The 72089-nt window shown below is 39.7% G+C and overlaps 1 protein-coding gene across 2 annotated transcripts; it reads left to right on the top strand.

Moving 5' to 3' along the window:
- The first annotated feature begins 33931 nt into the window (after positions 1–33931).
- On the top strand, positions 33932–68285 carry LOC131243084 (protein argonaute 1A-like). Of its 2 annotated transcripts, none has more exons than XM_058242173.1 (23): positions 33932–34172; positions 35436–36250; positions 36329–36534; positions 36635–36784; positions 37108–37241; positions 44410–44522; positions 45969–46075; positions 46787–46925; positions 46999–47115; positions 47374–47481; positions 47754–47825; positions 57605–57727; positions 57847–58012; positions 58145–58266; positions 59119–59256; positions 59406–59548; positions 66468–66530; positions 66949–67012; positions 67109–67244; positions 67342–67415; positions 67529–67623; positions 67748–67779; positions 67937–68285. In XM_058242173.1, exons 2-23 carry the CDS (start codon positions 35444–35446, stop codon positions 68146–68148), a joined length of 3321 nt encoding a protein of 1106 aa, XP_058098156.1. In that variant the 5' UTR covers positions 33932–34172; positions 35436–35443; the 3' UTR covers positions 68149–68285. The 2 variants fall into 2 exon arrangements, with proteins under 2 accessions (XP_058098156.1, XP_058098155.1); XM_058242172.1 differs by lacking the exon at positions 33932–34172 and adding an exon at positions 35307–35337.
- The last annotated feature ends 3804 nt before the right edge of the window (positions 68286–72089 follow it).

The raw sequence follows: 72089 nt of genomic DNA, 5'->3' as shown, positions 1-72089 counted from the left end.
TAATAGTTTGTTCATCTTCATAAGATCCAAAGTATTCTCCTGCTGCATCACCTTTAGCACCCCCTTCATTGATGGTCAAGTGGGTTGTAGGGCGTTGAAGGCAGGTGTTTGATAAGTGGCTTGGTTGGCCACAATGGTAACAATTGTTTGGTCTAGGCCGACCATAAGGGTTTGGAATCTTGCTCGGACCTGCAGCTGTGAGTGCTACATATTAAGGCCTAGATGAGTTTCTCTCTGTGTCATGGTTCACGATTGTAAAAGTTTGAGGATGTACTCCTCCAAGATGTTTTCCTCATGTCAGCGTTGATTCTTATAATGGGAACTACCATAGGGGGCCGAGTTGAAGAATAAGGCCAACTGGGGACTCTTGCAAGTTGTGTTTCCACTAAGGCCGAAAGTTGAACAGGTTGATGCTCAACCCTATCCCAACCCAAGGTTCCTATACCTCAACCCCAACCCAACCCAACCCGACCTTGGGTTGGGAATTCTCAACCCAAGCCCAATCCAAGCAAGCTTAGTCAAGTTGGTCGGGTGGATACATGTTAATATTTTTATTATTACATTAGTATATTATATTTCAATACACGTCTTATTTTTTGTACCTATGATTTTATTAATTATATATGTAATTATTTATCATAAAGAACTTCATTTTTCTAAATAAATAAGCTAAAATATAGGATAACCACTCCTTTAAAAGTCATGTTATGTAGCACGCAATTTATTTAAGAGAGAGAAATCCAGCGTATCTTGTTAGCTTGAGTCGTCGGAAATAATGTGGACTAATGAGACACCGATGGCACTGGAATATCCTATGCCTTCAACACAGAGGATCCACACTCAATTATATATCAGTCGAGTTCAGGTTGGGTCGAGCAACCTGAGACCTCAACCCAAGCCCAACTCAAGTTTTATCGGGTTGGCATTTCCTGCTAACTGAACCACTTCATCCACGATTCTAATCAGGTGCATTTAAACTCTGTCCTGAATCGTCGGTTGTAACTTACTTATGAATTGTGCTACCTTCTGTGATTCTGTTTCTAATAGGTCATTCCGCGTTGCCAACTGCTAAAATTCTTCGGTGTAATCTATGATGATCTAATTCCCTTTACGGCAATTTTGGTATTGCTGGAACAATACCTACTCGTAATCACTAGGAATGAATCGTGATCGTAGAAGGCGTCTCATCTGTGGCTCGTGGAAGGCGTCTCATCCGTGACCATGATCGGATGGACTCTTTGTTTTGTTGGGCACGTGAGAGTTGTAACTACTCCTACCATGCAGAAGCACAAGATTTTAATTTGAACATTACTAATTTCACCTTTTTATGTTATGGTACATCCATGTAATCAAAATATCATTCTACTTTGGCTATTCAGTCGAGGAAATTTTATACATAATAAGCCATTAAAGCTAGAAAGTTTGACCTTACCTCGATAATCCTTTTTAGCACGATCTGGTCGATCACCTCCATGGGCAGGTCGTTAGGCAAAGCCATCATCTAGGTCCTCATCAGTAGAGCTCGAATCATTTGGAATAGCCCTACAATTCACCAGTGGTAGTGCTCTACAGAAATCAGGGTTATGCCGCACAATAACCACGGGCAATTGAACATCGCCTTGATCTCAGGGCAGAATTAGCACATACGCAATATGGTCGAGGGTTTCCAGTAGCTCATGCATGTTTAACTTGAAAGTGTCCTTGTTTATCAATTAATGTGAAGGTTGAGTCAATCAGTTCAATGAACCCCATATGAAAGAACTACAAGATGCAGACACAAATAAGTGGATGGATCAAGATCTTAAATTAAACCTCACATCCCATGACCAAAACACCTCAGGTAGATAATCCCCATTAAAAACCACTAATCTATTCAAAAACCAACAAGGAAAATATATTTTATAAATTAGGTAATATAAAACGAAGCTAAAAAATTATATGAAAATATTATTAAGTTTTCTACCTTCTTCGAGTCATCGAACAGTACTCGATGACATCGAACCTACTTGTTCGATGACATCGAATGTGACTCGATGACATCGAAAAAGTGACTTGGGATGTCTAGCAACCACATAACATTTTGGACCAAACTTTGAGTCATCGAACGTTCATGTTCGATGACATCGAATGTGACTCGATGACATCGAATAAGTGCCTTCGGGGGTCCAGCGAGCTTAAACTGAAAATCACCTGAAAATTTGATGAATCGAACAAACATTCAATGACATCGAACATTAACATTCAATTACATCGAATGTGACTTGATGACATCGAAAATTGAGCAACTTATGTCTAGCAAACTCCGAAGGAAAATCACTTAAAAATTTGAGGAATTGAACTCCATTCGATGACATTGAAATTCAAATTTCGATGACATCAAAAAAGGACAAGAAAATATCCAGCGAGCTCTAAAGGAAAATCAATTGAAAATTCGAGGAATCGAACTCAATTCGATGTCATCGAAATTCAAATTTCGATGACATCGAAAAAGGACAAGAAAATGTCCAGCGAGCTCTGGAGAAAAATCACTTAAAAACTAAAGGAATCTAACTAGATACGATGACATCGAAATTCAAATTTCGATGACATTGAATCACGTTCGACAACATCGAATAAAGATAAGAAAATGTTCAGCAAGCTTTAAACATTTTTTCAACGAAAATGTCGTTTCATCGAACTGTTACTCGATGAAATCGAAGGTGGTCTTCGATGACATTGAACCTAATTCGATGACATTGAATGCAGAAAGATTCTGCCTGTTTTATTTCTGTTGGGATTTTTGCCTTTATATTTGGAAGGCTGTTTTTAAAGTTTGGATTGAGAAAAAGAGTGAACTCTGAGAGAGTAATTGCTTACCTACCATCATAAACCCTTTTCTCATGGGAATTCATCCTTCAATCCTTTCTTAAATACAATCATTAAATATTCAATAGATTGAATTAGTGAATGAACTTCACCATTCAAGGATTCCCCAGCAACTCACTTAATGGCAAATGATTGTGTTGGAATCTCTTGAATGCCTAATACCCTGAATTCACTCTCGTGTCTCTTAAGGATCAATATTCTTTAAAGAGTAGATTCCCCTAAAACCTTGACCCAACTCCGACAACCTGCATTGGGAGCATCTATAGTGTTGCAGTTCAAGGGAGCTAAAGATTCTTCATTATCAAGGGAGATCATCTTCATCATGTGCTAGAAATGGGGCTCACCTACTTATAAGTCATTAGAGTCCATAGAATCTGAAGATCCTTCCTTGTGTAGAATTGGTTTTCAGGTTGTATTTCATAAACACACTAAGACCTTTTACAGGCCTCTGACATGAGAATACGTATAGAGTCCTTGTGTAGGATCTATAATGCCTTATGTAAGTATGACTACTTGTCTTGTGTAGACATCTATGGTTGCCTTGGGTAGGCAATTCCTTATTTAGGATATATGTGTCTTGTGTAGACAATACCTTGTGTAGGTTGTGAAGGTTTATCGTTAAACTAATTTAAAACTATCACATAGTTAATCCGCCACACTCTAGGGTGGAGTGAGTCAACCGGGAGTGGAGTAGGCACGTAGCCGAACCACTATATATTTACATTCTTGATTTGATTGATTAATATGTGTAAATGTGATGTATTCATGTTTTGCTGAACTTAGACCTCTTCAATGCCTTAAAACATGAACGTGAATGATTCTCTAATGATCTTACTGAATAGAGTTTAAATTGGTAAACATTACATAATAGTAAGATCAGAATTTAAGAAAAGTCATCTAGGACACTTCGACTAATTCCATACTTCTACTATAGCGGTTATACCGCAATTTCACAACTGACTCTTCTAGTAGAAAGTTTCAATTCTTTCCAAAAGATAATGATTCCCTGAATCACCGTTGACAGGATTTTGGCTCATACCTTCATTATTCACCATTGGCACAAGGAGAGTCCTCTCTCTAATACCAAACTGTCACAGGGAAGGATGTGTTGAGGTCGAGCACCATCTTCTTCAGGTGGTTAACTACTCCGAATCCACAAAGCTTCTCTGGACTCCTCAAAGAGAGACCTCTAATTCACGAGGAAAATAAGAAACTAGAAATAATTCTTAAAAAAATGAAACAAATTGCTTGATGATAAAAATGAGTTTACAACCTCTTAAATAAAGACGTGAAACCTACGAAGAAGTTTTGGAATTAAACTATAACTAAAACTCCTAGAAATCGTGACTTACTATAAATAGTAAACTTACTATTTATAGACAGTCATGATTCCTCCTAGACATCATGGTTTTCAACAAAAAACAGTAAGTGTCCTAATTGGCTCAACCATGCTATTCTCCTAATTTTTCTAAGCACTATTCATGTTGGACTCAACTCTCAAAGCCCAACCGACGAAGAGTTACAATCAAACTAAAACTTACTATAAATAGTAAAAATGAAATTAAAATTGACTTTCAACCGTCAATCTAATGTAATCTCGCAAATTTGGTGTGGACAACCCAGCATAGTAGGTTGGTTGGCTAAAGTAGTTTCTCCTATACTAAAATCATATATGGTACCGTGGATAATTCATTTCGATTTGCGAGGTAGGGCCATTTAAAGTTTTTGATAGTCCGGATCACTTTCTTCTCCAATTGTTTTGCGAGGAAGGGCCATTTTAAGGTTTTAATAGTCAGGATCACTTATTCTCCAATTGAACCTTATCTGGTTCATCTTGGCTATGAAATTGTCCAAGACCCGCTCTACATCAGCTGAACACAAAGTTTCCAATGGTAGGCATTCAATCCCTCTTGTTACCTATGGCATGACCCACGTTGGTTTTGATTCTTACTGATTTTTAGAATCCTGTGCTGCCATAGTCTTTTGAAACCGACAGATGGAAGGGACCTGTTACGGATAACTATGTGCACGTGGGCTTTCATGGCTCCAACCACTGGAATTTCCTATGGCCGGGGGCACAGGCAAGTCGCGTCCGCTGGAGGGTACACTTGATTTTCCAGTTTTGGAAATCACAACCTACGTACGAGCCGAGTCGACCGAGCCTACCGTTACTTGGAGGCGAAGGAAAGCAAGCCCTATCTAGTTGGTTTAGCTCGCACGGCGCCGCCGACCTAACCGTTCCAGGAGCCCCAGTGCCCCACCAAGGTACACGACTTGGCTGCCTGTGACCCAAAGCTCCGTCGCCCGTCAAGATGTGCCGCGGCTTCGATCCAGAGAGGTGGGTGGGACCCTGACTGTGGTACTCACCGTGATCTATCTGACTCTATCCACGCCATCCATCTGCGGTCATTTTACTGCACGATCCGGAAAAAAAAAAAAAAAGCGTGTCCAAATCCTAGAGGAACCATAGTACAGGAAACAATGGTAATTGATCATTAAAAGTTTCTTATGGGCCAAAGCTTCAGATCAAGATCAAGATGAAATTTGTGTGGTCTCTTCGTCTAGATCTTTGTGGCATTATCAACAAGTTGGATAGCAAATAAACATTCTAGTGGAATCCATTAGGTTTTTAATGGTGGGTATTCAATCACAACTATTTCCTGTGGTGCGGTCCACCTAAGATTTGAGTCAGCTTAATTTTTTGTATCTTGCCCTAAAATGAGTTTTCAAAATGGTTAGACGGTGTGGATTTAAGGCACATGCATCTTTCAAAATGGTTAGACGGTGTGGATTTAAGGCACATGCATCACTGTGAGCCTTACAGTCAAGGATCCCCACCCACCTCAGTGGATCCTTTGACTGTTTGTGTTGTATCCATTCCGTCCATCCGTTTCTTCAGATGGGACATGATCAGAGATCCAAAACTCAAGTGGGCCAGATCATCAAAAACAGTGGGGATGGAAACACTTACCATTGAAACCTTTATAGTCCTGCTGTGGTGTTTAAATGACATCCAACCAGTTTATAAGGTGATTCCCACCTAAATTAAGTGTAAATTAAATAATAACCCTTATCAAAAGCTTTTATGACCTTAATTAAGTTTTTCAAGGGTGGTGGTTCAGTCCTCACTCATGTGACTTACTTGACTATTAGATCTCCTTCATGTTTGGGCTATAATGAACCCAGAAAACCATGGATGGCGAGGATATAACACAAACATGTTGTGGGCCAACAGAGCATTGGGTTACCAGGCGGTGCCTTGGTGGCTGAGTCAGTGGCGCAGTACGAGCCATTCCGATTGGACGAGGCTTGCTTTATTCCTTCGTCTCCAAGCAATGGAGATTTGTTAGACATAAGCCACTTGATGGTGGATCTGAAATCGGTGACAGGTGTGAGAGATAGAGCCAGTCAGATGCAGCACGTGTGGCCTGTTATCTCTTGGATGCACAAGGGAGGTGGAAAGAAAACAAGAGGCGGCTATCATTTAGCAAAAAGAAAACTGTCCACGTGCCATCCCTTTACCAAAAGCTTGTGGTACCTTCCCATCTTTTCCCGCTCACAGGAAGGACTTTCGTCCTCTGAAAATGAAAATGGCACAGCCTATCTGAAAATGAAAATGGCACAGCCTACATGCACAACCTGCTGGATTCTAGTAAAGGAGATTTAATAATTTCATGGTGTACAATGCTTGGTAGGCACTTTAGTGAAGCCTACAATCAATCTGTTTCTTTCTCTTTTTTTTTCTTTTTTTTTTCTTTTTTTTTTTAACTCCATATTTATTTGGGAATATGTTAACTTCTCGTTGACACAATTTATATTTAGCTCACAAAACTTGATAAGCTATAATTGCGTCTGTTCAATACGAACTATTTTTTTATGATGTGATTCATGTGATTGGTAAATGTTGATCATGCTTCTAACCATGACATTTCATAAAATTTCAAGGTTAATGGATGAAGTAGATTCCACACATGTGATGGTGAAACCCACAAATGGTGTACAAGTGCTCCTCGAAGTTTTCTTGTGGTGTAATCCATTTAAGAAGTTTTTTATGTAGGAGTCCAATCACCATTATTTCTTGTGGTGTAGTGCATTTAAAAAGTTTTTGATGGTATGAGTCCAATCACCATTATTTCTTATGGTGCAGTCTATTTACACATTTGTTCTGCCTCCTTTTGGAGCTCATGCTTTAAATTGTTTTGTTAAGATATATAAACTGTCATGCTCCAAACTCAGAAGCCGAGTTCACAAAATTCTCGATTGCCGAATCCGGTGCCGATAGCCTCCGTAGGACCCCATTCTCGGCTCCCAACGTCCATACACCAGATTCCGATCCTGGGATCCTACAATGAGGATTTTCGAATGTACATTTAACTCGTAATAAGCATAACCACAAGTTTACCCAAATCACAAGGCAACATCATCATCACATATCTACTAATATAAACATTTGAATACAATGCTGAAAGAAAAATACATATATCGAAAATCAAAGCCCCAGAAGACCGCTGCACGCTTCAAGCTCAATTCTGCTGCAACCTAACATCACCTGCACGCATCTATCGTGCATAAGCTTATAGAAAGCTTAGAGGGTTGTGTAAGTGTGTGCACAAGATAAGTATCAAGTATTCAATGCAATGCCATAATCATACAATGTCGAAAATATTAGAAAGATCATGAATCATACGATAATAGAGTAAGCGAAAATATTGACAAATCTATAAGTCATACAATATCAAAGTACGCTATGCAAATAAGGAGTCATAAAGAGCCAAATATCAGATGCCGAGGGTACAATGCAATATGTAAATCCTGCTAAGTCCGTCTAGGCCATATAAGTATAAAAAACATAACAACCCAAAATGTCACATGCCTGCGGATACAATATGCGATGCGAATGAAATGACCAAGTTGGAGTGTGAGGTCGAGATGTAGTACATAGTATCACAGGCTACGAGGTTCATCACAAGTGACTTCTATCCAAACCAGTCCTATACCTAAATTTGTATAGTCAGACTCAATGCAATATGTAAATCCTGTTAAGTCCGTCTAGGCCATATAAGTACAGAAAACATAACAACCCAAAATGTCATATGCTTGCGGATGCAATATGCGATGCGAATGAAATGACTAAGCTGGAGTGTGAGGTAGGGATTATAGTACGTAGTATCGCAGGCTACGGGGTCCATCACAAGGGACTTCTATCCAAACCAATCTCATACCTAAATTTGGATAGTCAGACTCAATGTGGTAAACTCCTAATCTCAGATTAGTCTCGCGCTCAACCGAAATCCTGATCATGCGAAGGTACACGTAACAAATAGTTGCGCACCACCAGCCCGAGTGGATAGTGAATGAATGAATGAATGAGTATGCAATTCCTTCTCAATAAGTCTATATATCAGTACGGTTCCTCTCTGAGGAATCACCGGGGTCTATTACACTTCAAACCATATTGTCGCCCCATTGCTCGCAACAAGGTGGGTGGAAGAGACCTCACTATCCGCCTGCCAATATTGGACCCGGCTCGTCAATAGTGAACCCATTCCTCGAGCTGGTCAGACTCAGCCTAGCATTGCCCCCTCCTCTTGGACAGGTAAGGTCGTACCCCCTTCCAACCGACCACGACACAGTGGAAGACATAGCCTAACGGTATATAGTATTTATGCGTCATACATCCAATCAGTCTAGACGTTAGAGTAACCTCTAGAACCAAGAAGGTTCTAGGACTTTCACCTAGGGATATCTATAGCACCCCATATAGAACAGATTTTCGGTGTCCCATCTGGCTATCCATGATATACCTGTGGAGGCTACGACCTTTATGTCCCTAGGGCCTATAGTGGTCATATCACAAAATACGAGATGCATGAGTCATACCATCCAGTCATACATCAAAGCTGCGCATATCACGCGCTCATGTGGGGCAACTCCACTTATTAGGGAATCTCATAAACAACCGACACTATGGCATATGCAATGGTCAATCATATATCATAACAAACATGTAGATGATGCGTATGGGCATGTATCATGATGTTATGCTATCACATACTCATAATCGGTATCAATAACTGGCATCGACAATCGACCTCGACAATGTGGACATTTAACCAACATTGTCCCGAATGAATGGCCCACATAGAGCCTAACATATAGTGGACCCATGGCCTCACACAAGGGCCAAATATACAACACTACGGGCCTCACTTAAGAGCTTAATACACATCACGATAGGTCTTTCACATGGGCCTAACATACATCAAGATAGGCTCCATCGCCTGGCCCTCAAATGCATCACAATGGGCCTCATCACATAGGCCTCATATACATGACATTGGGCCTTAAACATGGGCTGAATACACATCACAATGAGCCTCAAATACAGGCCGCATATACGTCGCATTGGACCTCAAACACAGGCCGAATGCACATCACAATGGGCCTCAAATACGGGTCGCATATACATCACATTGGGCCTCAAACATGGGCCGAATGCACATCACAATGGGCCTCAAATATAGGCTGCATATACATCACATTGGGCCTCCACAATCGGCCTCAATATCCGACCTCAACAATTGGAATCCGAATCGGCCTCGATAATCAGGATTGGAATCGACCTCGACAATCGGAATCGGCCTCGATAATCGGAATTGAAATCAACCTCAACAATCGAAATCGATAATCAGAATCGGAATCGGCCTCAACAATCGACCTCGACAATCGAAATTGGCCTCGATAATCAGCCTCGATAATCGGAATCAGAATCAACCTCAACAATCGGCCTCAATAATTAGAATCGGCCTCGACAATCGGAATCGGAATCTGCCTCAACAATCGGCCTCGACAATCAGAATCAATAATCAAAATCGACCTCAACAATCGGCCTCGACAATCGGAATTGGCCTCGATAATCGGCTTCGACAATCAGAATCAAAATCAACCTCAACAATCGGAATCGAAATCGGCCTCAACAATCAGCCTCGACAATTAGAATCGGCCTCGACAATTGGAATCGGAATTGACCTCAACAATCGGCCTCGACAATCAGAATCAGAATCGGCCTCAACAATCGGCCTCGACAATCAGAATCGGAATCGACCTCAACAATCGGCCCCGACAATCGGAATTGGCCCTGATAATCGGCCTCGACAATCGGGATTGGAATCGGCCTCAACAATCAGGATTGGAATTGGCCTCGACAATCAAAATCGGCATTGATAATCAGAATCGAAATCGGCCTCAACAATCGGCCTCGACAATCGAAATTGGCCTCGACAATCGGAATCAGCCTCGATAATCGGAATCGACCTCAATAATTGGCACAAAAAAATTAGCATTGATAATCGGCACCGATAATCAGCATCGATAATCGGCACCGATAATCGGCCTATAAGCAAGGAGGTCCATATATGAACAGTCGATCGAACCATAATATAAAGATTGGCCCTCGGCCGTGGTTATATCCAATCTAATAGCACGAAGCCATCCGTCTATGGCGAATGGGGCCAACTTATTTGGGTCAACCCACTAGAGAAGATGCGAGTGGGCTTAATAAGGCCAAAGGAAAGGTCACAATGAGGACATTTAACCATCATTACCCATCAATGTGGACATCTAACCAACATTGCTCCCAAAGAGTGGCCCACATAAGGGATTCATACACAACGTAACGGTCATACATACATCACATTGGGCCTCACTCATGGGCCTCTCATATATCGCGTTCGGCTTCATACAAGGGCCTCAAACGTATCACAATGGGCCACGCCCATGAGCCTCAAATACATCACAATGGCCCTCGCCCATGGGCCTTGAATACATCATATGGGCCACGCATCATGGGCCTAATACATATCGCAATGGGCCTTGCCCATAGGCCACGAATATATTACAATGGGCATTACCCATGGGCCTCAAATTCAAGCAGGTGGGCCCCATCATATAGGCCTTAAATACAAGGTAGATGGGCCCCATAGATGAACCGCGCCAATGAGCCTCAAGTGGGCTTGGACCACACCAAAAATTCCAATTCAAACGGGCCAAATCAAATGGGCCCAAACCAACACACCATTCATCTATTGCTAGAGATCATTTTAGAGCATTATCACAAAAATGAATCATATCCAAGGGATCATCTGGACCATACCACACCTAACAGTGGTGATGATGATTTCCACTTATAAATTCTAGTGGGCCCCACCATAGTATTATTTCCCATCCAGTTTGTTCATAAGGTCACAAGGTCCTGGATATAGAGGAAAAACGAATATCATATTGGTCCAAAATCCTGTAACCCAAGGGTTTTCAATGGTGGACATTCATCCCACTGTTTTCTGCAGTGTGGTCCACTTGATATTAGATCTGTCTTATTTTTACTCTCAAGCCTTAGGACTGGCTCACCAAATGGATGGACGATTTGAATGAACCACATCCATCAGGGTGGGGTCTACGAACGTGGCCCAGCACGTCAAATGGATGGATGATTGGATGTACAGGGAGGTGGGTCCCACAGAACCTGCTGACGTTGCTACAACAGCAGCAACAGTCGGTGGTCCCAGCAACGAACGGCTTGGATGTACATGTACATCACGTGGGACCCACAGAACTTGCTTACATCAGTGGGGTAGATGGCTCCCACCATTAAAATGAATAGACGGCAAGATGAAATGCACGTCGAGGGGGCGGCTGTACATGGCACCGTCCAGATGGACGGTGCAAATGAAGCACATACATACGTGGTGTGGCCCACCAGAGATTTCAATTAGCCTCAGTCTATGGCCCGTGGCCAGGGACGGACGGAGTGGATGGGGCGCAGGCTCCATGTGGGTCCACATGGTGTGGCCCACATAAGATATATATATACATATAATAACTATATTATTACTTATATTATATATTTATATATTTTATTTTTATTTATTATATATTATTTTTTTCTTTGGACAACAACCAGCGTTCAGACATATGGACGCTGGATGAAATACATTCATTGATGTGGCCCACCGTCCAAGCCATGGATGGTGAGTATCCACATGTACAGATATACATTTATGTGTGTGTGTGTGTGCGTGTAATATTATATCATATTATATTATTATAATATAATATAATACTATAATGTATACATACCATATATATATATATATATATAGATATATATTTATATTATATAAATCCAACGTCCAACCCTACTGGATCATGTACATACATCATGGTGGTCCTAGAAAGGGATCAAGCTGATATTTATTTTCCCCTTTCATCCGGGCCTGTGTGACCGTCCGGTCATGCAGGCCCCAATTCGGGATCAAGGTGGCCACTTGTTGGACGGCATGGATAAAATAGACTCATCATAGGGGGGCCATTGATCATAGGGAATGAGAGAGAGAAAGAGAGAGATCGGTGATGATGGAAGGGCCCCGCCACTATGGGCCCCTCTTTGATACAAAGTATACATCAAGGTGGGTCCCACCATATGTGGGCCCTTAAATCACAAAAAAAAATAAAGAAGAAAAATGTGGGTCCAAGATCACCCACCGTCCACTTCTTCTTGGCTCCTTGGAAAGGTAGTCTCCTTGGCTTCGATCGCAACGGAAGATGATGAGGAATGAAGGGTTGAGATGGGAGATGAGAGGGTAGGAAGTGGGCCACACTTGGCCCTTTTTAGCTTAAGAATGTATGAACATTTGGATTTTTTTGGTTTTTAGGTTGCTTAAGAATGAGAGAGATGAGAGATGTGAGGGAGATAAGAAAGATGAGAGATGTGAGTGATGGATGGGAGAGAGGGATGGATTGTGTAAGAGATTGTTAACTTTTGGGGTTGTTGTGTAAGAGGAGTATGGGTTGTGATGGGTTGAGTAATGGGTGTACCTAACTTGTACTTGACCCTTGATGGGATTGATTGATTGATTGAGATGACATTAGGGTAGAGATTCTCTTGGGTTTTGCAATGCGTAGCGTTTTCCTCGAACTGAATGCGAGCCCACATCCCTAGCCTGGGTATCGCCTCGGCCTGCGAGACGCGGCATCAGAACTGCGGTGACGGGGCAGTCACTATGGTACAAGTCTTGAGTTGAGTCGACTCGGGTTGACAGCGTGTGACTTAGGGTCGCGCGCAAATGTCAGTTACAGGTCGTGGGTCGCCGAAATTCGACAGGGAGGGTCGCGAGAATCTACGGAATGGTACAAACTATGATACGGGTCTTACATAAACAGAATGAATAAATTATGTATACCACAATGCCCCACAACAACCAATAATAGTGACTAGTTAACATTCACTCTTAACTATTTACTTGTGGCGGGGTTTACCTTATCTGTGGATGTAACTCATTCTTTGGCCATAGAAAGCAGTGAGATTGAAAACCTACCATTGAAAACTTCTTGGGGGCCACAAAATTTTTAGATGCAACTTATTCTTTGGCCCATGACATTAAATTAAATTCTAAATCTAATAAATGGAGTAGATCTTCAACACATATCCCATGGTGGGCCCCACAACCCATAACACATGACAACCTAAACCCTTAACACATGACAATCTCAACCCTTAACACATACTCGATAGTGAACCCCACCAACGATGTCCTTATAGTGTTAAGGGTCAAGTTTGAGGTTGTCATGTGTTAAAGGTCGAGGTTGTCATGTGTTAAGGGTATAGGTTACTATGTGTCAACATCGACCCTTAACACATGACAACGTCGACCCATAACATATGATAACTAAGACCTTTGACATATAACAACCATGACCCAGGCCCTTAACACATGATAACCTAGACCCTTAATACATGACAACTTAGATCTTTAATTCATGACAACCACGATCCAAACCTTTAACATATGATAATCTAGATCGTTGACACATGACAATTGAGGCTCTTAACACATGACAACACATATCCAAATCCCTAACACATGATAACCTAGATCCTTACCATAAACAACCCAAACCCTTCACACATGACAACCACCTCAACTAAGGCAATACATTACAAAATTCAAATTCTATCTCTTTTATTGTCTTCCACATAACAATCACAGCCATCCTTATTTACCTAAAATCCCTTCCAACAATCACTTCTCCCCACGACAATAATAACCACGGTCATTCATCTCTATCCATAACTAAAAGTGGCTTCTATCTATAAGAAAATGTTATTCTACAATAAAATAAAATAAAAAATTCATTTAAAGTGTCTTCCACGTATCAGTGACTATATCTCTTATAAATGTGGTCGTCAAAGCAAAAAACAATACTCTTTTTAGAGCCTTAAAAGTTGTTGGCGGTGCCCATACGCTAGAGAAGTTGATTGTGGTGAATGTATGCCAAAAAATGCAATCAAAAGGGGTGGTGGTGGGTCCCTGGAAGATCCATTTGAAGAGGAAGAAGAAACCCCAGGAAAATAGCAAAGAAAGAAGTAAAAGAAGCTCAGCACGGACATCAACTTCTAAAGCAAGGGCATTTTTGTCTACTAATTCTCTAAAAAGTTATTAGAAGGCCAACTAGGGAATCTATTTGAGTGGTCAAATTTTTTAGGCTTTTGGCAATACCATGATGCTAGTAAGGTCAAAATCCTCACTTTAAATTGTACATGTGACATACATCTGTTGGCACTTTAGTTTGTTTTCTGTCACGTGTAATGTGTGTGGGCATGCTAAAATCGATAAAGTGGGTTAATACAAATCGATCAACTTCGACCCCAAGCACCGAAATAAGTAAATACATCCAATATAAACATATATGACCATATTCTAAGAAAATCTGTACCTTGCTTAGCCACTCGTAAAAATTTTATAATAATCATGGCATAATTGGAGGGTGGGGTTTTTCCTCTAAAGATAGGTTACTTTATGTCTTTCACAAGAAATGACTTTCAAAATACCAGTGGAATCAAATAAAATGAAAAAGTCACAATCAGTTACTAGGAACAACTGAAAAATGCGTCTCTTGAAATAACTACGTGATGTTAGATAGTGATCAAATCCATCGCATGATCATATATTTGGATTACAACTAAAGATTATAACTAAGAATTATCACTACTCTTAAGATAAGCTGGAATAAAAGTACATTGATAGATTAGTTGGTTTTTTTTGGTCTTGTGTTTTTTTTCTTTGTTGGATTCCTCTGTAATTTATAAAGTTCTATTGCAGCTTGTTCTTTCAGATCCTTCTTCCATTATTGCAACAGTTACAGTACTAAAAAAATCCTTTCTCTAGATCCTCCTTTGTGTTACACTTCTCTTTTGTGACTATTCCTCTTTTGTCACCCAAGCTTTACTCCCCTCAGTCGCCTTTTGTACCTTGTACTGCTTCAACCGTGTCTCTCGTCGCTCATTAGACTTGTGAGTAACTCGACCATATCACTTTGTTGACCATCCACTAATGTGTAAAATTGAACTTACGCCAGCTATGATTATACAAAAAGTGCTCCACGTATCTTGAAGATTTTTTTTATCCATCTCTTGTTTGTCATACAATGCCACATGTCACTCTCTTATTGGCATTTTTCAAAATAGTTAGAAATGGGGTACAACATTGCCCCCCACATTGCTTTGTCTTTAGGAAAATAAAAAAAAGCGAAAGCAACGTTGTTCCATTGACCAATGTAATAAATGCAATTGGTCATTATTCCACGTGTTGTCTCCCCATTCATTCTACTCAACCGAAGTCGTACCAAAAGATATCTTTTACTTTACCTTTTTTAGCTATCCATGTGACACGTCGCATAAAATCGTATCATATGAAGAGTCTTAATTATCATTTCATTAATGCATACATATCGCAGCCGATACATAAACAAGATTAAATTGGTGCACCTCTTCCTTTACCTTTTCTTCTTCTCTCTTGCATTAAAACCTCTTTTTGTCCTATTTTCTCCTCTTAATGGTTGGATCACGTAGGGTACTCGTCCTTTTAGTGTGTCTTTATTTAAATTTCAAAAATCAATACATATTATGAGCTTACCATTGTTTTTAATAATAGGCTCTATGTTCAAAATCTACTCGACACATTTGATAGGTTTAATGAAACTTACTTTCAAAAACTGCTCGATTTTTTCCTTTGTGTCATTTTCGCAGTCATTCGCTTAGGTGGTTGTTTATGTGGCCAATAACCTTCTTTCATAAGTAACCCGTGTTCAACCAGATTTCAGTCTAACCTAGGCAACTCATGATAGTCCCAAGCAAAGCAATTGACGAACTCTTTAACTAAGTTAATAAGTTTGGCCGGTATTTGGGAATCTAAAATCCACTGACAGAAATTGGTTAGGGTTGTTGTTTCGTCCCCAAATTTTTCTCTATTATAAGATCTTGAACTTAAGTATGAGAATCCTCCAATTTCTCTAGGGTGTCATCTTCAGTTATTTGATCAGTCAGTATTGCTATCTCGGTCATATTAATGAAACATCTATTATTATGATCTTGTAAACTCTCCTTAAGTTGTCGTACTCTGGCTGTTAATTCAACTGTGACCGATGTTCAACCCATCATGGGATTTCTTCAATCGTACATCTTGTAGTTGCACAGAAGGGAATTGTTGTCTTCGGCAACTCTTCGTTCAATCAAAGCATGTTAGCAATATCATGTACGATATTATCATGATTAAGTCTGACATTAATTCCAGTCAGTTTAACATTCTTATCTCATACTGTAAAGTAAATCGGTCTGATCTTATTTCTATAGAAATAAGCATCAGTTGCATTAGACATGGCTAAGAATGATTTATTATTAGCCATAACCAATTTTACTTTGTCTTGATTCCAAAAGATCATAAATTGATGTAATGATGATGGAATATATAAGAACGAATGAATCCAATCTCATCCAAGCAACATATTGTAATTTGATGAAATGTTGACCACAAAGAAAGCGACCAACACCTTCTTATTGCCTACCATTAATTCGACTGGTAAAATTCCATGTGTTTGTGTTACTCAAATAAAATTACTCATTGTAACCTCGGTAGGGATAAGGTCATCTTTAGTCTTTCCTAATTTATCCATCATTCCGACTGGGAGAATATTAACAACAGCTTTGTTATCGACTAGAACCTAAGTGGTCAGACACCCTTCTAAGTAAATAGAGATATGCAATGGTTAGATGTTGGGTCATTGTGAGGGTTGACCTTTCAATAATTATTTATTCAGAAGGGTACCTTAGTTTGACTATCACGGTCGACACCTTTTTGACTTCCTCTTCAGAATCAAATGATCTATGTTGTATGATTATTGGAAGATCTAAATCTTTCATATCTTCTTCTATTGTGCTTGGTTGAGATGGTTTAGCCTAAAAAATTAATGGTAATGTTAACACCATATTACAATTCAATGTAATTAGTGGAAACAAGTCAAGTTGTATGACCAAATTCAGACATTCTCCCCAAGTGTCTCCAAATTCGGTTCATTTATAACTTCATTGTTGATTCTTTCATTTGGTTTAGAAAAAGCTGGTCATAATGTTTTTTTACTTTAACAAGTAACTCTTCAATCCGAAGATCATTCAAGAACTCCTCGTCGTTTAAGTATTCGGTCGATGCCCCCATATTTATTCCCCATTTATCGTTTTGGTTATCGATCGAGTGAAACCCCACATAAGTTTAATTGTATTGATTGATATTTATTCTTTTTCTTTTGCCTTTGGTATTGCTAGACTCAATCGTGTTAGTGTTATGATATGTCACGCCCCAAACTCGGAAACCGGGCTCACAAAATTTTCGATCGCCGAATCCGGCGCCGACAGCCTCCTTAGAACCCCATTCTCGACTCCTAGCGCCCATTCGCCAGGTTCCGATCCTGGGATGCTATGAGGAGAATTTTCAACATTAGTTTGATTCGTAATAAGCATAACCAAAGGCATAACCCACAAACAACAACCAAAAACTCCATCACATTTCCACTATGATCAAAAACTTTAAAAGTAGAATGAGCATGAAGGGAAATACAATGATAATAAACAAAAAGCTCCAAGATGATCTACAAAGCGCTCCTGCCTCAGCACTGCTGCGCTCCAACGTCACCTGCACGCAACGGTCATGCATAAGCTTATGGAAAGCTTAAAGGGTGGTGAAAGTATATGCACAAGGTAGTAATACAACTATACAGTATCAGAGTAATGCGGAATATGCTGATGAACCCATGAATACCATTAGCCGTACCAAGGCTATACAATGTAAGACATGAATGATGTCGGCCATACCAAGGTCATGCGATGCGAGATGCAACTCAAGCATACAAATCCTCATCTGAGTCCATACATCAATACAGTTCAACTCTGGAATATCATCGGGGTCTAGTTCACTCCAACCAGATTGCCGCCCCATCGCACGCAATAAGGGGAGTGGAAGAAACCTCACTATCCGCCTGCCAATATCGGACTCGGCTCGTCAATAGCGGACTCATTCCTCGAGCTGGTCAGACTCAGCCTAGCTTTGCCCCCTCCTCTCGGGCGGGTAAGGCCACACCCCCTTCGAACCGACCACGACACAGTGGAAAGCGCAACCGTCTGGTAATCGGCACTCGGCGCTCATGCACCCACTCGGTCTAGACGTTGGAGCAACCTCTTGGTACCATAAGGGTTTAGGGACTTTCACCCAGGGATATCTATAGCACCCTATGTAGAACAAGATTTTCGGTATCCAATCCTGCCAACCACGATATGCCTGTGGAGGCTACGGCCCTAATGTCGCTAGGGCGTATGGTAACCATGTCACACAATGCGAATGCATGAATCACACTATCCAGTCATGCAGAAATCCTGCGCGTGTCGTGCGCTCATGTAGGGCAACACCGCCTATCCAGGAGCCCTTAAACAATCTGCCCGAAGGCATATGCTATGATCAGTCACTTCTCATATCAAGCATACATATGATGCGTATGATCATGAGTTATGGAGCTATACTACACATGTTATAAAGTAATGCACTATCCTTACAACGCAGATGGCCTAGACGGCCTACACACAACAAGTACGGGCCAAACAATGGGCCCTAGGGAGAGTTGTAATGTGGACATTTAACCAACATTATACTTGCAATGTGGACGTCAAACCATCATTGCTCCCAAGGCATAGTCCGTCGTAAACATCATCACATAAACTATGTTGGGATCACACATTGCAATGGACCTTAGGTACATCCCATTGGGCCTTAAATACATCAAATGGGCCATATCATATGGGCCTTATATTCATCAAGTGGGCCACATCAATGGGCCGCACCAATGGGCCTTATGTACATTGCAATGGGCCATAACCCATGGGCCTTATATATATATCAAAGTGGGCCTCAACCACGGGCCACAAATACATTAAGATGGCCTCAACTAATGGCCTTATACAAATCTCCAAAATGGTTGGACGGTTTGGATGAAACTCATGCATCATGGTAGGTCCCATAGGGATGGAAGGCATAGATTAATCACATACTCCATGGTGGAGGTCCATACTGATGAAAGGTGTGGACACAATACATACATAAGTGGGTCCTAAGTAGGACCCACCAAAATGTTTATTTTCCACCCAACCTAGGCCTAACATAATATTTATTTTCACTGTTCATAGGGTCACATGGGCCTAGGGCCCACTGTAATATTTATTTGCCACCCAACCTATTTTTAAGGTCACACGGTCAGTGTGGGGGACCCACCGTAATATTTATTTACCATTCAACCTGTTTATAAGGTCACGTGGACCTGGAGGTGGGCCTGGGGCCCACTATAATGTTTATTTCCCATCCAAACTGTTCACGAGGTCACGTGGACCTGAGTGAAAGGTAAAACACAAATTTCATCTTGATCCAAACTTCTGTGGCCCAAAAAAAAAGGGGGTTTCAATGGCAGAGGTTCAATCCCACTGTTTCCTGCAGTGTGGGCCACCTGATCTGTGGATGGAGCTGAAATTTGGAGGGGGCCCACTGCTGGGAGTGGCCCACCTCGTGAATGGTGTGGATGCAAAATATACATCATGGTGGGGCCCATAGTTGGGCCCGTGGGCTGCTGCCCGTCCGCCCGTCTGCTTACAGCACGCACAGGCGCTGCCTGCGCCTCTGGCAATAGCAGCGGCTGCTGCTTGTTTTCTATTTTTTTAAAGAAAACTAATGTTTTTGCGGTTTTTCACGTGTAGGGCCCGCATCGGATGAATCCAACCTCGCCATTGTTTCCCATATCTCAAGACCAGCCAAACAAGCCCAATATTCAATATGTTTTGGGGTATAGAAACGACAGGGAATATTTCAACGGTAAACCTGCTGTTTGCCATGCTATGGCCCGCCCGTAAGTCTGATTGGTCCCATCTTTCGGCTCAACGCCTAAAATGAGCTTGGGAAAAGAATGGACGGCGTGGATTGAATACATACATCAAGGTGGGGCCTATAAGAGTGGGCCACCCCATAAGCTTGGAAACAAGCTAATATTTGTGTTTTCCCTTTTTGTCCAGCGTCCTGTTTGGCATTGCACATGTATTGGGGTGGGCCCTGCTTAGGTGGGCCACCAAATGATGGATGTTGTGGGTACTACACATATAAGGTGGGCCCCAGTTCAAGATGTTTGGATAAAAATACATACCTCGTGGTGGGGTCCATCTAGGTGGGCCACATAACCATATAATGATCTCATAAAAGAAAATGAAATAGAGAGGGAGAGAGAGGGATAGAGAGTGGAACACGCGTGATGGAGGGACCCCGACACTATGGGCCCTCCCTTGCACTAAATCATACATTAAGTGGGTCCCATTACACATGGGCCCAATAAATCAAAATCTAACAGTGGAGATCCCTTCTCCACTAAAATAGATGGTCTAAATGACCCTAGGTATACAAGAGAAATAAACATTATAATGGGGTCCATGGAGAATGGCCCCATCATGGAATGATCATGATGATCAAAGTGGGTCATCGGCCACATCTTAGGGTCCCAAGTGAGATCCAAACCATTGGTCGGTTGGCCTCACTTGGCCCATCTTAAAAACATTAAAACTACTCTATCAAAGCACCCACCGCTTGATCTTCTTGCTCTCTTGGCTTCCTTAGCTCCTTAGCTTCGATTCCAACGGAGGAGATGAGGTTTGGATGGTTGAGATGGGAGATGAGAGGGTGGGAAGGTGGGCCACACTTGTTGCTTGGGAATGCTTGGAAAGGCTTGGACGTATGGTGTTTTCTCTCTTGCTTGGGAATGAGTTTGAAAATGAGAGAGAGAGACTTGTAAAGGGAGAGAGAGTGATGGGTGATGGAGTGATGGATGTGAGGAGTGATGGGTGTGTAAGAGATTTTTGACTTTTAGGGTTTTTGGTGTAAGAAAGATATGAGCTTGTAAGAACTTTTTAACTTTTGTGGTTGCTTGGGAGTGGGTGAAAGGTGATGTGTACTTGACATGTACTTGACATGATGGGATTGATGGGTTGATGTGACATCTCGTAGAGATTCTCTCGTAATTCGCACGCGCGGCATTTTTCTCGCACCGAACGCTGGCCCGCATCTCCTGGCCAGAGTATCGGATCAGCGCGCGAGTCGCGTCATCGGAACCACGGTGACGGCGCGGTCAATAGGGTACACATCTTGGGTTGAGTCGACTCGGGTTAACGGCATGCATCTCAGGATCGCGATAAACATCCGATAAGGGTCGAAGGTTGTCGAAATTCGACCGGAAAGACCGCGGAAGTCTATGGAATGGTACGGTCTAGGATACGGAGCTTACATGACAACCCCAAGTACAAGGTTGTAATGTAGTAATAACTTGGTGAGATTGAGGTTGTACCCATAGGGACTTATAATTGTACAAATTTTACAATACTTTAGAACTAGAACTATAACTAAACTAACTACTGGAATTTACTTTAAAGAATAATTATGAGAGAAACTATAACATCTCAGAAAAATCCGTACAAAAACTCGAGTACCACCTCAGGTAGAAATCCTTAAGGACCGAATTCTTTAGGAATTAAATGAAAATTAATTAAGTGTTGAACTAAATAATTGGTGGATTTAGTTTGAACCACTATTAATACAAATGGCAAGACTCAAAACCATTAAAATCGTTAGCTTAACACTACTTAAAAACCTAGGAGAAACCCCAAAACCCAGTTGCTCTCGGGAGCACATTGAAACTCCATATCGGACCTGAACCGCTCATCGAAATTCCGATTACCGCAAAACTATAAGGTTATGACCGCCTTATTGGGCTTGACAACTTTCGGGAGAATTGAGCCTAAATAGTATCTAAAAACGTACAACTTGAGCCTTGAGCGAAGTGTGTGAGAAACGTGAATATCTTTAGAAATTGACATGAAACTTAAGTGATTTGGGTCATTCACTTGAAGGCGAAATTGAAGACTTCGGACCATCAGATTCTAACCAAACTTTACCCATAGATCAGGGAAATTTCTCTGCTCTTATCTGTATACTTGTGGCCCTCATCGAGGAACGACGACCATTGATTTGATACAGGTCCTCCACGGTCGATCAGTTTGTCAGATTGCACCATAAACACAGTCTTGGCATAGATCCATTGTCAGGGAACTTGCGTCTTAACTTAAGTGAGAAATAGATCTTCCTGAGGGCCCTATTTATCGAAAACAGACACTCGTTGGCTATAACCTAAGTATACCATGACTCTGGGGCCACTTACATCACTTCTGGGCCTATTTAAAGACCTTAAACCACCCTCTCTCTCTTTCATACGAATTTCTCAAACCCTAGGAAAGAGAAGAGAGAAAAGAGGAGGAAAGAGTGAGGAGAAGAGAGAGAGAGATAGGGAGATCGCTACTGGGATCCTTTCCCACGACTTCATACGCCGTTTCGTCTCCCTGCCATCACTACACCATCGATTCTAACTGCGATTTGGGTAAGAAATCCTAACCCTAAACTTGTTTTAGAAACCCAGATAGGGTAATCAGCGAAATAGCTAACTTATTTCGATATTTAGGTACTGTTGTTCTGTATACAAGGACGTAGGATTCGAATTGAGTTTGAAATGAGAAATTCGACGAAAGGTGTGGACTATAAACGTTTAGGTTATGGTTTTCAAGGTTTTCAATGTCAGCAATGATTTATGTCTGACTTGATTGCTGCCATATGATCTTAGTTACAATGTATTCAATAAACTATACATGTGTGTGAACTATGTGAATATATAATGCATTTCATGTGTTTGCTGAAATGTTTGAATGAAAGTGCAATTATGTTTATGCTTGTCATGACTATTAATCTAAAATACATGTTTGTTGTATGTATGATAACTCCTTTATAAAGGATCTGCCATAATATATGTTATAACTAATTTAGTTTATGTATGTAGTATTGTATAGTTTAAATGTTTGATAAAATGTCTGAAGGAGAAATTGTTTGATGAATCGTTTTTAACAAGGGTGTTAGGATAGGATTCTCAACTACCTTATTCATATTTATAGTATCCTTCATATAATGTAAATTGTTGCTATGTGATTTATGGATGAAATGTATATGTATAATAACTTATTCAATGTGTTTGATAAAATGTTCAAATGGAAATTATGTTTAAATTATTTGTTAAATGTTGTTATGATTAACATTTGTGACTACTTATTGTATTTAAGTATGAATGGGACTATTACATAGTCTAGGCAATCGATAATGGTTCCCGATTGAGTGGCCGAACTAGTTTCGCTATATTAGATACGTTCGATGAATCCGAGTCGTATGGTGATTGTTGACAGTAGTTAGGCCACGTGGAGTGCTTACGCGCTCCATGTCGATTAATTTAGCATGCGCACGTACCAATCGAACTTGTTAAGTAGCCCGATTGGCCTATTGTGTGTTTACCATGCATAGACGCTACTACTTGAATCTAAGGTATCACTTATCAATGTAAAGCTCATTTTAACCATGGTACTAAGATCCGCTAAGACTCATGAGCCGGGCATGGTGGTGTATGGGATACTGTGGTCGAGCTGTCGGCCTACGCTGAGGTGACGAGCCTCCTCGTAGTGACCAGTGAGCAACTCAAAACTCGTGAGCCGAATATGGTGGTGTATGGGACACCGTATTCGAGTTGTCAGCTTACATTCAGGTGACGAGTCTTCCGTAGTGACCTCAAGTATAAACTAGGCCTCGCTGAGGTAACGAGCCTCCCCATAGCGACCTCAAGTGTAAACTCTTGAACTTACCTATCCATTGCTTTCATCAAGGGTGATGCCCTACAACTTACCTATCGTATGTGATTAACTAAGATTGACGACCCTAGATGGATCCTTGTTTGGGTAAATGATAAAAAGGGAGGTACCTTAGCTTCCCGAATCTGCTGTATGAATAAGCCTAATAAATTACTTGACTAACACGACCATGCACCGCATTGCATGTGCTTTGGCGAGGAAGCGCACGTTTAAGGAGTTTGTCATACACGATCGTTAGATGAAGTCACTGAGGGAGTGTAGGAGAGGGCATGTATCATTCTGTAAATCATTCCTGTATTAACAAGAGTAATTAGGAAGTGATTATTGTATTGCTTTATCATTACTTCTTGATTGAGTTGATAACATGTTAACCTTTACCTTATAGTACCACTAAGTTGATCACTCACTCTTAATCTGGGATGGTGTTTTAAAACACCAACCAGACTCTAATTTAGATGCAGGTTACAGTGAGGCTTACGCGACAAAGTCGGATTTCTTAGACGAGGAGGAGTTCTCCTATGTGTAACTCTCAGGCGGGTCTGTGTAGACCTAGAACTGCGTCGCCAAGATTACAGGGATTTCATGGATTAGTCGTACATCTATATTTTGTCATTTTGTATATTTTGAAACAAATTATGTATATATATTCAGCCCAGTAGCATGTTCATACTCTAAAGGTTATGAAACACATATATACTTTATATAACTAGTTCAATCTTTTGCTTGCTTATTTACATTAACTCTGGAGTATGATATGTTGATTTAGTGTAATCCCACTCATGTTTAATGCACTAATATAGACAACATTTAAACATCATTATCTATGTTGCATAAGTGATGCGTTGGAACTTGGGAGTTGAGCTTTACTCGACCCTCAAATTTTGGAGCATTACGGAAACTAATAAGGATAAAACACTAGAGTGTCATGGATCCACTTATAGATATATCTTAATGTTAATTCACTTTATTCAATTAGACTACTCACTGGAATCGAAGTCTTATCCTATTCAATTAGAAAATAGAGTAGCTGGATTATCATTCATATATTTAAAATAGATTTTGAACTTCAATTGAATTGGTTCCCAGATCATGCACCAAAGTATTGATCGTAGAGAATTCAAAGTATTTGTCGTGCCCATAGTCTACGATAGATCAATGGATTTTACAGATCAATTCCTTGTAAAACAAATAAGAAACTATTCTTAGCTTTCGTAAGCATCCAATGTGCCTGAAGTCAACAATAGATCAAAGTAAACTACATATAAATCTTTATTCAAACCAAGTATCAATGAATTATTCAACAATTATCCCAATAACACAAATCAAAGTAAACTAAAATACTAAAAATAACTACAAGTTTCACCTCGTAGTCCTAAGTAAGAGATTAATCAATCAAAGACATTATTGAACTAAAATTCTAAAAGAAAAATATAAAAACTAACTATAACAAAAGGATTGGAGGATAACTCCTTGGAGGCTCCACAACTCCTCGCTTTACCTCTTTTACTCTAATTCATATCTAATAAAGCCTAAAACATCCCTTTAAATAGGAAAAATTGCACCGTCTTGAAACTAACTTCAATTTACACACTATAGTTACGCTTCAGCTGTAGCCAATGATACGCCTCGGTTGCACCAAACTTAGCTTTTGGTTGCACCGAATTAACTATCGATTAGAGTTGAATTTATTTGATTTACATTTGAACTCTCTATCTCCCTTAGGTCGCACCGAACATCAATTTGGTGGCATCGAACCTGGTTTCAGTCGGACCGAATGTCAAACCGAATTAATTCTAAAAATCATCGTTTATTGTTGGACTGTTTTATGCACTTTCGATCGGACCGAACCAAACTTAAGTGGGACCAAACAGTTTGTTTATTCTGTTGTTGAACTTGTAATTCAGCTAGTCTTTTCTCTCATTTGCACCTGGTTTTCTTAGATCTTTGGCATTTGAATTCTTCATTAATCACTTCCAAATCTGTAACCCTTTTTTTGGTCATTCTTCGACCATTAAATCTCCTCTTTAATTGTTCTTTTTATCTCCACTCTTCAAATAACCTTATATAGGAAAACATAAATAATTGGATCAATTAAGTGCATTTATATTTATAAAATCAATACAAAATAAGTAGAAAATATATATATTTCACACTCAACATACATCCCAACTAGCATTTTGCTAGTCTCGAGCAAAATATGTGAAAAACTAATTTCTAAATCTCAAATTTCAAACCTTTCTCAAAAAAATAACATTATGTGTAATCTTATGCATATGTAAGTGTAATTCAAAGATACAATGATGAAATATGTCAGTCTAGAACCTAATATCACTAGTAACTATTAAACTAAATTCTCTTTCATTAATTAATTAACAGAATGTATCTAAACATCAAGTTCCTAGTGTGCTCAGTAAATTTCTAACTTATAATTTATAAAAGTCAAACTTTTTTTCATAACGTTAACTATAATAATTACCTCAAAGTGGACAAATCAACACAAATTAGTGGTTCCAAACTTATCTCATTTTCACTTATTTTTTCATCGACAGTTTTTACACTATTTCCTCTTCTTTTTTTCTTTTCTATTGTTTCATTTATTATCTCATTTAAGCACATTCAATAGCTAGCCATTTTTTATTTCAACTGTTTTTTTAGGTGGTTTATATATATATATATAAGGATATCCATACTTGGTTCATAAACTTTTAAATAATTAATAAGTTAAACATCAAGAGTTCAAGTTAACTTTTAAAGAATAAGAGTCAGATGTGAAATGTGAACTAGACTAAATTAATATTTAAATTTTCTATCAATTAATTCATTAAAAGATTTTTGTTAAAAAATCTACTAATCAGCTAGACTCTAAACTTTCAAAATTTACTTTGCATCTTATCATGTTAGAATCAAATATATTCGGATATACAAAATATTAGTTTTCAAAGATAGTTTTAAAATCAAAAAATTGAAAATTTTTAAAATTCTTTTACTAAAAAACTAAGAAGATACTGATTAGTTACATATAATTTCACCTCCAACCTAAAATCTACATTGTCCTCAATGTAAAAGATATACAATACATCATAACAAGAGACAACGAAAATAAAAGATGAATGAATAAGAGAGAGAGAGTACTTGAGAAAAATTAATGGAATGACATGATTTCTCCACCATGTAAAGGGATTAATACTAAATAAAACAAAATTAAAACAATCTTAACTATTCTAATCTAATCCTAAGAAAACAATAAATGGATAGATGAACTTTCATCAGACTAGAAAGTCGGTCCTAATGGACGTGATCATTGAGAATGATGTACATATCCTTTGAATGAAATTTCTCGACAAATGGTTTAAGGCAGTGGCTATTCACTTTGAAAATATTATCATTCATTAGATTTTCTATCTCGACAACCTTACGAGGATAGACCGTTTTGACTTTAAATGGGTCGGTCTAATGAGATCTCAATTTATTGGGAAAAAGATGAAGTTTAGAATTATACAACAGGACTTTTTAATTTGTTTCAAAATTTTTCCAAAGAATGTTTTTGTCATGAAACACTTTTATCATATCTTTGTATATCCTATAATTCTCATAAGCATCATTTTGGATTTCTTTAAGTTCATTCAATTATAACTTTCACAACAAGCTAACTTTATAAAGATTGAAGTTGAAATTCTTTATAGCCCAATATTCTTTATGCTCTAGTTCTACATGCAAATGGCAAGCCTTCTCATATATAAGTCTATTGGGTGACATATCAATAGAGGTTTTATATGGTATATGATAAGCTCATAATGCATCGGTCAGTCAAAGTGACTAATAATTGAGATCCAAGTTAACCATTTTCTTAAGAATTTGTTTAATCTCCCTATTTGATATTTCAGCTTGACTGCTCGTCTGAGGATGATAGGGGGTTCTCACTTTATGTGAAATACCATATTTCTTCATCAATGCTTTGAATGGTTTATTGCAAAAGTGAGATCCTCCATCAATAATAATGACTCGAGGTATTCCAAATCGAGATAAAATATTTTCTTTTAATAACGTAATGACCATGCAATAGTCATTATTCCGACACAGAATTGCCTTAGCTCATTTGGAGACATATTTAACAGCGAGTCGAATGTAAATATTTCCAAAGGATTGGGAGAATGGTCCCATGAAATTGATGTCTGAACAATTGAATGCTTCACTGATAAGAATAAGGTTCAGTGGCATCGTATTTCTATAGGATAAACCTCTCAATTTTTGGCATCGCTCTCACACTTTGCTCATATGTATCGTTGAACATAATGAGCCAATAAAAGCCGCACTGCAGGATTTTCGTTGTGGTCTTCTTAGTCGAAAAGTAGCCACCACATGCATATAAATGATAAAAGGAGATGACATTTTGTTATTCATGATCAGGTAGACATCTCCTAATGATTTGATCTAGGCAATACTTTAAAAAATATGAATCATCTCAGAAGAACCTGCGTACCTCGGCAAATGATTTCTTCATATATTGTTCAATCTAATAAGTAGAAATTGTACATGTGGTAAGATAATTAGCAATATCAGCGTACCAAAGTAATTGGGAGATTTTAAAAAGTTATGCGTTAAGTAACATGCCATTAATAGGTTTTGTCTCCATGGAGTTAGATAAAACAAGCCGAGAGAGATAGTCAGCCACTATATTTTCTACTCCTTTCTTATCTCGTATTTCAAGGATCTATCTTAGTAAACGAGGCTTAGCATCCTTCATAGAATGAAGATACTCCAGTATCACATGATTAGTGCAGATAATGATCTTAGATCCTATCAAGTAGAATTTAAGCTTGTCCAAAACGAACACTATAACTATGAGTTCCTTTTTCTTAATAGAGTAGTTCACTTGAACAGAATTTAGAGTTCTACTCGCATAGTATATAACATAGGGTTTCTTCTCTTTTCTTTGGCCTAACATACCCTAATTGCATTGTTGCTTACATCACACATGATTTCAAAAGGTAAATTCCAATATTGTGGTTGCATGATAGGGATGCTAGTCAGCATGCCTTTGAACTTGGTGAGGTGCTAGTCAGCATGTCTTTGAGCTTGGTGAAAGCCTTTTGGCATTCTTCGCTCCACTCAAAGGGAGTATCCATTTGAACAAGGTTGCATAAAGGATGAAAGATAACATTAAAGTCCTTTATAAAACTTTGATAAAATTTGGCATGTCTTAAAAAGGATTGTACATCGCATATGATCTTGCATGGAGGTTGGTTAGAGATTAAGTCAATTTTGGCTTTATCTACCTCGATTCCTTTGGACAATATGATGTGTTTAAGGACCATCTCCTTTTGATCAATGAAATGTCATTTCACCCAATTCAACATAATGTTCTTTTGTTCACATCTCTTCAGCACTTATTTTAAGTGTTTAAGGCATTCGCTTAAGGATGTAAGACCTCTAAAATTATCCTACAATGTCAGAAAAAATACACAATATGCATCGCTGGAATGTGGTGGGAGTATTGCACAATCCGAATGACATCATTCGATATGTGAAAGTGTCAAAAGAACACGTGAACGTGGTCTTTTCTTAGTCTTTAATGCATATCTCTATCTGATTATAGCTCGGATATCCATCAAGGAAGCAATAATATAAATAAGTTGCTAGCCTTTTAAAGATCTAATCAACAAAAAGGCAAAGGAAAATTGTCCTTCCTCATTACAATATTCAATTTTCGGTAGTCATTACACATTCTCCAACCAGTAGTGACTTTGGTTGGCACGAGTTCATTATCCACATTGGCTACGATGGTGATCTCAGACTTCTTGGGTACCACCTGAGTTGGATTCACCCATTAACTATCGGATATAGGGTATATGATACTCACATCCAACAACTTTAACACCTCAGTTTTAACCACTTTTTCATTTTTGGATTTAAACGACGTTATAGTTGTCTAGACGTTTTCACATAATCTTTGAGATGAATGCGGTAACTGCAAATTAAAGAGTCGATTCTCTTGAGGTCCGCAATCATCCATCCAAGGGCTCCTTTATGTTCTTTGAGAATATAAATAAGCATACTCTCTCGTTTCTTATCCAAGTGGGAAAAAATCACCACTAGATATGTTTTATATTGACCTAAATAGGCATATTTAAGATCCACAAGTAATAGTTTTAGGTCAAGCTTCAGTGCTTTAACATTAGATAATAGAGGCTTTATGTTAGTTTGAAAGGTAACCTTTCAAATTCAGGCTTCCATTGGTTAGTTTCAAGTACTGGCGCAATATCTAACAAGGAATCCATCTCCTTAATCATGTTATCATCTAAATTAGTGGAGTGGGTCAAGCACATCTCTAGAGTATCGAAGTATAAAGTCAAAAGTGACTTATTTTCCATGAATGAATCTATCATGTTTATTTCATGGACATCATCACCATCCTCCAATCATTTGCACATGTTAAACACGTTCATTTCAAGAGTCATGTTCCTGAAGGATAGTTTCATGACCCCATTCCTACAATTGATTATGGTATTTGATATGGCTAGGAATGATCGACCAAGGATGATAGGAATTTGAGTGCTACTATCAATGATAAGTTGTGTATAGAAAACAATAAAATCTAATAGATAGTAGAATTTATGAACTTGGACAAGCACATCCTCTATCATCCCTCTCAATATATGAATCGAATGATCAACAAGTTGAAGTATGATCCTGGTGGGTTTTAATTCACCTAGGCCAAGTTGTTCGTAGACTGAGTATATGATCATATTCACACTCGTCCCTAAATCATGTAGTGCATGTTCAATTTGGTAATCCCCAATCACACAAGAGATGGTTGGGCTACTGGAATCTTTATATTTTTTAGGCACATCTTATTTGATAATGGTAATCACTTTCTCTGTCGATAATATTTTTTTCTGGATATTATGCCATCTCTTGGCTGTACATAAATCTTTTAGGAACTTGGCATATGAAAAGATTTGTTTTATGACATCCAACAAAAGGATGTTTGATCTTTACCTATTTTAGCACCTCTAAGATATGCTAAGTGTTTGGTAGAGGTTTTTGTGATATCAACCTTTATGAGAATGGAGGAACCGGCTTGTATTGCTTTTCTGGTTCTCTCTCATGTCTAGTATTGCTAGACCCACCATTCCTCTCAGATTCTTTCGAGTCCTTAGGCTTCTCAGCCCTCATAGGGATAATTTTGTCAATCATCTTTTCACTTCTAAGAGTGGTGATGGATTTTGCTTGCTCCACATGCTGATTTAAAGAGCTTGGGTCACTTATTTCACCTTGTGGTTTTGAGTTAGGTAGAGGTTGAGTTTGAAGAGTTACTTTCTCTTTAACAACAAGTTATGCCTCCATTTTTTAAATGGACGATGCAAATACTCCCAATAATGTTTTAATATCCTAGAATGCTTTCAAAGCATTTTGATTGAACTGCTCTTAACTATGCATGAATTTTTTAACCGTATCCTCTTGGGTTTTTTTTTTTTTTTTCGGATTTAATGGATTAAAGATTGAAGGAAGAGCCCCTTGATGATTTTTTTTTCTTTTTCCGTATTAGTTAATGCCCATTCCTCTAGCTAAAGTTTAGGTAGTTCCACCAACTAGAATTGTACGTGTTTGAGATGGAAGCGTTGAATGACCTTTAATAATTGTTCAGGTATTGGATTACTCTTGTAATAATTCTTAAAATGCAAAAAATTATAGGACACTCATGCGTCAAGTCTATATTACTGGCACAAATACCATAAAGAACTTTAACGGTCTCGTCGGGTTTGACCGTTTCTACTTTTTTCAATTCCATGGCTTCAACCTTTCTTGTGAGGCTATCCACCATAGCATGAACATCGTTTTTCTCTCTTAAGACGTAAATTCCTCACTTCTACTTGGATTGAGTCGATTTGAGGTTAGTGGGCTTGGATGAAGTATTCCACGATTGCACGTTTTGAACAAGCATATCAAAATAATTACACACGTCATCGGGATCTTTGTTTCTAAACTCTCCATTGCACATCATCTCTACGAGTTGACACATAAGCGAAGTTAGTCCATTATAGAAAAAGCTTATGAACTGCCAAATTTCATAGCTACGATGTGGGCAAGTTTAAAAGATTCTTAAATCTCTCCAAGTATTGGAAGAAGATTTCTTCATCTTTTTGTGAAAAATTCATAATCGCCCTTCTCACGGTGATGGTTTTATGAATTGGGAAGAACTTTTTATGGAACTCCCGGGTCATCTTAGCCCATGTCGCAATTGATCTTGGTCTCAAGGAGTGAAGCCATGACTTGGCCTTCACCTTCAAAGATAAAGGGAACAACTTTAATCTTAAGGTGTCGTCTGACACATTATGGAAATGCAATGCTGTTATAATTTCATCAAATTTCTTACGATGTAGGTATAGACTCTTAGAATCTAGTCCATAAAACTTCGGGAGTAGTTGGATAACTCCTGGCTTGAAATCTATGTTTTCTGCATTATGTAGAAAGATCATGTAGGAATATGTACTCGTCCTTGTTAGTTGCAAATAGTCACATAACATTCTAGGTGGAGGACCATTGTACACATTATTCTCATCTTGTTGTTTCTCAGCAAGATGATGATGTTGATTTTTAGTCATAATTTCAACTAACTCAGGAGATCTTAAGTGTTGTCTAATCCGATAATGGATGGATAAATCTTTAACTAATCTTCATGAACTTACCCGGGCATGAAACACTCTTAGACCTGCTTATAAAATAAACCTATTTCCACTAAAAGCAAAATTACAGAAAATAAGAAATCAGGAAATAAGGTTGGAAGGAAAGTACCTAATTGATGATTCTATGTTAGTTCAATAAAACAAAAGAAACAATGCTAATATTTTAAAATTTAGAAAACCCTAATATATAATTGTAGTGGAAAACTAAACCTAATCCCACACTCATTCTAATACTAATTTATTTCAGAAAAATGCAGCTGAAGTCCCTGATATACCTAATCACAATGTCCAAACCCTTACGGAGATTTAGACCATTGATCCATAAGACACACCTTATAGAATTCTTATATTATTATGAAAAAAATTAACGAACTGCTATTATTGATAAGATTTTTTGTTAATTCATCACGGAAATATAATAATAAATTATGGAAAATATTTAAAATATTAATAAATATATAATTAAAATATAAACATTTATTAATTCATAATAATTATTTATAAAATACATATATCCTAATAAATTAGAAAAGATATTTAAAATATTAATAAATATACAATAAAAAATTTAAACATTTATTAATTCATAATACTTATTTATAGCAAGATTTTCGATAATATCTCTGGATAAACCTTAACATCATAAGTACTTCCCAGAAAAGTTCGAAAACGAGAATTTTCACAGTGGCGGGGGCCCACCGTTTTGGGTTCAACACGCCATCCTCGTCCCCTTGACGGGGAAGAAAAAAAAAAAAAACGCGCGATTCGCCTAGTATTCCTCATCAGCCAATCATGTGATGCTGACGACGGTCTCGTTACTTAAACGAGCAGCAACCACGTCAGTGTTCCACATCGGATATGGCGGACTGACACATGTAAGCCTCGTCCACCGTGCCAGTAGACTCTGAATCAACTGCCACTCAAGCATGTAAGCAGGAGAGAGTGGGATGTAACTGACTCGGTGGTGCCCAGAGAACCGGAACCCGTTTGAGCACTACCGCCAATATACGTACACACGTATCATCAATATGAACCGTTTATCTACTCCACCCCACCCTGGATGGTCCACTTTTCATAAAACCCCAAATAAAGGACAATCACGACCTATCAATTTTTTTCTCTATTTTCCGAAACAGGAACCAGCTTTGTCCTCTGCCACAGCTTTGAAGTACAGTGGTATTAGTAGAAACACTCATATGATCGACGTACGTTTTAAACATTTCCCACCAAAGATAAATTCCCGTCGCTTGGACGGTTGAGATTATCCGTTATCTGATCACGTCCCCGTATTAGAAACGGGTCTACCGTATCACTGTTGTGATCGGATCCACCGTACAATATCCCGATGCGTAGACGCGGACATCGTGTCGTTTTAAGAAATCCAGTTTTCTCTCAGAAGAGGAGTGCCTCTGTACAAACGACTTTCCCTTGACTTGAACAGTGGTTTTCCAGAGCGGTTTTTCGAGAGCGGTTTTCAGGTATCGGAAAGCGGTTTCGTCTTCCCGTGCTTCTTACCCTCTGTTTTTTTTCCTTTCTTTTTTTATTCTTTCGTTGCTTTGATCGTTAGATCTGTGAATTTTTCTTTAATTGTCGCCCTCTTTTTTCTGATGACAGTAATTCTAGGGTTCTTGCTTGATCTCGTTTTTACGGGTTTTCTCTGGCATCGGATGATTTTTGTTTTTTCTTCGATTTCTGTGAAAGTTAATTTAAGGTTAGAGTTTTGTTCCGTTTTAGCGTCTTCAATGGCGTTCCTATGATTTTGAAGTAGTTTGGGAGTCTTTTTCTACTTTTTACATAGCGGATTTAGGGTTAGGTTTTTAGGATTTTTGTTGTATTTTGATGATTCTTTCATTAGCTCTTTTTAAATTTTGTGAAAGAAATTTATGTTTTATTTCCCTTTTTAGTGTTTTAATGGCATTACGATTGTGGTTGCTTTATGTTTGTCGTAATTACTGAAAGATTGTCAGGAAGAATTTTTAGAATTCAGGGTTTCTGTTTTACCCTGCATTGGGGTCTGCTGTATTTCGCCAGTAATTATGTTTCTGCGAGATGATTTTGGAAATAATGTGATGAGTAGCATTCTTCCGTTTTTTCTTCATTTATGGCATCATTTAATTATTTAATGAGGAATGCTCACATCCAATCACTTGGATGATAAGTTACCATCCACCCAGTGGATAACGTCCAACCTATCTTGTGCGTGAGAAATCCACCCCGTTCAATAGGTTGGCCCCCCCATGAAGATCATTTTGGGTGGAAACTAACCCCATCTACTTATCAGGTGGCTACATCATAGAAAATAATGCATAGCTGCTGATGAATAACTAAATACAAGTGTGTTCTGCATGGTGCTTGGATGGGGCTGATTTTTTGCACAAATTGATCTTCATGGCGTGCCAACCCATGGGACAGGTTGAATGTTAAAAAAAAAAAAGAAAAAAAAAGAAGAAGAATAAGAAAAAAAACCATGGGACAAAGATATTAACTTATTGTTGAACCAGTTTGGATGTGAGCATCTCTTATTTAATAACTGTAAATAAGTTTTTTTTCGCTGTGATTTGATTCTGGAGGGGTTTATGTCGTAATAATCATCTATTAATTGCAAACTGTAATTAGAGTTTCCGTTTATGTTTTGGCCAAGTGGTAAATCTTCTTGCTCTTCATGCTCGGATTATTTTTATTTTTTAGATTTTGCTTCTGAACTCTTTTTCAGAAAAGGTTGATTTTGGTTTTGTTCTCAGTACTCATCATGGTGAGAAAGAGGAGAACTGAGCTTCCCAAAGAGGGGGAGCGATCTGAATCTCAGCAAGCTAGCAGCAGTGCTGGCCGTGGGGAGCAACAGCCAATGGAGAGGGATCCGCAGCAGCAGCAGGGAGCTGGAGGAGGCAGAGGAGGATACCAAGGAGCAGGAGGCAGAGGAGGATACCAAGGAGAAAGTGGTAGTGGGGGTCCTGCTTTTCCTCAGCCTCAGCAAGGAAGCCGTGGTGGTGGAGGATATCATCATCAGGGTGGCCGCGGTGGATATCAACAGCGCGGTGGCATGGTGCCCCAGCAACCTGGTGGCCCACCACCTGAATATCAGGGCCGTGGATATCAGCCACGTGGAGGAATGCGACCTCAACATTCCAGTGGCGTCATGCCTGAATCTGGCGGTAGGGGCAGGGGTGGTGATCCATGGGGTGGGCGTGGCAGTGGTGGCCGTGGCCCATCTTATAGACCGTCTGATCCCGAGCTGCACCAAGCTTCCCAGGCTCCATACCAAGCTGCATATGCTACTGAGAAAACCCCATCTGGAATATCAGCTGAATCGTCACAGCAAGCTAGTTCTTCAACTCAGTTGCCTGAGATGACCCCTTCACAGGCTGCTGAGCAGCTTCAACAGCTTGCTATCATGCCTGCAGAGATTCCTAGCCTGGAGATGCAGCCAGTGGCCCCTTCGAGCAAATCAATGAGATTCCCACTTCGTCCTGGCAAGGGTACCATTGGTCATAAGTGTGTGGTGAAGGCAAACCATTTCTTCGTACAGCTACCTGATAAGGACCTTCACCAATACGATGTAAGTTTTCCCTATTCTTCCGTGCATTCGTTCATACTCTGGGAGTGAAGATATTGATCAGTGGTTTTGGGTGATTAGGTGTCAATTACACCGGAAGGTACGTCACGGGTTATGAACCGTGTTGTGATGGAGCAGCTAGTGACATTGTACAAAGAATCACATCTTGGAAATCGGCTTCCAGCTTATGATGGCCGCAAGAGTCTTTATACAGCCGGTCCATTGCCTTTTTCTTCAAAGGAGTTTGTTATTACTCTTGATGAGGATGATAGCCAAGGCAGCACCAGGTCATTGTCAACCACCAATTTGATATATTTGATCTACTCTCAGTTTCTCTTATGCTCTTATGCATGGCATTGTTTGTTGACAAGTTTTTCTTGATTATAGACGAGAAAGAAAGTTTACAATTGTCATCAAGTTTGCTGCCCGTGCCGATCTTCATCATCTAGGGTTGTTTCTGGCTGGGAAGCAAGCAGATGCTCCCCAAGAAGCTCTCCAGGTTCTCGATATTGTTCTGCGTCAACTTCCTACTTCTAGGTACTTCTTGTGATGCTCCTAAGATGCTCTTGCATGCAGTTGCAATTTGACTTAATTCCTTAGGGCTCGTTTGGCAGTGTGATTTGAGCTTCTGTGGAATCGAGTGGATTTTAGTCAGTATTTGGATTTGAAATCCGAGCTTTGAGATTGGAGTTCAGAAGGAGCTCATTTTAGAGGATTTGGGTTCCTCTCAAATGTAGATCCCTCCAATTCCTATCTACCAAACATTAAAAAAATGGCAAATCTCGACAAATCCTTCTGATTCCACACTGCAAACGATTCCTTAATTTCAGCAAATTACATGGTGTGCGAACTGGTTGCAGGTATTTTCCTGTGAGTCGATCATTTTATTCACCTGATCTAGGGATAAGGAAGCAGCTGGGTGATGGGTTGGAAAGCTGGCGTGGTTTTTACCAGAGCATGCGTCCAACCCAAATGGGGTTATCCCTAAATATTGGTAATAATGATTCCTCTCTATATGCATCTAATGTTAAGCAATGTAAATTTTAAACATGTTTCTGTCATGATGAGAATTTGGGTGACCTGTTTCTTCTCAGAGCCCTTGAAAAAAATGATAGTGTGTTATATTGTTATCGACAAGGGGTTTGTGAGTGAGAATCATAAGTATATTTTATACTCCAGCTTATAAATATGTTGGGAAAATTATACTTGCATGAACCATGTACCAAAGTGGTGATGTGGGAGTGGGGAAGCCTCGCTTATCCACCATTTGAAAGTCCAACCCCAAATTTTTTGGTAAAGGCTAAGATGATGATGATGATGATATGGGCGGATTGTGTTGAGTTAGGATATGTAGGATATGTGTACTCTTAATGCGTTACATTTTTTCTGGCCCGAGCCTAAGCCAAAACCTGCCTAAGCCAAAACCTTGATAAGTGCATCCCAAAACAGTTGGGTCAGGTTGGTTGGCTTGCATGCTGGCATGATCCTTTGCTAGCGTTGCTCAAAGCAAATGACGAATTTTGTAAATTTTTGGTATTGTTCAAGGGTAGTTTGGCTAATGATAAATAATTTAAGCAAGTTAGTAGGGTGCATGGCACGTGGGCAAACATAGAGCGAGGAGGGGATGGAAAGAGAAAGGTGAGAGAAATTCGGGGAAGGAGAGGAAGAGGTGGAGGAAGACGGGCGTCGTCTAAAACACTTGTTTCATGCACCTTGTAAAAGGCCACCATGTTAAGTGTTAAAATCCAATCCACTACACTTAGGATTTATATTTGATGTTAGGTCGTGAGGTAAAAATGAGCTAGATACGCTACTCAAATGGGCCACACCACATGGAACAGTGGGAATGGGATGCCAACCCCACGTTTTTGTGTGGGCCACCATGTGTTGTATCTTTCATCAAACCCGTCCATGAGGTCTAATTCACCAATAGTGTTCGAAATATCAGTATCATGTTACGTATCATACCTTCAGGATACGGATGCGTATCAATTATCGCATGGGATATATTAGTTGTATTGCATAATGTATCGTTGTTGTTAGAAACATGGGGAAACATCGGGAAATTGGTTGAATTTTTCAATGAAATTTCAGTGATTGTTAAAAAAGAAATCAATGCACACTTATAAATCAGAACATTATAAAAAATGAGTGCACATGATAGGTTTTCTTTGTATGGGTCCTAATCTTTGTGTTGTCAAACTGAATTGATGCAAGTATATTCCAAGTCTATTCATATAATTTATAAATGTAAGAAGACGTGCGGGAACACAAGCAATACATTCAAAAGCAAAAGAAGAAGATGAAGAGAAGACACAAATCGTCAATACTTAAAACACGACTCAATAAGGTGAAGAGAAGACACAAATCAGCTTGATCAAATGGTGCGATCTTTTGTATTTAATAGTTCAAATAATGGTCCTCACTTGATGGATGGAGTGGATTTTTTTATGTACAACATGATTTACCCTATAGAGCGTCACACCGTCTCTCGTCATCTGAGCTACACACGGAGAAGATAAGTCAGTGTGGGCTATCAACATTAAAAGAAGTGAAGGAAGTAGGTTGAATCCAAGATGTCCTTTGTCAACTAACATCCTCACCATTCCTTGCCAACCAGTCTCATTTTTATGAGGTTTGCCCTTGCTTACCCAATGTTGTCAACACTAATTGTGAGGGGAAAATGCCCAAAGGTGCTACTAGCGTTATATATAGTAGAGAGTAGAGATAAGGATTGGTTTATGGCATGTGTGACACACGTGGAGAGAAGGAAAGAGAGATATATCAGGCCGAGGGGAAGTCAGAAAACACTTGGATACCTTGCATGGTCACCTACTGGGATTTCTTTCAAGAATGTGGGTTAAATGACTTACATGCACAAAATCTACACTGTCCATTATGTAAACCACACTTTATTTGGCTTGATAAATTAAAAAAAAAATAAAAATAAAAAATCAGGTTAATTCAACTCTAAAGTGGGACACCCTATAAACTTCTACCTAAAACATCAAAATTTAAGTGATATGGGCCTAAAACTTGGAATACTGTGAATTTTGGGTAATCCTTTCATCTTGATGAGGCTCATGAGATGAATGGATTAGATGTGACAAACATTATGGTAACCCCCGGCACAAAACTAACGGCGGGTGTTCCTTCCCAACAGTTTCCTATGGTGGGGCCTACTTGAGTATTGGATAATCATGATTTTTGGGTTCAATGGTTAGAATGGGGCAGCGTACCTGATGGACAAGGTGGATCTCATGAAAGTTCCACCTATGTCGCTTTTGTATTTGAGGAAATAAACCTAGTAGGTAACCTAGCTGTGAGTTACCCAGCATAGTTGGGGAAAGTCGACTTTGGTGAGAGAGAAATTTGGCTCACTTGTCGAAATTTTGGCTTTTTTCTCAGCAAACATAAACCGTTGAGTGGCATTTGGGTGAAATCATACCCCTTAAATATACAAAGTTATTCGCCGTCGGAAACTAATTGCAGGGACAAAAATTTCCCCTACTATTCGTGCTATAATTTGGATTAGGTTAAGTAGGATTAATGGCTTAGATTAGTTTTTACGTTTTATCAGAAAATGTTCCCTTTGAGCATTTGTAATGGCATTTCTCATTAGGTTACCAAGAACTTTAGCTAGTTTGCTCTGAGGCAGACAAAACCTTTATTTGTTGTGTGCTGCTCTTTGATTTATATATCATGATGTTAATTCTATTTTCAAAGTTACTGCATTGCTTTTGACATAGAATATGGAAGGGTTTGTTGTGTGTCTTATAGCTTTTTTAGATTAACTAGTAAACTGGCTTGTGCATAGAACATGGATTGGGAGTGGTTGTTGTCAAGGGAAGCGAAGTGATGAAGTAATCATTGTGGAGAGAGATCGAGCACTCGGTTTGTGGCAAACAAGTTGATGGATTAATGGAAGCAAGATTTAGACCCTCATAACATGGGGGCAACCGCTAACATGCTCTGGCCCAAAAATCAGGGAAGTCTGTTCAACAGGTGTGCTGTACATGTGTATGAAAAAAATGAACAAGTGTACCCACTTAATGAGTGGGATTGTTTGATGCATGGGCCATGAGGTGTTCATGGTGGGTCCCACGTATAAGTGGTTTAGATCTTTGTATGCACACAAGCGTAGATACATTCAACAATGTAACTAGGTGTTCGCTAAGCCCAAATGCATGCATAAGATGGCTCATCTACCGCATGTGCCAACATCACATATGAGCGTGAGATCCGAGCCACCTATCAGGTGCATCCCATTATGTAGATGGCTTTCCCAAAATGTAGGTTGTTCAACTGATATGGGTTAGCTACAATTTATGAAAAAAAAAAGTGCGTCTAGAAGAAATGAGGTTGAGATTTTGTGAACCATTTATCTGATTCAACTTTGTGGTCAATCTGATTAGTGGATTGTTGGAGATGAGACATCATATGATGCTATCACCTCATGGACCGCTTGGTTATCACACCTATATGCTTCATGTTACATATGGTAGTGTAAATGGGCTGCCTCATACACGTGTCGTATTAATGACCATGCACCTCCAAATACCTAGTTGAATAATATCCACATTTCCAGATTTAATACTATTGGGTTTGGATTCTCTGCAAGTTCCTTCTCAAGTTCTTGACCAATACTAAGTGTGCTAGTTGGATTGCACATGAAAATGCTTGGTTTGCCTCCCAAAAGAAGTGTATTCGCCTCACACTTGGGTGAGATGGAAGCCACTCATTAGGTAACCCCCACTATTTAGTTGCCAAGTTCAAAATATCAAGTGGGCGACACATGTTCACAAAATAAATGAATGGTTAGGAGAAATTTACCAGTAGTCCAAATTCTATGTTTGCATGGCATATGCGAGTCTATGTTTTGGGTTCCTTCAAGATTAGCTAATACCACGCACTCCTCTACATGTGGCAATGTGGCACACGTGTGCAAGATGTAAGCCATCCATCAGGTGTTGTCCATTAAGTAGATCCCTTGGTCCGAAAATCAAGCCATTCCATTCATCAGGCCATGCATACTTCCACATGTGGCAACATTGGATGTAAGCCCACCATGAAGTGGTGCCCAATGTTTGGAACCATTGTCATAAAAATCAAGCTAGACCGCATAAATTAGTTGGTCTGCAATCTATAAAAATGTGACTTATGAAAAAAAAAAACTTCTTTTAGCCATACATTTGTTTCATGCCAGTGTTTTAAATAGCGAATGTCATATGTAGCATAGCATTCACCCCTCTAAAGTGTGAGGCGTAAGTTACATAGTGTGTAGCCTAAGCTACATGCTACTTCTAGATTTTTAATCAATGCTGCACTTGATTGCACCAATTTCATGGTATTTTGAACCAAATTAGACTGATCAAGTATACGATTTGACAAATTTTCATGATATTTGGTGCAACCAAACACAATCTGAAGTAATAGGAAAGGGTAATGATTAAATTATAAAGGTAATGAAAGAGCAACGAAACTGATTTAATATTGTTACTTATATTATTTTACTAAAATCATTGAAAAGATTTAACTAATTTTTATTGAAAGTAAGAGGTAACAAATCATTGAAACATTTATTGATTTTTGTAGTGAAAAAATAACTTATAATGTGAGCTACGTAGCACATAGTGTATGCAAATTATCTTGTAGCGTAGGCTACACTCAACTTAAGCTATTTTCATGAACTACATAGCATTAAGGCTAAGCTATGCTATGTAGCGTAAGCTACACGCTACATAGCGTAGCTATTTAAAACACTGTTTCATGCTCTATGGCCCACTTGATTAATAGATTGGCCTGATATTTGGGTCAATGAATCTACATTGTGTCATGTTAAAAAAGGAAGAAAATCCACATGCTTAATTAAAAAACACAATTTTGGGTATGATTCATGTCCATTTTAGTTGGCCTAAATCGGACCCCATTAAAGACTTGGGTTGGGTTGGTTGATTTTGAGAGAAGCCAAACCCAAGCCATTTAGTAATTAGGGTTGAACTTTTGGACCGAGATCTGCCCAATGGGTCTAAAATATTGGATATTGACCCTCTAATTGCTTGCTTGGGTCCAATGATTCGTTTGTGTGACCTAATTCATTTTGCATCCCTAAGGATGGCACTATCCATTTGACCCTGAATTGATCACGACACTTGTTAAAGTCCCTTGTTATACATTGATACACCATCGTCTTACAGCCCAAACTTTTAGAGCAAGTGGTTATTTTGACATGGTATTAGAGCGGAAGGTCAAGTGTTCGAATCTCGGGGGCAACAAATATGCATCCATAATATATTCTCCCACAGGGGGGCTAGGACAATCAAGTCCTGCCCGGGGACTGGAAAATCAAGCCCGGCTTGTTTATGGTGTGAGTGTCCCTCCACCCTTATCCAGTATGTTCCCGTTCGGAGCTCCACCCCACATGTGTGGGGGAGTGTCAAAGTCCCTTGATATACATTGATACACCATCCTCTAACGCTGTTGATGTAAAAGATCAATGGATGAGTAGTTGATGAGCACATTCCGATTTTGCATCCCTCAAGTAGGCTTCTCCACTTATTACATGGCCTCAATGTTGGTAACAAATGGACGAGTAGTTGATGAGCACATTCCGATTTTGCTTCCCTCAAGTAGGCTTCTCCACTTATTACATGGCCTCAATGTTGGTAACAAATGGACGATCTTGAAAATTTTGGCCATATTTTTTAGCTGTCCATTTGTTTCACAAACTTGTTCCGCCTGTTAAATGGTTTGGCCAGGAGATTTTCGTGGCATTGCTCTCACAGGATTGGTGGTGCAGATCTCATACTTGTATACATGCGTGCACATGTGGTGGTGTGTAGACTCTTTATGCATGGGTGTGGGATTAGCAAACCTCCCTTTGACATGAATAGCTGAGCAATCAGACTTTAGATTTAAAAAAAAATAATAATCATCCATTGGATGGACCCTAATTAGGTTCGCTAGGATTGTCCAATAGTTGTGATTTTTTAACCAACACTTCTTCCATCATGAGGACCACAATTTTGATGTTATGGATGCCATGAGTTGCACATATAGAATCTGATGTGTTAACTAAAATTCTTGGAGCATTTATTCTTATGAAGTACGAAAAATACACGATCTAACAAATAGGTAAATGCAAAAAAATTATTTTGCCCCTTTACAGTGGTATATAATAGTAATCTCATTCTTATGTACATGCCATGTCATCATCTTTGGATGACCTAGGACCATCCTCCCCTGGCACGTGCATCCTCTACGACAGCCTTGGAGTTGGCCTAGAAGTTCTGATGCATGTGAATCATTTTCTGCTAGTATGATATATAAATTGTAATTATATTCAATTTTAATCTCATTTCATGTCCTTGTTGAGTCCTTGACTTTGGATGACCATCATCCCTACACTGGCATATGCAAAAACCTCTCTATAGGCCATAGAGTCAGTCTAGCATTTCTCATGCATGTGCTTTTTTTCTTTTTGGAGCAGTATATATATATATATATATATATATATATATATATATATATATATATATATATATATATATCTGTTTTTTTTTAAATTGGAATTATGAGTCATGTACCCTGCATGCGGAGGCTTACAAATGGGTCTAATTGTGTTAGAACTGTTGCACATGTGCATGATGATCATTAGTGCTCATATGTCAATCATTTCTCAAGCATGTGCATGGTGTTCTAACCAGTATAATTGGAATTATGAGTCATGAATACTTGCATATGGAGGCTTATAAATGGGCCTAATTGTGTCAGAATTGTCACCCACATGTATGGTGATCCTGACTGCTCATATATTGGCCCAGCTGTAGCAGACATGCAGATGTGTTTATGGTGATTTAGACTGTTCAAAATGCAGCCCCATTGTTCAGGGTTCATGACTTCATGGCCAAAAAAAATTGAACTGGCCGGCTGATCCTCCCATGGCTGGATGTTTGGCTTAATGGCCCTGCCGGAGCTGACACTAAAAAAAAATAAATTGGGATGTGCCCAGTAATTTATGTGCAGGATGGAAAACAATGGTTCCTCTATTTTTTTTTATTTTTTTCATTGGATGGATGGAGTTCCTTCAATTTTACATATGATTACATGTAATAAAATGTATCCCATATACATTTATTTGGTGAGAGTTATTTCTTTTGCAGATATGTCATCCACTGCATTCATTGAGCCGCTCCCTGTCATTGATTTTGTAACTCAGCTCTTGAATAGACCAGATGCCTTAGCTAGACCACTATCTGATGCTGACCGTGTGAAGGTGTGCTTTCTCTTATCTTTTGCATCTGAAACATATATTGGTTATTTTGGCATTGACTTTTTAGGTGCTTTTACTGTGAATTCATTCTACAAGTATCTTTTGGTGGAACATGGTTCCACAAGTATCTTTTAGTAGAACATGGTGAAACAAGACATTTAACCACTTGCGCTAAAAGCTCGAACTGATAGAGTATGATGAATCAATCCCCTTATCTCATAGCCTAGGTACCACATCCCATGGGTTAGGATATCGGCTGAACCCCCCTCCTGGGCCTCACTTCACATGGGTTCCGCTTCACACGAGCCACCTGCTTCACACGGGTGGGGCCCACCTCACACGAGCCACCTGCCTCACACGGGCTGCCCACCTCGAGTGTGTCCCTGTATCCCACAGCCAACCCCACTCGATCCCGGTGTGAAAATGCCCATGCATTAATCACCTTAAGTGAGGAGTCTCGAATACGAGACCTCCCGCTCTAATATCACTGTGATGCAAGACAATTAACTATTTTCTCTAAAAGCTCGAACTAATAAAGCATGGCGAATCAATTCCTTTATCTCATAGCCCAGGCCCCACATCCCATGGTTTAGGATCTCTGCCAAAGCCCCCTCGTGGGCCCCACTTCACATAGGTTCTGCTTCACACAAGCGCATCAGAAGGTAAAGGCGCTCACCATCAATCACTTGAGAGAAAAAAATATGGTTTTACCAAACATTCATCTTCTTACCCCATCAAAATGGGAAGATGATGGAACACTTGTTTATGCATTCTCCCTACTCAGTGCGTTTGGGCAAAGTTCGTTCAAATGATGGGGGATGTTTTGCAAAAAGAGAGAATGCTTTTGGTTTTTATTTATTTATTTATTTGGTGGCTTTGTGGTGGCTTTGGAAGGATAATAGGATATTCTCTAACAAGGTAGAGCCCTGTGAAGTAGCTTTTTAAGAGTGCAGGGAAGGGTTGGGATGAAGTTTTTCTGTTAGAGTCTGATCGTATTGTTGGGTGTTGTGGGGAGGATGTACTTGGTATTGGGATTGATGACCCCTCATCATTTGTCCTTGGAGTCGGGATTGATGACCCCTTCATCATTTGTTCTGTTTGAGTTTGGTCGTTGTGTTTCTGCTTTGTTTTTTAATTAAATCTGAGTTTTCATTAAGAAAAAAGAATTTCCTTCATCTACTTGAAAACCAATAAACTTTTCAGTTTTTTTTTTTTTTTTCAATCTGTGAGTGAGCCTTGGGGTTTACAATTTACTCTTGAGTTTCTGTGAAGGTATGATTTTTTTTTTTTTTTCTTTTTCTTTTGTCTATGATCTAGAAGTTTTTCCGTTCATTGAACTCTTTCCAATCGAAGTGGGTAGTTTCTTTTCTGGTTCTCAAATTTGCCTCTTAGTATTAATTCTGCCGTCCTTGTATGCTATAATTGATTTTCCTAATGTGGTGTTTGCAGATTAAAAAGGCTCTTAGGGGTGTGCGGATTGAGGTTACACACAGAGGGAATATGCGCAGAAAGTACCGCATATCTGGTTTAACACCACAGGCAACACGAGAGCTGACGTAAGGGCCATTTTTGTTTCACCATTAATACTTCACGAATGCGCACGGATGTGTATTGAGGGTGGGAGTATTCTAGTTGTGTTGCAGGGAGGAAAGATCAATTTCATAGCACTTTAAGCTATAGTTCTCATAGTTGTGCAGGGACACTTGGATGGTCCATAGATTGATCTCAGCTGTCTAGTAGGTGTAAAACAAAATTTAGATTAGGTGAAATCACACTGATAATCTGGATTGTCCATTAGGTTCAATACAATTTCCATAGGCTACCAGGTGAAAATCCACTGATCAGATGGCCAATCATTAGTTTGCTTTCTCTTTGATAACCATTCATTTTCCAAGCCATCGATTGGATAGTTAAGATTGTCTGATAAAAGTGATTCTTTGGAACCATAGACAACTCACGATAGGCCTTAACAAATACGTGGCCCAAATCGATTGGACATATGTCTATAAACATTTTATAAGCTGTTGATTAAATGATTAGAATGGTCCGATCAGTGTGATTTTTGCACAATTGCTCATGAGATCTGTGCTAGAGCTAATGGATAACCCAGATTTGATCAATTGGGCTGTTTAAAGCTCCTGCTGCAACTAAGGATCTCTCTCTCCCTCCCTCTCATATTGTATGAATGTCTATATTTATTTTGTCATTAACATGTGGCGTTGCTGACATGGTTGATTCGTTTGTTTTGCTTGTGCAATCTTCAATAGTTTCCCTGTTGACGAACAGGGTACGAGTACGACGAAATCTGTTGTTCAATATTTCCAGGAAACATATGGTTTTGTTATTCGACATACTATATGGCCATGTCTGCTGGTGGGAAATCAGCAGATATATCTGCCAATGGAGGTCAACACGTTCACAAACTCTTCCCTTATTCCCTTCTTTGTGTAAATCTTTTGATGGTCGCAAATGGTTGCAGGTTTGCAAGATCGTTGAAGGTCAGAGATACGCTAAGAGGTTGAATGAAAAGCAGATTACTAATCTTCTAAGAGTTACCTGCCAGAGTCCTCGTGAGCGAGAAAAGGATATCAGAGAGGTGATTTGTTACTGCAATGTTTCTCAAAAGGAGTGAATGAATTCGAACCTAACACATTTCAAGAATGTGCCAAAGTTAGACAGAAATTATTGTCTAAGTTACACCTTTACCTTCAGTGCATTAATTCGGTGGCAAGTCTTGATTACTAGTTACCTGCACTATCTTTGCTTGTAGTAACTATACTGGCTCTACCTTTAGTGGCCACTGAATTTATACTGCTTGACAGAGCTTAACTCTGAAACTTTGTTTTCCTTTCAGATAGTTCATCAAAATGCTTATCATAAAGACCCTTATGCAAAGGAGTTTGGCATCGAAATCAGTGACAATTTTGCTGTGGTTGAAGCGCGCATTTTGCCCGCACCTCGGGTAAGTATGTGCATGCGTGTGCATGCTCATGTGTGCACATGTGCATGTAACAATTTTCGAATGGTTTCAGTTGTGGGTTTGGATATGTTTTTGGAGTGTGACTCCCTTCGAGTCTGTTCCATTTTGGAGCAGCTTCAATGTGACTCATTTTGTTGTGCACAGAAACCGAGCTGACTCAGTTTCAGACAATATTTGGAACTCTTTGCAAGCCCACATTTGGCATGTACTGAGTGCTTTTTAATGATTGTAAATTACTTTGGTTGGTTTTGCAGCTTAAGTACCATGATGATGGTAACGAAAGGGACTGCCGCCCAGAAGTGGGTCAATGGAACATGAGGAATAAGGTAAACCTTTTCAATAATATTTTTTATATTTATTTATTTATTTATTTATTTTAAATCTTTCAAAACATGTGCGCGCACACACACACACACGTATGTATGTATGTATTAGGTCTCAAGTCCAACCAGTTCTAACCTTTGTGTTTGTGACATCCAACCCGTCCAATACATTGGCCTTATCATGAAGATCACCTTGTAATGTGTGTGTGAACATTGTAAGTTTCTATTTCAGCATGCTTGTTATAAGGTGTCAAGCAGCATTCTATTCTTAAATGTGTTTTTTTTTTTTAAAATAAATAAATTCTGGAGATCCAACCTTCACAAGACTTGGGCATGGTTTCTGACATGGATACTTGGTGTTAGATTCAATTCCTAACAACCCCGTATATTGAAATGCTAAATTAGAGCAAGGAAAACACACACGGATATTTATTTTCTTAATATGGAGAATCTAGTGAAGAAAGTGGCGGTGCCGCCTGTTTGAATAGAGACAATCTGTAACATTGGTATGGAAAACCCCTATGCTATCCTCAGGAAATGGAAAACTGTAGTAAACAACAGTAATTTTTCTGTTTTGGCATGGTCTATTTTATTCGGTTGCTTCAAGTGGATTGGGTTATGCCAGGGTCGGTGGAAGATTTCATGTGGGCTTGGCATGGTGGGGGAGTGGGCAAATCGGAGAAAGCTAAGCGGCGGCGGATTTTTTTTTTAATTTTTTCGGGAATGGTCGTTGTTTTCGGAATGAGGAGGGGGTTGAGGATCTCATTAGTAGAATTAAAGTGATGGTTTGCAGTTGGGCTGGTTTTGTTTAGGCTGGTCGTTCCGTTGTCCTTTATTTCGCAGTGTTGCACTCTTCCTGTTGTATTATTTTCCTGCTTTGCGAGTTGTTAATACAAATTTTTGTTATCTTTCAAAAATACAAAATTTTGTTATCTTTCAAAAAAAATAAAATTTGTTGTTTTGTATAGGGTGCAGTTTTCCATGGAAGTTTTAAAAGGTCAATGGTCAAACAGAAATTTGCTGGTAGACATTATTTTTATGGGTTTCTTTGTAAAGATAAAACTGGTTTCAACTGTTGCATGATCGCATTTCTAATAGATTGTGGGCAAGTGTTTCATTTGTGACACATGCATGGAACCTGGTTTAGAGTGTCTAACTGTGGCCTGTGGGTGACACAAGTTTTGCACTCTATGAAACTAGACTTGTACTGGAAGTAAAGCAATCATTGTCTTACTTATGAGCAGTGTTTTAAATAGCGAATAGCATGTAGTGTAGCATCATCCCCTTTGAAGCGTTCGGCGTAAGCTACATGCTACTTCTAGATTTTTAATCAAGGTTGCACTTGGTTGGACCAATTTCATGATATTCACCAAATTAGACTGCTTAATAATGAAGTTTAGCAAAATTTCATGATATTTGGTGCAACCAAACATAACCTAAAGTAATATGAAAAAGGTAATCATCACATATAAAGGTAAAGAAAGAGCAACGAAACTGATTCAATATTGTTACTTAAATCATTTTTACTGAAAGCATTAAAAAGATTAACTAATTTTTATTGAAAATAGAAAAATGTAACAATCATTAAAATATTAATTAATTTTAAGGTAGTGAAAAGTAACTCGTAATGTGAGCTACATAGCGTGTACCATATGCAAATTATCATGTAGAGTAGGCTACATGTGACTTGAGTTATTTTCATGAGCTACATAGCATTAAGGCTAAGCTACGCTACGTAGCATAAGCTACACGCTATATAGCATAGGCTACACGCTATATAGCATAGGCATTGCTTATGAGCTACAAAGTTTTTGTAGCTGATGGTGAGCCATACATAATCATGTAAGAGATTATGGACCCATTGCCAATTTTTTTTGGGGTATGCGACAAGAATGATACAATGACATGCTAAAGTAATGCTACAGTGGCACTATTTTTCAATACTTAATTAGGGTTGTTTTAATTTTTAATTTTTTAAAAAATAAATATAGAAAGAGGGACACATATATGACTTTATTTGGAGTTTTAATCTGCAAAGGCGTGGAATGAACAAGTGCATTATGTGTAAATGAATGAAGAAAACAAAGATATTTGCTTCTCCATTGCCTAGTTGTGGTAGAGGTATGGAATTTCCTTATTAAAGAGTTCAATATAGCTGGGTGAAAAGTGTTTCAATGGGAGAAGACTTCATCAGTTGGTGCAACATCTAGGTCTTGGGCAAGCGTAAGGCTCTATGGAATGCGGTTCCTTTCACAGTTTGCTGGGAGATTTGGAAAGAGAGGAACCATAGAGTATTTGAGGAATACCCAAATCTCAACAGAAGCCCTGATTGAGAAAAATTAAAGGCTCGACTATTGATTTAGTGGTGGTATCTCCGAAATTTCAGGGTCGGCCATCTTTTGAGATAGGGATGGATTGGCTTAACCTCTTAGGGCAACACTGTTGTTCGCCCATGGTTAAACATTTAGTTTAACAGGAAGCTTCAGGTTTCCCTCTTTTAGCCTCTTTTTGTGTTTGTTGTTCTTTCCTCTTTGCTTTTGTATTTTCGATCTCTGGATCTTGCATTTCAATGAAATTCTCATTATTTGCTCAAAAAAAGAATAAAGAAAAAAAGAAGAAGAGAAAAAAGAGAGTCATCCCGTGGTTGAGATTCTGATGCAGGACATGAAATTCAAATATGATGTGCAAGATTTTCAGGCTTTAGATCATGCTAGTTCAGAAACAATTACACAAAATTCCATATCCCACACAAAAGTTCAAGCATTCAATCAAGGGGAATCTATGCAGGCCCAGGCCTACACTAGCTACGGCTGGATCAATCAAAATTATAAACCAAACAATAATCAGAGGGTAAATTCATCCACACATGCACATAAATAATTTCCCAATCCAAGGGATCCATAGATTTCAATTCGGGGAACCCTAAGGTTGAAGAAATGGCATAAAATTGAGGATTTAAGTAATTTAGGGTTAGAGTTAAGGATTTGGGGTGAAAGAGAGGAGAGAGATGAACCAGAAAAGCGTCACACGCGTGGACAGCGGAGATGACCCAGACACACGTGCGTTGGAGGTGTCCCGCACGTGTGTGGGGCCCACAAATTAGAAAATAGCCACTTTGGCCCTAGTCGGCCAGGGGTGGGCCACAAAACCTCCAAATTTCAGCTTAATCCGATGCACGGTCTGTGCGTGGTGCTCTAGCAAAGTTTCAGCCCTCCTGCAGGGCCAGATTATGGAAATCTGATGTAGAGAGAAAAACGGCTGCAATAGGATGGATTTGAAGCGTAGATGATTGTAGGAGAAGAGAAATATGGATAGTAGAAGGTGGGGGCGAATCGGGATAGGTGTGGCTTCGCACTACGGTGGTTAACACTTCGAGGAAGGGAGAGTTTCATACCCAATTGAATCTCCATAACTCAGAAATTTAGAGGAGCAGAAAAACGTAGAAATTTTATTAATCTTTAATGAGAAAAAAGACTAGAAGTGGTGCCTATTTATAATAAAACCCTATATCCCAAAACCCGCTCCATGTGCGCAACCTATTACTTGGAGACGAAGTAATAAAAAATAATAACTAATCAAAACAATCTAAACTGTCCATGATATTCCTAATAACAATAATAAGCAAAACCCAAAGTACTAGATTAATTAGAATAGTGGGCCACGATCATGAGAACCCATGGTGGGATTCACATGACTATCGGGTCCATTTCAACGAACCAAAACGCAGTCCTTTAAGTAGGAGGCCCTCCCTAGACGTCGTCATCGATACAGATCGATGGTGGGGCTCTCCTCCTTGCGTACGTGCGGGGGGGGGGGTGCGCATGATGTCCCCATAAGATTCATTGTGATCAAGGGTTAGGAATGCTACCTAAGTCCACATCGACCTTTTTGGTTCCAAGCTACACAATCTGGATTATGGGTCATTTCCGATCCCACTATTTTTAGCGATCAGAAATTATGGCTCTATGCTCTTACTATTTATTAAGTTGCAATGCAAATTTGTACTTACAATGTAGAGATTTATGTTTCAATTTATTTAGTAGAATGCAGTAGCATAATATTATTTTGGGCTAGATCTAGTCAAAAGTGCACACTCTTTTAACTTTCCAATGACTCCATATGGCTCGTGTGGGTATATAGTGGCCACTATATATCAGCCGATACTAGGCAAGATTTATGGAATCCATGTTCCACCGTTCAATCATGCATCGGAGTCCAATAGCAACATATGCTAGATTCAGAAGAAACACCTGCTAAACCCTCAAAGAAAACCACTCTCGTTTTGGAATACAATAAACATAACATAAGAAAAGGAGTTACATTCAAAGAAAATGAAAGAAAATCCTAATGTAATAGAAATGATGACCAAAATGCCCTTGAATCCCGTTGTAACCATAAAACTCAATGTTGTCAAAAGTGATCGCATAATGCCATCCATATGGCATATGCGATGGTCACATATGCCATTTCGCATATGTGAACACATGATAACATTGCTCATGAGTAACAACAATAGGCAATAAGATGAGAGAAAGTAAACTAAGATGGTTTGGCTATGTGCAACAGAAACCAAGAACTAGACTAGTTAAAGAGTGTGTTGGTTCTTCCTTTTCTCGGCCTGCTACGGCCCTGCTGCGGCTGCGGCTGCGGCCCTGCTGCGACTGCGGCTGCGGCCTCCTCCTCCTCCTTCTTCTTCTTCTTCTCTCTCTCTCTCTCTGTTCTTTCCCTCTTTCCCTCTTTTTTCTTCTCTTCTTTCCCTCTTTTTTCTTTTCGGTTTCCCTCTCTCTCCGTTTTTTTTTTTTTTTGCAGGCGTAAGCTGCTGTAGGTACGTGTCACGCTGAGATGAACGCTGACACTCCTCGAGCTCCGAGTTGTACGAACGGTTCAAACGAGATCAAAGTTTTATGGGCTCCATAGTGATGTATTTATTATATCTACACCGTTCATCTATTTTTAAATATTATTTTAGAGCATTGCCTAAAAAATGAGTCGTATCCAAAGATCGTCTGGACCACACCAAAAATAGCAGCGGAGATGGCCAAAAATAGCAGCGGAGATGATGATTTTCACCGTTAAACAAGTCGTAGGCCCATCGTAACATTTATTTTCCATCCAATCTGTTCATAAGGTCAAAAAGACCTGAATGAAGAGGAAAAACAAATTTCATATTGATCTAAAAGTTCTGTGATCCCAAAAATGTTTTCAATGGTAGACGTTCAATCCCCCATTGCTTTTTGCAGTGTTGTCCACTTGGTAATTAGATCAGTATTATTTTTCGTGTCAAGCCTTAAGACGATCTTGTCAAATGAATGAACGGTTTAGATATAACACATTCATCATGGGTAGGGCCCAAAAAACTTTGACATGTGTGTTACACTTCACAATCTGAGTCCCGCCTAATTTGAGCCCTTAAAAAATTGTACGAAAGACATATATTAACTTAAAATTTACCAATTAAATTATAAACTGCAATTGCTAACTCATAATGCCAAAATCAAATTATTTGAATAGTTTTAACTTTTAATTGTTATTTTGTGTTCTCTTATTTTTTAAAATAGGGCCTTTTGATTTTTTTCATGATTCACTATCCAATAAATGTCCACTAATACATAAGTGGGATAATGACAATAAATTGCATGAATTTGAGGCTAATTTGGGGCATAAATTGGTCCTCCAAGTCAGCCCGAAATTGCCAACGCCATCTACCTGAATTTAATTTCATTTTTTTAAAGAACTACTGGGAGAAAGATATTAAATTGTTAAGTATATAAATTAGATATTTAGAAAATTAAATATATACATTTTGTAGTCAAATTCAGGTTACCTGGTTAAAAAATTAATCAGACAGTCCGATACAGCTTCTCACCAAAGAGTGGACCGTTACACCACCATAAACATGTTCCAATTTATAAATGAATGCATATTTGGAATACTTAGAATATTCCGGATTTAATACATATTTCTTTTATAGTTTTTTGGCAAAAAATTTTTTTTTACGCCGTTACGGGCCGTTACGCCCCCGTATCGCCGTTACGACCCCGTATCCGTATCGGTTTTGGAGGTCACCGTTACGCCAACCGATACCGATACGGGACACCTTGCATATGCCATATGAATGGTATGCGATCGCATATCCTATAAAGTGATCGCATATGCGATTATGCGATCGCATACTTTCCATTTTTCTTGATTATTTTATTTTATATAAAAAAAATTGTGTGATTGCTTATGCGATTGCATAAGCGATCAAGCATAAGCAATCACACAGGATCACTTATGCCATTTGACAACACTATATATAGGCTTATTGTAAATTTGGCCAAAACATGTCCATATGTATTAGAATTGCATGATCTTGGGCCCATTTGAAAGCTAACTCAATAGGTTTAAAAATGGGACCAATTTTGTTACATAATGATGTCTTTCAATGCCTAGAATGTTACCACCAAAAAAATGATGAGGACACAAAGGGGAAATCGTGGAACTAATCGCGACTCACTCTAACCCTAAGAAATAATTAGAATAAATAAATCTTACGAGTTATAACTTTGAGGACCATTTGATTGATCCCATGGGGCCCACACTGTTATCTGGTCACTATCACATCAAATCTATCATCAGACCATGCAACTAGTCCAGATTATCAATCAAGACAATCTTTGCCTGGTGGATTGATTAGGTCTCTGTTTGGCCAGCTTTTGCGGCCTTATAGTCGCATCAATTCCACCCAGCCTCCAAAAGAACTTGCATGTTAAAGCCGATAGCATCAATCTTCCTCCAAGATTCTTTATTGTATTGTGTTTTCTTTGTTGTCAGTGGCAGTTGATGGTGAATACCTGTGTCTGAGTTGCAGCTTGTACACATCATTTCTTCTTTTGCTTCTTGGCTGCCCTGTACATCCTGGACACCGATTTCCACATCATTTTTAAAAGTGGACATGCAGCCCTGGACGGTTGGAAGGATAATCGTGGCATTATCTGTTGAAAGCAGCTTCCATTCACTCAGCATCACCTTTATCTTTTCGGGTCTGGGCTCGTTGATTGTCGTGGGACAAGACTAATGTGTCCACTTCAACTTGGACAATCTCCTTAGGATCTGCCAATAAGATTGTTGGATGATCTTTCATCTTTTCTTTCTTTGTGATGCATGGTTCATCTTTCATGTCATCTTCAGTTCCCTTTGCATTTCGATCCCCTGCCGAAACCCACAATTGATCCATCCATGGATTAAGCAAGTGGTACCTATGGTGGATTCTTAGGTCCATCCTCAGGAATCTCCACACTTTCGTACACGTCTCTGCTTAGATCTTTGGATTCAGCAAAATGATTGGGTGGCCTTTGTTTTGACATAGACAATCAAAGTAGGTTGAACTTCTTTAATGAGAGGCGGGGGGTTTCAACATAGATCTCCATTTTGGCCATTTGAAGACAGATAACGCTTGGGTGATAGAGTAATTTTGATGGTCAAGGTAACCTAGACAAGAATCATGCAGCAAATATGGATGGTCTGGATATTTTTCTTTGACACCATCTCCAAAATAAAACATAGCTTGGAATGGATAGGTTTGTGGCCTATATTTTAGGATGTGGATTTGGGTGCATGTCCAAGATCTGTGGTGCAAAGGTTGTATATGGCTGAGATCTATGAGCTGATTTGGGTTTGGATGAATAGCACTAAGCATATTGAAGAGTGTCAGATTTTATTTGGGACTGCAGATCCAAGATACTGGACATATTTCATGTATGTATGTGAACCTAGATCTAAAGGTTTCAGAAACAGATGGTTGAGATTTATAGGGTGAAGGGAGGCAGCTATGGTTGTACAGATTTAGGGTCGTGCGCAAGACAAAAGATGAAAGTGAGAAAGATAGAGAACAATGAGCAAAGAGGTGAAGAAAACTTTATCCCATTCCTAGTAGCAAAACTTGCTTTGAAATCAAGTTGATTCAATGGGTTGTCAATAGACCTATCTTGGTGTAAATTTTATAGAGCTGCAACAGCTGTAGAATAATCACCCACAAAGAAACAAAGAACAAGGTAATGATTCACGACAGTTCACTAGCCTAAAACTAGTCGTTTTGCAACACAAGGTAGATTGGAACTGTGGGCCCCATAGTCCAACCGGTTTGTAGCCTACATCTTCCGATTGGATGTGTGTCCATTGAAATGGTGCAAATCTTTAATCAGTCTTATCTGGACCCTGGATGTGGTCTCATCTTCAATCGGGGATGGGCCTGATCTTGAATAAGGACCCTTGGATGTGCCTGATCTTCAGTTGACAAGCAGTAGGACTAAATCTGGAGCTTGATTTGAATTTGGATGATTGGATGGTCCTGCACCACCTTGTTTTCTATCAACAGTAATGGACACTGCCTCGTTCCATCCCAAGGATGAGGCGCTGTGATTCTCATTTCATTTGAGGAATCATCATCACTTCCATGCCAGAAGCTGGAAGTCATTCCATCTTTTACTTGTGGAGGTTTCATTAATTCTTGCATGTATACAATGTTAAACACAAACACAAATATCCAAGATATTTTCACTGGTGTTTACTGCAAAAATGTTACTGATAGTTTAATCATGTCCACTTATCTAACGAATTTTTGTGATTAGAGTGAGTTGGCTAGAAGAAACCCAAGAGCAGCAAGTTCTTGCAATTGATGACTTGGATCACTTGAACTCTGGTTTTTGTTCCAATTGCCACATGTGCATAGATTGGTGCCTGATGACTAACTTAGGCGTTAACAATTAGCTTTCGATCATCTCCTGTTAATTAAAAAAATTCATATGCATTACTTACAGCCCCTATATTTCCAGCTATCATCGGGATGATACGCTGACAGTTTTAGCTCTTGTTATGTTAATTCTTTAGTGTTAATATCACCATTGTGTCCATTAATAAGGTTGGCATGTGTTACACATTGCTCGTTTAATGCAAGGGCATTTTTACACCGGGCTCGAGTAGGGTGACCTATGGGATGCGACGGTACACTCGAGGTGGGCGGCTCGTATGAGGCGGGTGGCTCATGTGAGGCGGGCCGCACCCGTGCGAGGCGGGTGGCTCGTGTGAGGTGGGCCGCACCCGTGCGAGGCAGGTGGCTTGTGTGAGGCAGAATCCATGTGATGTGGGGCTCACGAGGGGGGGTTCGGCCGAGGACCTAACTCATGAGATGTAGGGCCTGGGCTATTATGAAATAAAGGGATTGATTCGCTATACTCTATCAGTTCGAGATTTCAGAGCAAGTGGTTAGTTGTCCTGTGTCAAAGTGTTATCAGACCGGGATGTTTCGTGTTCGGGACTCTTCACCGGAGTTATTAATGCAGGGGAATTTTCACACCGGGCTTGAGTGGGGTAGCCTGTGGGATGCGGGGACACACTCGGGGTGGGCGGCCCATGTGAGGCGGAATCTATGTGATGTGGGGGCCATGAGGAGGGTTTGGCCAAGGACCTAACCCATGGGATGTGGGGCCTGGGCTATGAGATAAAGGGATTGATTCGCTACGCTCTATTAGTTCTAGATTTAAAGCAAGTGGTTAGTTGTCCTGCGTCACTGTTACTTGGACATCCCTACTCTCCTTTAATTTTGGTTTTATTATGTTCATAGGGGTTGTGTTATTCAAATACTTGTGTCGTATGGGATTTTAACCATCTTGATAATTCTAGCTAGTTTGGGCTGATATTTGCCCGTGTTAATATTGGCATTTTGTTCTTGTGGTGCTCTAATATCTCAATGATTTTGTTCACCTTGACAGTGCGTAATTTGATTATTTTCAATGTTGCAGAAAATGGTCAACGGTGGCACTGTGAACAAGTGGACATGCATAAATTTTGCACGCAATGTTGCAGAACCTGTTGCTCGTAACTTTTGTCGAGAACTTGCTCAAATGTGTAAAATTTCTGGCATGGTATGGCTCTACTACTTGCTTTTGTTGGTTTGGGTGGACCTGATTTGGATGTGTAGGATTCCTCTTTACAACTTCTGAGGTGTATAATTTTATGTTGGGTTAATATGAATTTCATGCAGAATTTTGAGCTTGAGCCTGCACTTCCGTTATACACTGCTCGCCCTGATCAGGTGGAGAGAGCCTTAAAAGCACGTTTCCATGAGGCCATGACTGTACTCCGCCCCCAGGGCAAAGAGCTTGATCTTCTAATCGTAATTTTGCCAGAAAACAATGGCTCTCTCTATGGTATGGAAGCTTTTGTATGCATTTGAGCAGTCCACTTGAAATAAAATTACATTTTTAAATCCATTCATCAAGAACATTCCAGTGGTCACTCGATAAGTTTGTCTTGACATAATCGCAATCACTTTGCTGCAGGGGATCTGAAACGTATCTGCGAGATAGATCTAGGAGTAATCTCACAGTGCTGCTTAGCTAAGCATGTATTTAAGATGGCTAAACAGTACATGGCAAATGTTTCTCTTAAGATAAATGTTAAGGTAGGAGCTGAAGTGTTGTGAATTTATTATTCCATACCATTATTGCACAACAATATCAATTTTTTGGAGAGATGATGTACACACTAGGGGCCTGTTTGGAATGCAAGAGTAAATGGTATTGAATTGCATTTAGGTGGAATTAACACTGCACGGTGATCTGGAAATACCATGGTATTTTGGACGTCCAATCCCATGTTTGGGATCGAATTCTTCCTTTGGGAAAAACACTGTATTTAAGTGAAACCTGTGTTTGGTGGATGATGGAATTGTAATCAACGGACCAGATTTCATTATTGATGCTGGTCACTTGTATGCAAATGCATCTTGATTGTCACGTCTAAAGGGCACATATGGATGGATGGCATGGATAAAACACATGCATCAATGTTGGGCCCTTACATGTAGTGACACATCGATCCATAGCTCAAGTGGTAGATTGAGTGAAGAAAACCTCATTTCAACACTGAGGTCTTGGTATCGATTCCCAAGTGGGGTGTGGCTAACAAGGGTGGATTTAGAAATTCACTAGAAATCTCGCTATATATCCTACTGGGACTGGATGATATGATACATGGATTAATCTAATCCTTCCCATCTTTTCCAAACGCCGCATGGAATTTACATTGGACCAAATTCAATTCCATACCACCTAATCCCACATTCCAAACAGGCCCTAGGGTTTTTTCATTAGTGTACTTATTCTCATTTTGGTATTAGACTGGTACAGAAATAGAAATGGGAGTATCTATGAAAATGATGAGGTGTATATGTTAGTTTCCTTTATTTATTTATTTATTATTATTATTATTATTATTATTATTATTTTGATGTGATAGCTGTTTTACTTGAAAGGTTGGCGGAAGAAACACTGTGCTTGTGGACGCATTGTCAAGACGCATACCTCTTGTCAGTGACAGGGCAACAATTATCTTTGGGGCTGATGTGACTCATCCCCATCCCGGTGAGGATTCAAGCCCTTCAATTGCAGCGGTAAGATGGTTGATTTCCTTTCGCTTGTTCAGACTGTAGATTCCCTTTTCTTATGCATATTCTGGTGTAATCTACTTCTTTTAGATGTAACAGTAAAAGTAAGCTAGTTTGTATTCTTATTTGCTAGATTTGCAATGAATCTCTTGCAGGTAGTGGCCTCACAAGATTGGCCAGAGATCACAAGATATGCTGGTTTGGTCAGTGCACAAGCCCATCGCCAGGAAATAATTGAAGATCTGTATAAAACGTGGCAGGATCCTGTAAGGGGAACTATGAGGGGTGGCATGATCAGGTAGGTCTTATTTTCATTTGAAGCAAATTTTCATTATGCAATGCACGTGGAGAGAAAAGTGGTTTGCAACCTGTAGGAGAGGGGAGTAGAAGTGGTTGGAGAAAGTAAGTTTCTTCTAGGAGGAAGTTTGCTAAAAAGGTTCCCTCCCTCACATTGTATTTATTTCCTTTGGAGTGTGTTTGGATTGGGGGTAAACTAAGGGAATGTAAGGGAGAGGAAAATTGTGGCATAAGCTGATGGTATACTGACGTCAGCGCTGGGGAAGGAAACCTTTTGTACTTCTCTTTTGCTAAAGAAAAGTCCTGGATAATGCTTTCCATTTGCATTTTCCACATTTTTTTTTTTAATTTTTAAATTTTTTTTTAATTTAAAATTTAAAATTTTAAAGTTTTAAATTTTTATTTTTTATTTTTGTAAAGGTAATGGTTTTATTAGAAAATCCAAAAATAGCTGAAAAGGACTACATAGCTGCCCAAGGGGAAAATGAAAGAGGACACTCTACAAGTGCCTTAATATTCAAGGCTTACTCATTTACATCCGATTTAGCCCTACCAAAAACATTCAAGGCTTACTTCATCCCCTCTTCTTTCACGTGTAGGGCTTGAATATACTAGAGAATTTCTTCTTTCACTTATTTTTGTATTCTGCCGAGAGCTTCCCTTTCAAAGTCTCCTCTTCCTTGGATAATTTCATCCCCTCTTCTTTAATGTCCAGGGCTTGAATATCCCGAAGAATAGATTCCAATTTTGCTTCTCTTTTCTCAAGCACCTTCCTTCCACTGATTGATCTTCCCCTTAAGGAGCTTGGGTTTCTGAAATAGGATAAAATCAGCTCGACCCTCCATTCAGAAAATGCCCACCATTTCTTCATCAAATCAGATAACCCCTCCACTTCTAATCGCATCAATTCAAATCTAAATGGCCGCGGTCCCTAGTTGTCCTCGTCAACCTCCAAGAGGATTGGGAATGATCATGCCTCGAAAGGTCTATTTGTTGGAGGCAAGGAGGAGCACATAGGAATGCAGACCACTACATAAGCCACTCGTAGCTGAGAGAAAGCGAGCAGCAAGCAGCTTCAAAAAAGCCGTTGCACTCCCACCATCCCTGTGAGGGTAAATTTCTCCACCATTCTGATGATAACAAAAACTGATCAGAGCATGGACATAATATCCTCACTTACCTGTTAGACCAGGTAAATTTAATATCCCCCATCGGAATGTCCACGAGCTCATTTCTATTGACACAATTCGAAAACTCCCTCATGCTCCAAGTTATGTGAACCACATCCAACTCATCCCAAGATGGACCAAGCAGACCTGCAATATTCAGGCTGTACACCGCTATGAAGATCCACTTGAACTGGAAACCAAATCCCTCAACGACACAAAAGCAGGAAACTGACCACATCATCCATTTGGCGTCCTAAATCACTAGTCACCACTATGCTTCCCGCAGAATCCAACACATTGAGAGACGCCCAATCCTCGAACCCTCTCCAAAGTGTATGACAACCCCTTGATTCATTGACTGCATTTTAGTTTCTTACAAAGAAACAATTTGAGCCTTGAACCTTTTGCACTGATCCCTAATCTGGAGCCTCTTTCGAGGACAGCCCAGGCCCTTCACTTTCCAACTGATGATCTTCATGGGTAAACCACCTTGACCCCCTGCCTTTCTGGGCCTTTAAAAGAGATACCTGCCTCATAGTTAACAGAAGATACAAAATTCTTTAGTTCTCTCTTCCCCTTTGCCAATATAAGAATTTGATGTTCAGATGCGAACTTTTTTTTATTTCCTCTCCCATCCACAAACTGGAACACTGTATGAATTCTTCTTCATAGTCCCCGAATGAGACTCCAACCATCTTGCCAACTTGCTCGATAGCCTCTTTATCCCACACATACCCTTATCCATGGAAACATCACTACAGTATCCATGAACAGGCGTCACACTTGCAATCCATGTCACCCTCAAACTGCTTCCAACTTCCTTGCCACTTCCAAAGGATGCTTGCAAAGGAACCTCCAAAAGTTCTGCCAATAAATTGTCATTAATGGACAGCTCCTGTACCTCAAAAGCTTCATCCATCTGATCCTTTGTGAGGAGATCCTTACCTTGACCTTTTCTCTCACGAGCAAGGTGTCCCAAAACGTTTACATATCGGCCGTAACGGCCGATACGTAACAGTAACGGTGGTACCCGTTACGCGATATGGGGCCGTATCGGCCGAGTCCCGTTTTTGTACACGTAACGGCCGTTATGGGCGTAACGGCCGTTACTGACCCGTAACGGCTGTTACGGCCTTTAAAAAATAGGAAAAAAAACAACAAATACTTACCTTTTTTTTTTTTTTCTTCTTCTTCTTCCTCTTCCTCTTCTTCTTCTTCTCAGGAAGCTGAGGCTGCGGCTGCGGTTGCAGCCGCGATGGCCTACTACTGCTGCTGCTTCTTCTTCCTCTCTCTCTCTCTCTCTCTCTCTCTTTTATCTCTTATTTCCCTCTTTTTTCTTTTCGGTTTCCCTCTCTCCCTTTTTTTTTTTTTTTTCTTTCAGAGGTGTACTGCGCACCAGCTGGAGGTACATGTCATGCTAAGATGAGCGCTGATAGTCCTCTAGCTCTGAGTTATACAAACGGTTCAAAGGAGATCAAAGTTACGTGGGCTCCACAGTGATGTATTTATTATATCTACACCGTTCATCTATTTTTAAATATCATTTTAGAGCTTTAGCCAAAAAATGAATCTTATCCAAAGATCTTCTGGACCACACCAAAAATAGCAGCGAGATTATGATTTTCACCGTTAAAAAATTCGTAGGCCCACCATAACGTTTACTTTCTATCCAATCTGTTCAAAAGGTCAAAAAGACCTGAATGAAGAGGAAAAACAAATTTCATATTGATCCAAAAGTTCTATGATCCCAAAAAGGGTTTCAATGGTAGACGTTCAATCCCTCACTGCTTTTTGCAGTGTGGTCCACTTGATAATTAGATCTATATTATTTTTCGTGTCTAGCCTTGAGACGAGCTCGTCAAATGAATGGACGGTTTAGATATAACACATACCTCATGATCAGACCCGCAGGACTTGCTTGCGTCAAATGAATAGACTGGTACGCATTACGCAGCACGCTGCACAATTTAATAAAATGTACACGTGCCACATGGGCCCCACCATGCTGTATGTATTTTATCCATGCCGTCCATCCATTTTGCCACATCATTTTAGGTTATGATTCAAAAAATTAGTAAGATCCAAATCTCGGGTGGACCACAGCATAGGAAACAGTGGTTATAGAATGCTCACCATTAAAGCTTTCTTAGGGTCCATTGTAATGGTTATTTTCCATCTAACCTGTTAATAGGGTCACATTAACGTGGATGAAGGGAAAACACACATGTCAGCTTGATCTAAAACTTTTGTAGCCCCAATAAATTTTTAATTATAATATCGTTTAATTATTATTGTTTCTTATGGTGCGGTCCACCTGAGCTTTGGATCTGCCTCATTTTTGGGCTCATGCCCTAAAATTATTTGGCAAAATGGATGGACGGTGTGGATAAAACACATTCATCACGAGTGGGGTCCAAAAAACTTTGACACTCGTGTGCTACACTTCACAATCTGAGTCCTACCTAATTCGGGCCCTTAAAAAATTGTACACGATACATGCATTAACTTAAAATTTACCAATTAAATTATGGACTGTAATTGCTAACTCAAAATGCCAAAATCAAATTGTTTGAATAGTTTTAATTATTAATTTGTGGACGCTTATTTTTTAAATTAGGGCCTTTTGATTTTTTTTCATGATTCACTATCCAATAAATGTCCACCAATTCACAAGTGGGATAATGCCAATAAATTGCATGAATTTGAGGCTGATTTGGGGCATGGATTGGTCCTCTAAGTCAGCCCCAAATTGGCAACGCGATCTACCTGAATTTAATTTCATTTTTTAAAAGAACTATTGGGAGAAATGATATCAAATTGTTAAGTATATAAATTAGGTATTTAGAAAATTAAATATATGAATTTGTAGTCAAATTCAAGTTATCTGGTTCATAAATTCATCAGACAGTCCGATACAACTTCTCACCAAAGAGTGGACCGTTACACCACCATAAACATGTTCCAATTTATAAATGAATGCATATTTGGAATGCTTAGAATATTCCGAATTTAATCTATATTTTTTCATATTTTTTTGGTCAAAAAATTTTTTTGCGCCATTACGGGCCGTTACGCTCCCGTATCCATATCGGTTTCGAAGGGCACCGTTACACCAACCGATACCGATACGGGACACCTTGCTCACGAGTCTGCCCTTCCCTATTTGTTGTGAAAGGAGCAGCAGACCCCACTTCCTTGGTCATGGATGTAACCCGACTCCCTGTAGCAGAGTCAGACTTGGAAGGCAGATGGGAGGGCGAGACTCGTTTCCAACGTCAAATAAAGGGGGCTTCCCTCGCATGAGTCCGGACTTGAATAGTCCTCAACACAAGCGTCTTCCTCAGTTAACTCCACACGCGTGAATTCCATTACACGAGATGGACATGTCACTGCCTTGGGTGGCTTGTGGGACATGTGGCACCCTCTCCTCTCTCCTTGCCGCCTACCCCAAGCTTTGAACACGTATCCAATTCCACTTCTGCCACTTCTCTCTTGTTGTTAGCAAGTAGGACACATTACACATTGGGGGGCGACAACACCACCTACCCCCTCATGGCATATGTGTCAGCACCCTCTTCCTCTCCTCCCACAGCTTGGGCACCTGTCTCTACATGAGGTGCTGTCGACATTTTATCTACCCTTACGTGTCAGCCAATTCCCTACATTGTTTGGGAACCAAATCAATGGGCCGCCGGACCACTAAAGCCGTGCACCTTCATCTTTGACCATTGTCCCTCTGCTTTACACTCCTTTGCTACATCATCCCTAACTTTCCTCTTAGAATGCACCAAATCTTGGGCACCTCCATTCACACAAACAGCCTTACATTGCCGACAAAAATGGCCACCTTCTCGGGTAATGTTGATTGCTTCTTCTTCCTTATGCAAATACTGGCGATCATGAGATCCTTGCATTCTTCTGTTTGTGGGTTGATTGTGATCACTTACCTGCAGAACGAACCTACTGCCGTGAAAATATCAAGGAATCAAAATTCCACCTAGAGATCCCAAACCAAATTTCAAACCTCCCATCCAAGAGCCAACCACTCTTCCCACTTGCAGATGGACTAGACCATCTCTGAAGATATATTCCCAACGAGAATGCTCATATCGACGTTGGCTTGAGGCCGAAGCGGATCCACATTTAATTCTCACTCAGAAGCTTGATGACCTGATCTTCTGTCTCCAAGCCACAACACTACTCAGCCACCTCTGCAATTGAGGCCCCTGTTCTCATTGTCACCACCATGCTTCATTGGAGTACCTTCAGAGCATTTTTGAGCACCTTCAGTTGGATGCTCATCACTGGACCTCAAACGAGCCTCCTTTCCACACCCATCTTCCATTCATTGGGGCTTCTCTACCTTCCTCTCTCGATCCCTTTCCAAAGCACCCTCGCAGTTGAGAGGACTATTTGCAACTGTCCTAGAAAGATCAAGAGGTCCCAGTGCAATTCCCCTGACTGCTAGCTTTCAGATACTTGCTGCTTGTTGCCTTCCCTAAATTGGACCTCCTTTTCTCATTCCTTTCCCCTCTCTGGAGAGAGACCTATTCACCACATCCTGGTTGTATTTTGCCCTCTACATAGACAAACACCTCCCTCCAAAATGACTCCCATTAAACATTGTGATCGCTGCTTTCACCTCTTCTACCTTTTCCATCCTAATGAACGCAGAACCTTGAATTCTGAGGAACTACCACCTCCTTCACCTTCCCAACTTGACTGAAGATCCTTGCGAGATGAGCTTCTAACCACTCCTTGAGGAAGTTTTCAACCTTCGAGGTCGGAAGCTCTGACAACGCATGGATCTCTCAACCAGTAACCCCCTTGCTTGAGGACTTCCCTCTCCTCTTGACCAGAACACCCTCTTCTCTTGGTCCATCGTCCCTATCACCAGCCCTGTTTCCTGATTCCTTAGCAAGCTTCCTTCTCAAGGCCATGACGATTGATCAGTTCTCAGGAACCATTCAAAAACATCAACGGGATCCCTCCAACTTTTTCATCTAAAACATCGCATCAAAGGGTAGGTATGGCCATCACCATTCACTTTTTTTGGAAAAAAAGAAAGTTTTTCTCCCCTTTTGAGGTGGAAAAAGGCAAAGGCAAGTGGTTTGCCATAGCATCCTCTACTTCTCAAGCAAGTACAAATGTCTTGTCAACGTACTCTCAATCCAACATGCCCATGAAGATCTCTCTCTCTCTCTCTCTCTCTCTCTCTCTCTCTCTCTCTCTCTATTTATCTATCTATCTATCTATATATATATTTATTTATTTGTTGCCCTTTGCATCCCCCACTGTATATGGTAGAGACTGCAGACTTGTGCGTGGCTTTGGGATTTTCATCAAATAAGTATTTTATCATGAAACCATCTAATAGGATAGACAAAATAGAGAGGGAATCAGAGACAATAGGACTTCTTACGAGCGTTGTTTCTATCTATTATTATCTAAAATAATCAAGTTATTAATGACTGCAAGAAACCAAGAAGTAGCCCCTCGCGTGTGGAAATATAGAAATCTCCTTTATGATCAAACATTTCCATCAAATTGAGTATGATTGTATGTGTGATAGCATCTACTATATCAGGAATATCAAAGAACCCAATTATTGCAACTGCTCAAGATACCCTAAGCTTCTAGGGTATATTTCTTAGCCCCATGGGCATGATGTATTTTCTTAATGAAGTTATAAAATCAGAAGAAGAAAAAAAAGATTGGCTTAATGAAGCTAACATTTTCTCTTGGATCCAGGGATCTGCTTATCTCTTTCTATAAATCAACTAAGCAAAAACCTCAGCGGGTCATATTCTACAGGTATTGATTTGTAAAATTACTTTGTTTTAATGTCTTTTGGAACTTCCCACTTTCCAATGTCAAAACCATTCATTAGCACCAAAACATAAGTGAGATATGTTCTGGATCCTCCTGTTAATTGGGATGGACGTGAGTAAACAGATGCCCACATAATGCAGATTCTGCTTTCTGTGCCTGTCCAGATGCAAGCCTCACGTTTGCCTCAAAAGTACTGGCAGTTTTTGCGCTCATTCCAATTCCACGCTATATTGCTCTTTTTTCACATTCGAGCTGATGAATGCTCGGTCCCTACTCATGGCTCAGTGGTAGACTCACGAGAGTTTCAACACAGAGATCATGGGTTCGAGTAACCATTGTGGTGTGTGTGGGTAAGGCAAAAATAGAAAAAGAAAAAAGAGCTGATGAATGCTTTCTACAGGGATGGTGTAAGTGAAGGCCAGTTTTATCAGGTCTTACTGCATGAACTGGAAGCCATCCGGAAGGTACTTCATTTATTTCTTTTGAATGTTCTCAGGGCTTTATGCTATTTGTCATGGTAGTGTGAGTTTACCCTTGCTCTTTTTTCCCAAATGCTTCAGGCATGTGAATCACTCGAACCAGACTACAAGCCTCCCATAACATTCGTTGTGGTCCAGAAACGCCATCACACAAGGCTTTTTGCCAATAATCATTTTGATGAACGTTCTGTTGATAGGAGCGGAAACATACTCCCTGGTAAGACGATATGATAATGCAAAACGTTCAGCAGGGCCTTATTTTCCCCCCAGTTGATCTTTTGTGCCTCTAATAAGTGTCCTCCTTAAATTTGTAGGTACTGTTGTGGATACGAAGATCTGTCATCCGACTGAGTTCGACTTTTACTTGTGCAGCCATGCGGGTATTCAGGTAAAACTAGATCCACTTTCACCAGTTGATTTTGGAAGGTGATCTGATTTGTGTTGGTGTAGTGTGGTTCTTGCTGATGACAACAATGGTTTCTGTGGGTTGTAAAATTGAAGGGTACAAGCCGTCCTGCTCACTATCATGTCTTGTGGGACGAGAACAGATTCACTGCTGATGGGCTGCAATCTCTTACCAACAACCTTTGCTACACGTTTGAATCTTACCTTATTCTTTTACTTATTTTTTCTACATTGCTAGTTTATTTAATTTTTTATTTGCTTGATGACCTGTTGCTTACTAATCTGTTTGATCTGATCGGTTTTTTTGTTTTGAAGGTATGCAAGGTGCACCCGAGCTGTTTCAATCGGTAAGACATCTAGAAGAAATCTTTCCTTTATATACTCTGTTTTTTTTTTCCCATGTGCTGGGTCTTTGTCTAGCCTGCGGGGTTTACAAAACTAAATCACGTTTACTAATTTGCACGAGGATTAGGTTAATGATATCAATACGTGTGTTTTTGGCAGTGCCGGCAGCGTACTATGCTCATCTAGCTGCTTTTCGTGCACGTTTCTACATGGATCCGGAGACATCAGACAGTGGCTCGATGACAAGTGCTGCTGGACGTGTTGCACCCGGTGGCGGTGGCGGAGATGCACGCAGTACACGGGTCGCAGCTGCTGTGAGACCCCTCCCTCCTCTCAAGGAGAAAGTGAAAAATGGCATGTTTTATTGCTGAGTCTCCCTTGACTTGGAGTTTCCATTATGGTTTGAGTGAGTGACTGTGATATTCATGTGAGAATACCATTTCCTGTGTTTGTACGCATCCCCTATCAATTCCCGGTTTGAATGAGAGGAAGATCTATTTGATTGCCACTGATGATTGTGGTGGAACTGACGGTATCTCAGATGGTCTGCTTGCTGCAGACCTTGGCACTGGACGTGTGAGCCATCTGAATTCTTTTGCATTCCATTTGATTGGTAATCTTGCCAATCTGCTAGCACCAGACATCCATGCATCTGTGAGATCCTGGTTGTTCATCAGGTTAGGCCCCCCAAGTCCCAATGTGAATGTGTCCTTCCTAAAAGATGTGGGACTTAATCTTTCATGCGGAATAGGCCCACTGATCTGTCTGTGCATGGGACATGACGATCAGGGGTTCAGATAGCTTACCTAGCTGAGATGCCGCCATGGAAGCCGGATAAGAACACCAGAATACCAGAATTCCTTTAGAGCTTAGGATCTTCCTCTTCTTCACACCCTTTCTGCAAATCAGTAGATGGGACTCGAATTTTTGCTGTGGTGTAGGATTGGAGACCCAGCTCTCTTTTATAGAATCTGTAGAGAGAGAGTTTGAACCCCATCACAACTCTCTCTCCCACGCTCCACATTGTAGCATCCTAGTACAACTCAAATTGCTGTCTGCGTAAGACAGTTATAGCATTCCAGCCCTAGTACGCAAAGCTGCGCAGATAGACTGCGCAGCGCATCACCTGAAGTGGGGCCCACTGTTCTACTCAATTAGCCAGTCCAACTAAATGACAATCCAGACCGTTGATCAGTAAGGCCCACTAAACAGAGTTCTTATATTCTCCCACTTGGGCCTCATTGAGCAATATCAATGATAGTCATATAGAATAATTTTGAAAACAAGTTTTGATCCTTTAAGAAAATATCTAAATGGTTGACCAATGAAACAGTTGGACAGTACGAGTAATGCCATTCATTCTGGTCCATTAAGACAGTCAGTATCGAAACGTGGTAGTTATCACAACATTTAATTTAGGCGAAGTGAGTCTAAGCGCGATCACAAATACTTTCAATCTTAACAACATAGATCACAAACTAGGAAATGTGGTATAAGGATTACACACTTTAGTGTGATAATGTGTCTATCCTTAAGAGGTTCTGAAACTTTTTCATGTCTCCAACGAGACACAACTGTAGTTCTACTTACTTAAAATTTGCGCATATATATAAATAAACAGAAATAAATCTTTATATCAAAATCATCCAAACAAACTGTATAAAACGAGATCTCTAAGTGTTTGTGAAAATCAAAATACGCTCAACTCCCACTAACTGAAAACATGTGGGATCAATGACTCCCATGGATGTTACATGCTCCTGAAATGGTGTGATAGGGAGCCCTTTAGTGAGCGAATCTGCAATCATCTGCTTAATGCCGATGAATTCCACGGACACTTGATGATTCTGAACCCTTTCCTTTACAACAAGATACTTGATGTCGATATGCCTCGACCTTGACGAATGCTTGTTGTTAATAGAGAAGGAAATAGCAGCTGAATTATCATAAAATATTCTCAATGGTTTCGGGATATGCTTCAGTACCCGCAAACCTAAGAAGAAACTCTATAACCATAGTGCCTAATTAGATGCCTCATGGCAGACAATAAATTCAGCTTCCATAGTAAATGAGGCTGTGGTAGATTATTTCACGCTTTTCCACGACACAGCTCCTTCCACCATCATGAAGATGTATCTTGAAGTAGACTTCTTAGTATCAACGCAGTCTGCGAAGTCTGCATCTGAATATCCGATCAACTCCAACTGATCAGACCTTCTGTATGTGAGTTCGAAGTCTTTCGTTCTCTGAAGATACCGTAATACTTTCTTTGCAGCTATCCAATGTTGCATTCCTGGATTAGATAAATATCTTCCCAACATTCCAGTGACAAAGGCAATGTCCGGTCGCGTACAGACTTGAGCATACATGATGCTCCCTACTACTGATGCATACGGAAATTCTCTCATTTGATTCTTTTCTAAATCATTCTTTGGACACTGAAATAAACCAAATTTGTCGCCCTTCACAATGGGCGACTTTCCTAAAGCACAATTTTGCATGCCATACCTTTCGAGTACCCTGATAATATAGGCCCTCTGTGACAAGCTGAGCAGTCCAAGTGTTCTGTCACGGCGAATCTCAATGCCGATGACGTAAGAAGCTTCACCAAGGTCTTTCATTTCAAACATTTGAGATAAAAATTTCTTGGTGTCGCTCAACATCCTGGTATCACTGCTAGCTAATAGAATGTCATCAACATACAAAATCATCATAACGAACTTACTCCCACTGGTTTTGATGTAGATGCATTCATCTGCAGTGTTTTCTACAAAGCCATATGAAGAAATTACTTCATGAAACTCAAGGTACCACTGCCACAATGCCTGTTTCAACCCATAGATGGACTTCTTAAGTTTGCAAACCAAATGTTCTGAGCCAGTAGCTACAAAACCTTCAGGCTGCAACATGTACACATTCTAATTCAAATCCCCATTGAGAAATGCAGTCTTTACATCTATCTGATGCAACTCTAAATCCATATGGGCTACAAGAGCTATTATGATCCTGCATGAGTCTTTCTTGGATACTGGTGAGAAAGTCTCCTTAAAGTCAATGCCCTCACGTTGGTTAAAACCCTTGGTAACAAGTCTGGCTTTATATCGTTCGACATTACCTTTGGAGTCCCGTTTGGTTTTAAATATCCATTTACAACCAATCGGCCTTATTCCAGTGGGTAACTCTACAAGATCCCACACTTTATTGTCCTGCATGTATTTCAACTCATCTTTCATGACATTAAACCAACGAGAAGGATCAGCACTTTGTTTGATTTGTGTAAAGGATTCAGGATCCTTTTCCACCCCTATGTCAAAGTCGTGTTCCTGTAAGTATACGATGTAATCGTCTCGATTTACAGGCCTTCTCTCTCTTTCAGATCTTCTTAATGGTTCAACTTGTTGTGCTTGATCTTGATTTTTCTCATCAGTGGTTTGTATATGAGGTTCTACGTGGTGCTCTGCAGTGACTGCAGAATCGACTGCATCATTAATATCCACGTGATCTGGATTGACTATAACATGAGTCACAGTCCTTTGTTCCTTAAATACAAAATTTCTTATGTTCGTGCTCCCACTGTTTTCGGTGTCCTCAATGAATCTGGCATTCCTAGTCTCAACAATCCTGATGGAGTAGGAAGGACAGTAGAATCGATAGTCTTTTGATCTTTCTGGGTATCCAATGAAGAAACAACTTATGGTTCTAGGATCAAGCTTCTTTTCATGCGGGTTATAAATTTTGGCCTCAGCAGAACAACCTCAAACATATAGATATCAGAGACTTGGTTTTCTCCCATTCCACAACTCAAAAGGAGTTTTGCTTACTGCTTTGCTGGGAACCCTGTTTAATATATGAACTGCGGTTTTGATCGTATCACCCCACAGAGATTCTGGTAATGTTAAATTGCTGACCGTACTTCGCACCATATCCATAAGGGTGCAATTACGTCTCTCAGTAACTCCATTCTGCTCTGAAGTACCAGGCATAGTGTACTGAGCAACAATGCCACATTCCTGCAGGTATTTAGCGAATGGCCCTGGATTGCGTCCTGATTCATCATATCTGCCATAGTATTCACCACCACGGTCAGATCTGACAACTTTAATTCTCTTATTGAGTTAATTTTCAACCTCGGCCTTATAAATTTTAAAAGCATCCAGGGCATCTAATTTCTCACTGATAAGGTATAGGTACCCAAAGCGAGAGTAGTCATCTATAAAGGTAATGAAATATTTGTGGCCACTCCATGAGGCTGTAGGGAATGGTCCACAGATATCCATATGTATAACCTCTAATAGATCTACACTCCTGGTTG

Source organism: Magnolia sinica, chromosome 4, assembly GCF_029962835.1.
Source record: "Magnolia sinica isolate HGM2019 chromosome 4, MsV1, whole genome shotgun sequence".
NCBI lineage: Eukaryota > Viridiplantae > Streptophyta > Magnoliopsida > Magnoliales > Magnoliaceae > Magnolia > Magnolia sinica.
Note: the sequence above shows the minus strand (reverse complement) of the source record. Positions and strands in the feature narration are given on the sequence as shown.

Coding starts and splice junctions, on each gene's coding strand:
- LOC131243084 (XM_058242172.1), top strand. Junction 36,535..36,634: donor GATAGCCAAGGCAGCACCAG/GTCATTGTCAAC, acceptor TCTTGATTATAG/ACGAGAAAGAAAGTTTACAA. Junction 37,242..44,409: donor GGGGTTATCCCTAAATATTG/GTAATAATGATT, acceptor TTTCTTTTGCAG/ATATGTCATCCACTGCATTC.